The 72,089-nt window shown below is 15.2% G+C and overlaps 1 protein-coding gene, 1 non-coding gene and 1 pseudogene across 2 annotated transcripts; 1 reads left to right on the top strand and 2 right to left on the bottom strand.

Moving 5' to 3' along the window:
- Positions 1 to 12,912: 12,912 nt before the first annotated feature.
- trnav-uac lies at positions 12,913 to 12,984 on the bottom strand. The gene has a single exon. It is a non-coding gene; the product is annotated as a tRNA-Val (tRNA).
- A 13,990-nt stretch (positions 12,985 to 26,974) lies between these two features.
- LOC125290451 (probable replication factor C subunit 5) lies at positions 26,975 to 51,194 on the bottom strand (the record flags this gene model as incomplete). Its single annotated transcript, XM_048237200.1, is given in 2 exon segments — positions 26,975 to 27,582; positions 51,170 to 51,194. Coding segments are annotated over 2 exon segments (633 nt in total), but the record flags the coding sequence as incomplete, so codon positions are not given.
- On the top strand, positions 51,193 to 52,892 carry LOC125290452 (annotated as a pseudogene).
- The last annotated feature ends 19,197 nt before the right edge of the window (positions 52,893 to 72,089 follow it).

Below are 72,089 nucleotides of genomic sequence, written 5' to 3' on the forward strand. Positions count from 1 at the left end.
TAAAAAATATAATATAAATTTTGAAATTTTAGAAAATGTTATAATTGAAAATGAAAAATTAGATGGAATTATTTATAAATTAAATATATGAGATGTTTCATACCTATTAAAAGATGATAATTATTATATTTATAAATCCTATTTATACTACTAGAAGATATATATAAGAGATGTTATATGTAAAATTTTTAAAAACTCATTATATAAAAGATTATATGATTTTTCATTTTCTAATATTCAAAATGTAGATATTAGATTTAGAAAAATAGTAGAATTTTTATTTCAAAAATTAAATCCAAAAAAAACTAATATAAACTATAAACAAAATCTATAGTTAGATATAGAAGATATGGATAAATTAGCAAATAATAATTTTCCTTTATGTATGAAAATATTATTTAATAAATTAACATCTGAAAGTCACTTAAAACATTTAGAAAGAATGTAGCTAAATTTTTTTATTAAATCATGTGGATTTACATTATAGCAAGCTATAGAATTTTGAGAAAAATATATGTTGAAAAAAATAAGTCAAAGATAGTTTGATAAAGAATATCTCTATAATATAAAACATAATTACGGAGAAGCAGGAAGAAAAATAAATTATACACCACATTCATGTCAATATATAATAAATTTAGGAGGTAGACCAGACCAAGGTTATGGCTGTCCTTATAAAAATTTAAATATAGAAAAATTAAAAAAAATATTAGAAAATTTATAGTTAACTGAAGAAGATAAACAAAAAATATTAGAAGAAAAAATAAAAATATGTATTAGAGTGCTTGTGGTAATTTTTTAAAAGCTACTACTCATAAAAATAAAATAGAAAATGAAGAAATTGTTATACACACACCTGGTAATTATTTCTTTTCATCTTTTAATTTATATAATAAAAAATAAATTTGATTAAATAATTTTTAAAATTTTTATACATCACATATATTATCATTTTCTACAAATTCTATCTTCATTTTTTTATTCATCTTTTTTTTAATTTATTCTAAAATATTTACACTATTGAATAAATTTTTATTGTTAAGATATCAAATATATATAACAATGCTTATCTATATTAATTGATATATTCTATAATACTAATATATCTTAAATATAACTTTATAATTGAAAATACAAATATTATTGTTAATTAATAGAATAATAAATATAGATATAAATTTATTGTTACTACATATCTATAATTATTTTATATTAGATTTTATACTATTTATACTATATAATCTAAAAATAGTTGAAAAGTAGAAATTTAAATTTAAAAAAAAAAAATTAAAAATTAATTATTTAATAAAATTTCATTCTAAAATAATTTTATTTTATTCTTGTTCATATCATATAATAAATAACCATTAATATTTTCTATTATCTTTTCTATATCATTTTTATTATTATATATTATAGAAAATATCGATTTCATTATTGATATATGTTTTCCATATTTTTCATTAGATGTTAATAATAAAATCTTAATATTTAACTAACTTAATTCCTATAATATTTCATAATTTTTTTCATCTATAATAATTAATATTTCTATATCAAATGCTTCTATAATTTTAAAAATTTTATTATATATAAAACTTTTATTATTTTTTCATTTTCTTTTTAATTTCTTTTCTGCTTCTTTACATATTTTTAACTATGTATTTATACATTCTATTGGATATTTTCCTTTAGCACTTTCTTCACTTAACATAACACATGATGCATTATCTAATACTGCATTATATACATCTGATACTTCTGCTCTTGTTGGTTTTATATTTTCTACCATAGAAACTAACATCTATGTAGCTACTATAGTAAATTTATTTTTTATATTACATTTATTAATTATTTCCTTCTAAATATTAATAATTGTTTCTATAGGAACTTCTGCTCCTAAATCTCCTCTAGCTATCATTATTCCATCTGATACATTTATTATATTATCTATATCCTAACATCCAGATAAACATTCTATTTTAGATATAATTTTTATATTATTACCAATATCATAATTCTCTCTTATATAATTAATATCTTTTGCCGACTAAACAAATGATACAGATAAAAAATCAATATTGTTTTTTATTCCAAATAATATATCTTGATGATCCTTTTCACTTATAATATTTCTTTTTATTATTTTTCCAGGTATATTTACACCTCTATTTTCAAGTAATATACTATCGTTAAGTATTTTACATTTTATTTCATTCTTATTTATATTTTCAACTTCTAAACTAATCTCTCCATCTGCTATATATATTTTGTCTTTTATTTCCATTATATCTGATAATCCCTAATAATTAATATTAATTTTATTACTATCTCCTAATATATTTTCATTAGTTAATGTAATATATTCATCTTTTTTTAATATTATCTCTTTATTTATTAATTTTCCTGTTCTTATTTCTGGTCCCTTAGTATCTAATATAATCGCTATTTTTCTACTTAACTCCTCTTCTATCTATCTTATGATATTTATTACTTCCTACTATGATTCATGTGTTCCATGTGAAAAATTTAATCTGAACGCATTCGTTCCACTCATTACCATATTTTTTATACACTCTTTACTACTATTGATTGGTCCAATAGTACTTATCTATTTAATTATACCTCTCTTAATTATCTCGAGAATCTATTCTTTATATTTATATGAAAAATACATTAATTTAAAATTAAAAATATTTATAAAATATTTATTATAGAATCAGTAATAAACTAATAAATATTTATTTTATCACTAAAAAATATAATAATATCATCCTATTCATATATCTATTCCTAATCCTCAAATAAATTAATATCATTTTGGATACTAGTGGACTAATTTAATATCATATTCATTTCAACACTCTCATTAAATTTTATTATTATTATTTCTGACTATCTAATAACATTCTCTATTAAATAATTAATATCAATATTTCAAAATTCGCTATCACTTGGTAGTATTTTTTTAATATGATTCATCTATAATGAAACATAATTTTCAAGATATTTTTTTTCATATTCATTTAATTTTATTCATTCCTTCTTATTCTTATATAAATAAAATGAATTTAATTCAATTTTAAATAATCTTATTCTATGATAATTATTTAAAATATATTGAATTCTTTCTATTTCTACCTCAAATATTACTGTAAATATTGTTTTCTTTTCTTTTTCTATTGTTTTTCTTTTCTCATTTATTATTAAATTAATTTCTTCAATTTCCTAATATTTATACTCTAATATAATAGATAATATATTTTTCTCATTTTTATAATTTTCTATAAATTTATTCAATCACATCTTCTGATATTTATCTCTAATGTTGGAATGAATTGATAAAGATACTTTTTATTTTTTCATAAATAATAATCAAAGAATTGATGAAAGATCTCATGATGAATGAAGAAAAATTGATATTATAAAAAATGTTATGAAAAATGCATCTTACAGTATTTTATTAAAAGATAATAAAAAAATAAAAATTTTATATATTTTACACCTAGTATTATTAGATAAAGATAATAAAAATAAAGAAACTATAAATCCTATTAATATAAATATTCATAATCTTAATAATAAAATTTTTATAAAAAATTAGAATAAAATTTATAATAATAAAAATATAAAAGATTTATTAATCTTTGAAGATAAATATTGAAATTTTAATATTAATGTTATTTTATTTCAAACAGATGGTAATATAGATGATTATATAGTTTTAGGTATATTCTCATTAATAAAAAATTTAGAAATTCCTAATATAGAAAATTTAGAAAAAATAAATAAAGAAAAATTATTATCCTTTATTCCTATCTTAATTACATTAAGATTTTTAAATGATAAAATGCTGTTTGATTGTAATAAAATTGAAGAAACTTATATAAAAAGTAATATCAAATTATACATTTCTTATAATAAAAAAATATTATTTATTTTTGGTAAGTAGATAAATATAGATACATATAATAATTCATCATCATATATTGAAAATTCATGTTTTGTTAATGTTTTTAATTATTTATTATCTATAATTGATTAATTTATCTAAAATAAATCTAATGAATTTTTTCATATAATTTCACTTAATTCTTCCATATTAATTTTCTTTATATTACTTATTATCTCTAATATTTCTATTAATCTAGCTGGCTCCATTCTATTATTACAATATATATCACATTCTTTCTATTCTAATTTTTTATATTTTTTCTCTTTAATAGTATTAAATCTTTCAGTATTTTTAAGATAATGATAAGAAAAATGATTTTTCTTAACAAAACATCATGGACTATCCGTTTCTATTACTAATTTATCTTCCGGAATTCCTTCTACTACATTAATATTATAATCATTCTTCATTGAACATCCATTTATACCTATATAAAATCCTAACTTTATATATCTTAACATATCATCTTTACTACCTGTAAATGAATGAACTACTCCTCTCTTAATTTTTCTTTTACTAATTAAATTCATAATATCATCCGTAGTTTCTCTATCATGTAAATATAATGTCAATTCCGGATAATAATTCAATATTTCTAACTAATTTAAAAAACAATTATACTATGTATTATAATCAGCAAAATTTAATCTGGCTTTATCTAATCCTATTTCTCCTAATCCTACTATTTTCTAATATTTTATCTTATCCTAATTAATAACTCTTAATATCTATTCAAAATAATTTGAATATTTAAAATACTAATTAGCCTAACATGGATGAAATCCTATAACTGTATACATATTATCTTTATTTCCTATATATTTCAGATTCTATTTAACTTCATTTAATGTTGATGAACATAATAAAAACTTTTCAACATTATTTCTTTTTGCTCGTTCTATAATACTATCCATATCATTATTTTCTCTATAAACTTTATCAAATAAATTAACACATGTATCAAATAACCTCATAATAAATAAATTTATTTTGTGATAAATAGTTAAAAATTAAAAAATTTAATATTACTTACGTCTTATTTTATTCTAAAATTTTCTATATTTCATGGATAATACTCTTCTATCATTTTCATCCTTTTCCATCTATAATAACTCTTCATATTTTTCATCTTTTTTCTATAAATTTTTAATTTCTTCTTCCTCTTCTTCCTTTTTATCATCTATTATTTCATCCTATAAAAATCTAGAAATATTATATCCATTATAAATTTCTGGTACCTATTTTTTCTTAATTAATTTTTCTTTAGGATTTAATTCCTATTCATATAAATAATTCTTTTTATATCTTATTCTCTTCTAATCTAATGTTATATTTCCATATTTTCTACATATTTTTATTATATCATCTTCATTTTTACTATCTAATACATATTCTATACATAATTCATTTTTAATTTTTTTTATTTCTTCCTCTTCTTCTTTTGTTAATTTTCTAACATCGCTTTTACTTAAAATTAATATTATTTTTTTATCTTTTATTTCTTCTTTTAAATTATTTATTAAATCTAATGAATCTTCTATCTATGTTACATCAATAAAAAATAAAATAATACAATCTAAATGTAATAATGCATTCATACTCTACATTTCTATTGTATTTCTATCATTAATATATTTTCTATCTAATAATCCTGGACAATCTAAAAACTATATTTTTTCATTATGTCCTACATATATTTCTCTAGTAGTAAATGGATATGAATTTATTTCAGATATACAATTTGTTACTTTATTAAAGAATGTACTTTTTCCAACATTAGGAACACCAAATAATAAATAAGAACAAATATTTGTCTCTATATAAGGTAATCTATTTAAATGCTATCTTACCTATTCTAAAAATACAAATATATCTTTTAATTTTTTAATCTATTTAGATGTATATCCTATTATAGATTTATTTAACATTTTACATTTATAAGTTGAATCCGCACTTTTTATCTATTTTTCTATAATTAAATAATTTTTATCTATTTTATTTCTTGTATATAATATTTTAGATAATGCTATTTTATATTTATCTCTATTAAATAAAATATTTATTAAATTACTATAATATAAATGTAATTCTGTATCTATTTTAGGAAACTATTCTATTATTTTCTATAATATATCTAATATTATTTTTTTTGATAACTATATTTTAGTTACAAAATATTTTCTAGTCTAAGATATAGTTTTATTTTTATTCATTGATGGAAAATTTCTTTTTCTATATTGGCTTAGTCATTTATCTATTAACACTTCAAAAGTTAATATTGGTGCATTTATCATATTTATCATTTTAATAAATATTATTATTAGTGGTAAAATATTCTTTTTTATATTAAAATATGTTTAAAAATGATATTAGAGATTCTGATAATTTAAAAATATTTATAAAAGACTATATATATTAGAATAATAGTAAAGGGTTAATTAAAAAAATAGATGATTTATTAAAGAATGATGATAATTTGTTTTCAATATTTTATTACAAATTACATTATTATATTAAATCATGAAAATAGAAGAAAGGATACTATGCAATATAGTTAATATCTATATTATTATATAAAAATACAAATTTAAAAAATAATTTTTTAAATTTAGGAAAGGATATTAACAATAGTATTTTAATATCTATTTGTAAAAAACCCAATATTTTTGCATTAATTTTTGATAAAGTTTTTACTAGATTAAAAATTGAAAAAGCTATAGAATTAATTTGTTTATTACCTAATATATATGCTGATAGTTAGCATCATAAATTTTTCTGAAATCAATTTTTATTTTTACGTAGATTAAATCCAACTCTAGTTTCATATATAATAAAGAAAATAGAAAATGTTTATTTTTATTATATTAGAATTTTAGATACTGAATTTAAAAATAATGAAATAATAAAAGAAAAATTGAAATCAATTATAGTTTATAAAAGAAAAATATTAAATGATTTAGATAATGAATCTTCAAATATGAGAAAATATGAATATATTTCTAATAATTTTACTATAGAAAAAATAAAAGTAGATATTTTTGATATTATAAAAAATACAATTTTATTTTTAAAAGGTCAAAAAAATTTAAATAATACATGATTAAAAGAAAATCATAAACTATTAAATATATTTAATAAAATATTATTAAATAAATGAAAGTTAAAAGAAATAAATAATAAAGATTAGGAAAAAGTTAAGTTAATATTTGAACTGATTAATAAATTTAATTTTTTATATGATAAAATATTATTTTAGGATTTTGAATTAAGAAATAATTTAACCAATACTGATAATAACCATGTATCAATTTATAATAAATATTATCATAAAAATAAAGAAGATATAGATGTAATAGTAAAATTATTAGAAGGATATTAATTATCAATTATTGTTATAATTTTTAATTATTACTTATTTATTATTTATTAATTTTGATAAATTTTCTATATTTCTATATTTTGGAATTTTTAATATCATTTCAAAATATACATTGAACATTAATTTTCTGAAAAAAATAAATTCTTTATCTAAATGATCATAATATCATTTATTTTTTTTAATAGGAAATATATCTTTTAATTTCTAACAAATTTCATTCATATTTTTTAATTGTAATAACAATGAATTATGAACTTCTAATAATTCTTTATATCTTTTTTTTATTGTTCATTCTTCTTTATTAGATAAAATAAGTGTTATTTCATAATAAACAACATTGGCCTTAATTACTACATTTGAAATTCAAATATTTAAAACTAAAATCTATTGCATATTTAAATTATTATAATACTCATTTAAATCATATAATAAACTATTTTTAAAAAAAATTTTCTTGATTTTTATATAAAGATATCATAGATCTATTAATATTTAAATTTTTAGTTGAATCAGAAGATAAAAATTTTCAAAAAAAATATCATTTATATTGATAGTATTCATATTTTCTATACGTTGTTAATATAAGTTTTAATAAATATTCAAAATAAGCTCTTGATTCTTCTACATTAGTAATAAAACTAGAATTGATATCAGGAATATAATCTTTTTTTATTTCTTTTAAGTTCATAAATTCTAAATATAATGATTTTAAGTTATTAGTATCTGTATATAAAGAAATAACATCATCTGTATAAAATATAAAAATATTAAAAATAATTTTATCTTTAAATATAAAACTAGAAGAAATAACAATATTTTTTATATTTTTCTTAATCATAAAATTTTGTGATTTATTTTATAATTATATGGGTATTACTTTTATAAGTTAATTACTTTCTAAAATTATTTGTATTAAAATTAAAATTCTAAAATGAAAATTTATTTTCATTATTCTATTCTTTATCATTAGAATTTGAATTTATTAAAAAAGGATTAGGATTATTGTTAGGATTATTATTATTATTAGAATTATTGTTATTATCATTAGAATTTGAATTTATTAAAAAAGGATTAGGATTATTGTTAGGATTATTATTATTATTATTAGAATTATTGTTATTATCATTAGAATTTGAATTTATTAAAAAAGGATTAGGATTATTGTTAGGATTATTCTATTCTTTATTATTAATACTATTAAGAGAAAAATTAAATGAAAATTCTGGATTAAAATCAGGATTATTATTATTGTTTATTTCTTCTTCTTTTTTAATAAAATTCTATTTCTAAAAATTTGCAAAATTTATAGGAGTAAATTCAAAATTATTAGTTGATTTTTCTTCTTTTTTAATTTCTTCCTTATTATTAAATATTTTATCTTCTGTTTTTATATCAGAATTGAATTCAAAATTATTAGTTGATTTTTCTTCTTTTTTAATTTCTTCCTTATTATTAAACATTTTTTCATCTTTTTTAATTTCTTCTTTTTCTATTATATCGCTATCACTATCTGAAATATCTAAATTCTAAAAAGATATACAAAAATCATTTTCTTTATGAATATCTAATTTTTTCTATATATCATTTTTAATTTCTTTATAATTAAATAGTTCAATATTATTATTCTAATTTATATTTTGTTTATTTTCTTCTATATTTATTATTTTTCTTTTTCATTTTTCTATTATTGATTTATTCATATTAATCTATTTAATAGTATTTGTATATATTTTGCATAATTGTTTAATTATTATTATCTATATTTTAGCAAAAATACTATATTCATCATTTTTGTTAATTATTTTTAATAATTTATCAATTTCAACTTGTGAATTTTTAATAAAATCAAAAAATTCTATTTCATAATTTTTCTAAAAAAATAATTTTATATTTTCTATAGATTTATTTATATTTTCTTCATTATTTAATATTTTCTATAATATTTCCTTATTATCATTTACTTTATCATTAAATATATCTATCTATATTTTTAAATTATTACAAGATTTTTTTAAATCATCTATATTAATATTAGTATTAATTTCTATATTATTTAAATCTTTATATTTTTCTATTATATTTAAATTTTTCAAATCCATTTTTTATATTTTTCTTTGTGTTTTTGATAAAAAATAAATCAAATGTTTTCATTATATGATTTATTAAAGACAAGTAAAGATAAAAATAAGAAAAAATTAATAGAAATATTTAAAAATGAAGAATTAAAAAAAGAATAGAAAAAAATAATGCCAAAAAAAGTTAAAGAAAAAATAGAAAAAAATAAATTATATGATAAAACAGTAAATGAAATGAATGAAAAATGAGATGTTATAGTAAATAATAAAGAAACATGAATAAAAGGATAGAAAATAAAAAATAAAAAAGAAATATTTGATGAAGATATAAATGAAATAAATAATGATAAATAGATAGAAGAAAGAATGACTTAGGAAAATTTAATAAAAAGAAAAAAATATCAAAAAATAAATAAAAATTTTAAACTAAAACAAAAAATATTATAGAATATAAATGATAAAAGACAAGATAATTTAAGAAAAGATATAATAGAAACTAATAAATAGATTATATAGGAAGAAACAAGATAATTTAAGAAAAGATATAATAGAAACTAATAAATAGATTATATAGGAAGAATAGAATATAATTCCTACAATAAAATCTAACTTATTAGAAGATTTAGAAAAAATAGAAGAAGAAATTGAAGAAAATATTTTTGATTATAATAAAGAAATGAGAAAAAAAATTAATTAGAAAGAAGAAGAAGTTGATAATACATTATACGGATGAGGAGATGAATTTTATAAAAAAGATAAAGAATTAAATAAAGTTAAAGAGAAAAAAGAAAAAGATGAAAAAGTTGTTATAAATAATAAAATTAATAAAACTATTTTAATAAGAGTAAAAAGTGATGAAATAGAAGAAACAAAAGAAAAATTTAAAAAATCTTATTGTAAAGAATGAATGACTAATATAGAAATAGAAAATATTTATAAAATTGAAGAAAATAATTTTGATATAAAACCCATATCCCATTATTTAAATAAATAAATAAATAAATTTTTCTTTTGTGTTTTCTAAATTAAAATTTAATAAAAAATTATGGATCATTCAAATAGTATTTTATCTGTAGAAGAAATAAAAAAGAAAGCAATAGATTTATCAATTTCATTATAGAATAATCCAGAATGAGTAGAAGAAGATTTTTCTTATTATACTTTAATAAATAAAAATAAATATTCATTAATATATAAAGCAAAAGAAAAATACTCATTATATAATATTGTATTAAAAATATATAATAAAAAAACTGTATTAGAAGAAAATATTTATAATAATTTATAGAAAGAAATAGAAATATAGTCTCATATAAATCATGAAAATATTTTAAAATTATATGGATACTTTCATAATAAAGATTGCATATATTTAGTTTTAGAATATTTACCTTATGATAATTTATATCAACATATTTTAAAAAATAATTGTTTTTATGAAGAACAATGAAAAATATATTTAAAATAGCTATTAGATTCTATAAAATATTTACATGATAATGGTGTAATACATAGAGATATTAAACCAGAAAATATTTTATTCAATAATAAAACTATAAAATTAATAGATTTTTCATGTTCTACTCATATTACAGACACATTAAATAAAGATTATTATTATTTTACTTCTTGCGGTAGTCATGAATATTTAAGTCCTGAAGTTATACAAAATAAAATGACAAAAGAATTTTTAGATAGAATAGATATATGATAGATTGGAATATTAACATATGAAATGATAAAAGGTGTAAGTCCATTTAAAGGTGAAACTTATGAAGAAATAAAAACAAATATTTTATATAAAACAAATGAAGATATAGATTGAAAAAATATTTCAAATGATTTAAAAGAATTATTAGAAAAAATATTAGAAAAAAATCCAAATAAAAGAATTAATATAAAAAATTTAATAAATCATAAATATTTTAAATAAATAATTAAATTAAAATATTCTAGTTATATCTCTATATAAAACATTACTATTTGTCAACTATAATTCTTTTGTTTCTTTAAATATTTTTTGTAATATATAAGGCGTCTTTATTATATTTAAATTTAATTTTAAAATAATATATAAATAAGAAATTATAAAAAATATTATATTTTCTTTTATTTTATTATTTATTAATATTTTATATAAAATATTTATTAAAAAACTTCAATATGATTTTATTTTAATTATACCAAATAATAAAGAATATGATTCAGGATTCTACTGTATACTAATAAAAGATATTGTATCCATTAATATATCTGTTAAAAAATATAAATTATATCAAAATGCAATAAAAATACATATTATTCAACATATTAATATTAAAAAAATATATTCAGATTTTTTATTTTTTAATATATTTTTTTCTAAATTTTTACTATTAATATAAAAATTTAATATTGTTAATAAAAAATTAAGATTTAAATCTCTATTTAATATTATAAAAGAAGTAAATAATCTTCATATCTAATATTTTAATATTAATTTTTTATTAAATGTTAATAAATATAATCTTATTAATTTCATTTTTATTAATATAGTTGTTATAATTATAACTGTTAAATATATTCTAGTTATCTTCGGTATTTCATAATATTTTTTAAAAATTTCATTCATAAAAAATAACATATATAAATATCATATAATTACTTGAATAATGATCGGTGATATATAAAAAATTATGTTTTTATGTTTTTATTTTATTATAGAAATAATTTTAAATCAAATTAATAATAATGAAAATAATATAATAAATATTATTAAATTAAATGTTGATATTAAGAAAGAAATTAATACTTTTTATAAATTATTAGAAAAAAAATTTGAAGAAATTTCAGACTATTTTATTAATATATATGAAAAAGAAATATATAATAATATAATAAATATAAATGATCTCTATAATAAATTAAATTATATAGATCAAGAATTCGAAAAAATAAATATTCATAAATCAAAAGAAAATATTGAAAATAATTATCAAAATTATATTATAGATAATATATTAATAAATATTTTAAATCATAATTTAAATATTATCCAAAATGATATTCATCAATATAATATGCTTATTCTAAATTATACTACTAATAATAATTTTTTAAATTTTAATAAATCTGTATTTCAATATAATGAACTAGAAAGAAAATTTTTAAATATTATTTTTAAATATTTTAAATAGAATAATAATAATTAGTTTTATAAAATTATTAAAATAATTCAATATTATAATATTTTAAATTTGAGTAATTTTGATTTTAAAATTATTTGTAATTTATACGATGAAATGTTATTAATACTAAAAAATTATAATTTTATAAATATTATTGAAAATTTAAAAGTAATAAAAGAACTTATATTAGAAATGAAATAGAAATTTGATGAAACTAAAAAAGTAAAATAGTTTGAATATATGCTAATATTAGAAAATATTAAAAAACAATATACTAATTATAAAATAAAATATAATACTTGAATGTATATAAAATAATTAAATTAAAATTTATTTTGTTCTAACTGGGGATTGAACCCAGGACCTTCTCCGTGTAAAGGAGACAATCTACCACTGATCTATCAGAACTAAATATTTATTATTAATTTTAAAATCTAAGTAATACTTAATTAATTATTTTTCTTCTTCTATACTATAATACTTAAGTTCATATGAAACTTTATCACTTGATATTATTCTTATATAATCTCTTAATCCTCTTGAATGTAAATATTTTCTTGTAAACTATTTTATCATTGGTTTTCTATATTTATACATGAAATTCAATATTAATATATCTCCTTCTTTATTAATAGTTTTCAATGTTTTTCCTTTATCTCTTCTTCAATTTATCTTTATTTTTTCTTCCATAAAATTAAGAAAATCATCTAAATTAAATATTCCATCCTATATAGGTTTTGTACAATCTACTTTATATACTACTGGCTATTCTACCTTTGTTATTCTAAATAACTAATTCTTTGTTCTCATTTTAAATTTATTATTTGATAAAAATAAAATGAAAATAAATAAAATATTTGATATAGTGAGAACAAATATGAATGAAGAACAAGTAACAATATTTTATAATACTTATATTAATTATCTTAATAAATTAAATCAAAAAAATATTATTGAAAATCATCTTATTATTTTATTAGAACATATACATAATATAAATATCTGATCTAAAAATTTTTGTTTTTTAACTTTAGAATATCTTATTAATAATTTTGATATTTCAAATTATTTTGAAATTATTTTTCTCCAATTGTTTAGATATTATTGTAATAATGAAGAACCGATTTTATTAAATAAATATATAAATAAATTTAAAAATAATAAAAATTTTGAAAATATTTTACTTAATCATATACATAGATGAAAAATACAAAAAAGTGAAAAAGAAAAATTAATACAAAATAAAGTTTTATTTATAGAGAGAATTTTATTATTATAACACTAAAATAATTTATTAAAAATAATGTCAGAATATAAAGTATTAGAAATATATTCATCTATATATGATATAAAAAATCAAAATATTAATTTAATTGATAATTTAAAATATAATTCTTCTTTTGATTCAAATATAAAAATTAATAGTTTTCATTATATTAATGAAAAATTAATTTATATTTATACAAATAATTCCATATATAAATTTAATCTTATTAATAAAAAACAAAAATTAATTTATCATAAAAAAGATCCTATTTCTAATATTTTATTCAATGATGATAATTTCTTCACAGTAATTTTTAATAATGTTTTTAAATTAATATCTTTTGAACATAATATAACACTCAGAAAATTTAAAAATAAAAATCCAATACTTTTTATTAAACATATAATAAATTTAAATTATATTTTATTCATAGATAATAAATATAAAATTATATTATTTAATATAGAATTAGATAAAATAATTTATAAATTTGATTTTATCAATATAATAAATGATATCATAATAATAGAAGATTTTTATTTATTATTTATTAAAACAAATGATAAAATATTAATATATAATTACAAATCATTAAATTTAACATTAATAAATGAATTTATTCATACTGAAAAAATTTCTTCTTTTTATTATATAAAAAATTATTTATTTATTTCAAATAATAATAATCTCATATATTTTTATATTACTAATAATGAAATAAAATTGATAAATACTTATATAGATAATTTTATTGATAATGATATTTCTTCTATCTCTAAATATTATAATAATTTATTACTATTAATAAAAAATAAAATATTAATTTTTGATTATATTAATAATCAAATTATATACTATAAAAAATTAAAATTTAATTCAATATTAAGTGCTAATTTTTATAATAATATTTTAATATTATATTCAGAATTTAAATTAACATTTTATAATTTAAATAAAGGAATAAATTAGAAAAATTCTATCCCTATAAATAATAAATATTTTGATTATCAATATTATAAAATAGAAAATAAATAGATATTAGAATATAATAAATTATTAAAACAATTTAAATTTACTGATTCTTTAAATCTAGCTTTAAATCAAAATAATATTAATTTATTTTATAGTATACTTTTATCTATATATCATATAGGATTTTAGAAAAATTTATGTGATAAAAAATATTTAGAATTTATTTTTCCTTATTTCTTTAATATAAAATTTAATAAATTATTCACTCAATATTTTGCTGATTGCTTAATACATAATATTGAATTTGATAAAAATCTATTATTAAAAGATATAAATGAAGAAAATGATATCATAGATATTACAAATATTATCAATAATTATTTAATTAATTAAAATTTATCCATGTTTCATGTTATGAATTCAATTGTCTATTGTTCTTCATGTAGTATTTAAACTTTTTGTTATTTCTACTTGAAATATATGCGCTGCTTCATCATCTGTCTTATTTAAAATTAACATATTTCTTAAATATATAATATCTTCATCTTTTTTTAATTCAGGCATATTAGATGATACCATTAATAAAAATAAATTTATTAATATATTTCCCTTACTTCTTAATATATTAAATGATTCTATACATAAATCCTAAAATAACTAAAATGTTTTCTATTTAATATAATCATCTCCTCCCATTACATATGCCATTTCAGGTGTAAAAACAAAAGCTGATCTTTCTCTTTTAATTCCATATTTATATTTAAAATTACCTAAAAAATGACCAAAATCTATATGAAATAATGATCCATCTTTCTTAACCATAATATTTCCATTATGCCTATCTCCTATTCCCATAATATATGTTGCTACACAATATGCTCCACAACTTTTAACAAAATTTTCTATAGTTTTATTCAACTCTTCTTCCGTAGTATTATAATGATTTAAATAATTTCATAATGGCGTTTTACTAAATGCACCAAATGTTCCTCCATATTCTAACTGTATATCTGATTGCGTATATGCATCTTCTATTGTTTCTAATATTCCTATTCCTCTATTATACATCTTACTATATTCAGGTTTATTAGACTTTATAATTCCTATAGGCAATACTTCATATGGTGTTATTTTTACATTAATATTCTAATTTTCTCAAAATATATGCATCATTTTTAACATATATAAAGTTAAACAATCCTATCTTACATCATCTCCACATTTAAAAATAAAAGAATAATTTTTTTTCTAAATTTCATCATCATATTTTTTAAAAATTAATAATAATGGTACCATTTTAGAACTAAAAAATGAACATTTTTCTACATATATATTTTTTAATCTTATCGTAGGCATATACGGACATGAAAAATAATCTATTTTTTTAAATCATTTTTCATTTAAATTTGTTAATTTTTTCTTATATTTTTCCTTTATTTTAATTATATTATATTTCTTTTTATTTATTAATAATTGTATATTCAATGCTATTTTTGTTAATTTCTATAATGTTATATTCTAAATAATTATATCTTCAATTTGATCTCCACAATAATGTAAATATTCCTCTAATATTAAATAATATCTCTCATAAAACTCAGGATTAAAATAACATTCTGATTTCATTAATCAAAATAATTTATTTCCTATAAAAATAGGATTTCTAAGCGCTCTTTTTATTAAAAATCTGGTTAAACTATTGTTATTATATGTATCATATTTAATACATTGTACTAACTATAATAATATTAATTCTAATAGTTCATCTGTTACTTCTTCTAATATATTAACAGCATAATCTCTTATCATAATATCATGATATAATGGTCCTAATAATTCTATTACATTTAATGGTTCAGGCTTTTTTCATTTTTTTAATAATTTATATGTTTCATACTTATAATCTAATGATAATCAATTAACAGACTATAAAAATTTAGGTAAAACATTGCTCATATGAATAAACGCATATCTACTTATTCATAATAATTCCTTATCAAATTTACTTAATTTATGCAACTAATCATTGTTTATTATTTTAGATAAATATTTCTATGGTAAATCATCTAAATTATTTCATAATATCTATTCTCCTACTATATTTTCATTTATTTTTTTCTTATAATATCTTCATTTTATATCATACTTATATTCAGTTAATTTTAATCTTAATATTAATTTTTTCTATTTTCAATTATTATTTCCCATAACTCTATCCATTAACTAATTTTTTGTCATATTTTTCTTTATATTTCATAAATACATAGTATGTTCTCCCTATCTTAATTTATCATTATTGTCTCATATAGTCATTGTTCCATAATAACATGGTATACTTATCTCTTCTTCATATAATACTAATATAAAAATTTTAGTTTCTCTCGGTAATTTCTTTATTGATAATTTAAAATAATTATTTTTTTCAGGTACTATTATTAATTTATTTCTCTTTCATATATTTCTTATAATACACATACTATCCTTTATTATAGTATTTCTTCCATAATATAATCATAATTTAATTTTTATACATCTTTTTTTAGATTTATTTCATTGTATTATATTCATATTTTCTAAAATAATAGAAATAAATCCAAAATAATTATTACATTCATCCACATAAATTAAATTTTTAAAATTTTTATATGTTTCTTTTTTTAAATTTAAATTTAAATTTTCTTTTATTTTATTCATATATAAATTCTGTAAATTTTTAGATTTTTTCATTTTCTATTTTTTATATTCTGTTTTGTCAATTAATAATAATTCTATTTTCTATTTCTATAATATACAATCTTTTATATATTTAAATTCATATAATTTATTATTTCCATATATAAAATCAAATCTTCCTAATATTCTTAAAATATAATTTTTCTTAATATCAAGTCCTATAATAGAATGATATAATAAAATTATTTCATAACATAATTTATCTGCAAAAATGTTCTATTTAGTTTTATATATAATATTTTCTACCTTATTTATATACATATATACAATAATTTCTATTTCTATATCTTTAGTAAATTTATATTGCTATGTTAATAATAAAGGAAATAAATACATCTAATATGTTATATTCATATTTCTTTTACAATTTATTACACTTTTTCTATAATCATTCATATTGTTCATACATACTATTTCTTTAAAATCTCATTTCATATCTCCTAACTTAAGAATTTTCTATATAAAATTTTTTGATTTTTTCTATATTAAAAATTTTTTATATTTTTTTAAACATTTTTTTATATTTTCTAATTCTTGATTGTTTTGATATTTCAATATTATACTATCAATTTTTATATGTTTTAATTTTTTAAAATAATCATATAATTTTTTATATCCCACTAATAATTTACTTATTCTTTTATCTTTAGAAATTTTCTTTTTTGATTTTTTTACTTCCTCCTTTTCTGAATTATTTAAAAATAAAGATTTTTCTGTATATTTATTCAATTTATTATCTATACTAATAAATTTAAATATTTTATCTATTAATTCTTTATTTATTTTTTCATTATTTTCACTTAGTATTTTTTCCTTATTTTTTATTTCTATTTTTTCTATTTTATTTTTATATTTACTGAAAAATACTTCTTTCATTTAAGTTTGTGTAAACTTTAATTATAAAATAATTATTTATTTAATAATAAGGATATTGCTATGGTTTATTTATTTTAGGCTATCTATTTTTAAAATAAATTGCTATAATAACCACTATTAATATTATTACAAAAATAATTTCATTTCTATAATCTAATAATGTTCCTGATGTTACATCTGCTATCTAAATATATTCCTATAATCCCTAACCAAAAACTGTAACTTTAGCAAATAATGCCCCTGTACCTGATAAACTAGTAGTAAATTCAAGTGTAGCAGATGTTCTAGTAGATTTAATACATCTACATCCTATATCATGTTTATTAGAATCTATACATTTAAACTAATTCTCTGTAGCTTTAGTACTAAATCCAGCTCCAAAAATTGATACCTATTTAGCATCTATTCTTATACGCTACTTCTATGATCTTATAGTTAATAATGTAAAGAATTTTACATTAGCTTTTAATTTACATGCATGATATAAATCATAACATATAACTAAAATACAACAATTATCTCCTTGATTCTATGGTTCAGGACATCTTTTATGCGTTCCTGTACATCTATTTGCACTTTCTACACTTTCACAATAATTATTCTATGGCTAGTTTAATTTATTTTTAAATTCTTTATTATTTTTTGGAGGATTTATACATACATCTCCTACCCCTATACCAACTCCAAACCTATCACATTTTCTACTTATATTTTCTATTATAGTATCTTTACATGCTTCAGATGTTTTTACCTAATAAGTAACAGCCTAACCATCTAATGCTTTGTTCATAATATTATCTAATACTATAATATTATTATCAAGATTTAATTCAACTTCATTATAAAATCCCTTTTCTCTATCATAATCTCCGTCTATATTTTCATCTAATAAAACTCCAATAATAGCCATCATTATGAGAATCACATAATACATAATTTTATTTGTGTTTTTATGATACGAATATTCTTTATTTTATGTAATATATCTGCTTTTTATAACATATATTTTATATACATTCATCATAAACTTTATTACTTAATATTATATCTTAACACAAAAAACATAAATATGAAGAAAAATAAACATGCCATAAATTATAAATGGAATGAAGATAATTCGGATAATGAAGATAATAAAAAGAAAATAAATAAAAATAAGATAATGTCAAGTCCAAAATAGAAGAACGTTTTTACAAATCAAACAATAAATCATAAATAGATACCATCTTATAACACTCCTGCTACTTAGTCTGCAGATTCTATTACATTAAATAATACCATAAACAATTCTAATGATAATGATTATGGTTTTATTACTACATTAATAACAGGTGCTGATTATATTCATACTAGTAATAGTGATAAATAGAATGTAATCTATAGTAGAGAAAGTTATTCAAGTTGTGAATCTTATGATAATTTACCTTCATATAAAATAAAATTAAAAAATAATAAAGCTATTGCTATGAAAAATCAGGAAACAGAAATGATAAAATAGATGACTATGCTTAATACTAATAATGTTTATACAATACCAGATATAATATAGAATGATAGATGAAAAACTATGATAAGAGATCAAACTGGATCAAGATAGATTCAGTAGATTTTAGATAATTCAAAAGAAGATTCTCCAAATATCTTATTATTTTTTTCAAAAATTAAATCAGAACTTAGAGAATTATCATCCAATCAATTTGGAAATTATATTATATAGAAATTATTAATGTTAAATTTAGATTAGAATATAAATTTATCTACAGTACAAGCTATTAAAAAAGATTTATAGATATTAAGTAAAGAAAGTTCAGGCTGTAGAGTTATATAGACATTATTTAAATATACTAAAGATGTTGATTTAAGACAAATAATGTTAGAAAATTTAATTAAAGAAGAAAAACATTTTATCGAATTAGGTTTTGATCAAAATGGAAATCATGTTTTATAGAAATTATTTGAAAATTTTCCATATCCTGAATAGAATATTATTATTTTTTTAAAACCTTTAGTAACTATATATAATAATAAAAAAGTAATAGAATTATTCTCTAAACATATATATGGCTGTAGAGTTATATAGAAATTATTAGAATTAATTAAAGAAACAATAAATTAGGGAATAAGAATAGAAGAAATGATATCTTTGACAGGAGAAGTTTTCTTATGTATTATAGAAAATTTAAATGAATATATAGTAGATCAATATGGAAATTATGTACTATAGTCTTGTCTTAAATTTTTTCATTCTATAAATGATGTTTTTAAATATGAAAAAATTAGATTTCATACAGATCTTATAACAATAATAGAATCAAATTTTGTTTTTTATGCTAAATAGAAATTTAGTAGTAATGTTTTAGAAGCTAGTTATACATGTATTTAGACACCTGCATTGGCTAAAAGGTTATATAAATGTTTAGATAAAGATACTGTTATAAAAGATATGATAAAAGATCAATATGGAAATTATGTTGTTCAAACAGCCATTACATCATGTCAAAATAGAGAAGCAAAAAGAAAATTAGTACTTTTGTCTAAATCAGTATTATCAAATAAAAAATAGAATAATACATTAAAAACAAGTTATGAAAAACATATATTTGAATTTTTAAATAAGTTAAATATATAATAATATATATGTTTAAATATTTTTAGTTTTGTTACAAAATTTAATTTTTATAAATTTATCAACAGATAAAAAATGACAGATCTTAAATTACAAAAAAGATTAGCTTCAGATATATTAAGTATAGGAAAGAAACGTGTATGGTTAGATCCATTAGAATCTAATGAAATAGGAAAGGTTAAAACAAGACAAGGTATAAGAACATTAATAAAAGATGGTTATATAATAAGAAAACAATGTAAAATATAGTCAAGAGCTAAATCATATAAGAAAAAATTAGAAAAAAGATTAGGTAGACATAAGGGATTAGGTAAGAGAAAAGGAACAAGAAATGCAAGAAATTCTACTAAGATTAGATGAATAAAAAAAATTAGATCTTAGAGAAAATTATTAAAAGCATATAGAAAAATGAACAAAATAGATAAAACTATATATAGAATGTTATATAAACAAGCTAAAGGTAATATGTTTAAAAGTAAAGCAAATTTAAGAGATCATATTAATATAATATTAGAAAATTAGAAGAAAGACCAATAGATAAAAGAACTTAAAAATGAATAATTTTTTTTAATTTTTATATTTTTAATTTTAATTTTTTATTTTTATCATAATGGGAAAAGATTTAATAGGTACAGATTATAAAAGAAAAGGAATAAGAACATATACAAAATCAAAGAATATATATAAAAAATATATAATTAATTTATATAAGAAATTAACAAAGAAAATAACATCTAAAAAATTCAATGAAAAAATATTAAAAAATTTAATGAGATCAAGAAGCAATTCTATTGGTATATCTATAGCAAAAATATTAAGAAAAAAATAGAAATTAATTCATAATAATTTACCTCGTCGTAGGTCTATTGAAAAATAGGTATTTGTAGTCACATCTAAATTATTAGATGATATTAGATATTTTAAAAATTAGGAAAATTTAATATAGAATTTAACAATATGTGCAATGAGTTGTTCAAGTACTATAAGAAAAAGAATAGAAAGTAATAATGGAAAAATAATAACATTTGATTAGTTAATTAGAGAAGATCCAATAGGATCTAATATTATTTTAATTAAACCAGATGAAAAAAGAAGAAAAAAACAATAGTATTTTGGTTCAGTAAAACCTGGATATAGACCTAGATGGATATTAGGTAATTAGATTAGGGCAAAAGAGAGAACGGGTAAGAATAAAAAGAAATAAATTATTTTTTAAAATTATTTTTATATATTTTATTTTTATCAAAATTGAATAAGAAAGTAGAAATGGTAGAAGAATAGAAAAATGATGAAATAGAAAATGAAAAAGATAAGAAAGTAGAAGGAGAACAAAATATTGAAGACAAAGAATTACAAGAAGAGGATTATTTAGATACAGAAGATGAAAGTGAAAAATCAGAGAATGAAGATAATATAAAGGATTCATATGAAGAAACTGAAAGTGAAGAAGATTCTGAAGATGAAGAAGATTCTGATGAGTCAGAGGATGAAGAAAGTGAAGATGAATCTGAAGAAGATAGTAATGAAGAAGATTCTGATGAATCAGATGAAAAAAGCGACTAGTAATTAATTTATTTTTCTTTTATTTTTATTATTTTTAATTTTTTTTTAAAAATAAAAAATTATATTTTTATAATAAATTCATAAAAATGAAGGTAGATAAAGATATTGAAATACATTAGATTGATATGTCAGAAGAATTAAAAGAACCTATAATAAGAATAATAAAATCAAAATTTAATACATTATCAGAAGAAAGAGAGATTGCTCTTGCTATTAAATCAGAATGTATAGAAAAATTTGAAACTAAGGGTTGAAATGTTATAGTTGGAAGAAGTTGGGGATGTTCATTAGTACATTAGAAAGGATATTTTCTTTCTTGTTTTTATAAGGATTATTGTATTGCAATTTTTAAAATTTAATTAAAATTAATTTTATGTTGATTAAAAAATGTTTAAAAAATTAAAATGATTTTTTATTTATTTGTGTTATAAAATAAGAAGATTACAATATGAAAAATAGTGTAAAAGAAATGAAATCCCAGTTTTTAATTTTAAATAAAACTATAGAAATATTTTGTGAAAAAAAAAATTCTTTAGATATAGATTATATTAGAGAATATTCAAAAAGAATTTTATTATGTTCTGAAAATATAGAATATTGATAGGAATTATATAATTTTATAATTAAGGATGTATTAGAGGAAAATATGAAATACTTATATAATAAGTATATATCAATTAGTAGTATTAAAGAATTAAATATAAGTTATGCATTAAGAAAAAATTTGTATAACAAAAAAACAAATAAATTTGATTATAATATTTTTAATAAAATTAATAAAGAAATTATGAATTTAATTAAAACTAATATTTTGCAAAAATTAATTAATTATAATTATTATAAATAAGGATTTGGTGCTATTATATTTTTATTTTTAAAATATTTTATTATTTTTTGTACTATAGCTTTCTAAGGTGTTACAGAACCAGATTCATAATCTTTAATATCTTTTTTCTTTAAGTTTAATTCTTGAGCAAATTTCTCCTAAGTAAGATTAAGTTTTCCTCTTTCTTGTATTATAAAACTTATAAATTTATTTGATAGTTTATTAAATTGAATAATTTTTCCATCATCATCAACAACATCAGTTGTTTTTTTAACATGTATTTTTGGAGTTGTTTTTTCATTTTGTTTTTTCTTTTTACCTATTGTTATGTTTTTATAATCTTGGGATGAATGCATTTTATTTTTTATATGTTTGATCTAATAAATAAATCACAAATATCATCTTTATCAAAATACTATTTTATTGTATATGTTTTATTGCTTACTTTTTCTTTTATATTTAAAATTTTTTCATTTTCTATTCATTTAGGAATAGATATTAAAACTTCTTTATTATATAAAGTTATACCTTGTAATAAAGAATTATTATTAGAAATATTTTCATATTTTTCTTCTATTATTTTAAAACTTCTTGGTATATTAAAATTTATTTTAGGATCATACTATGTGTATATAAAGGGTAAATTTTTAATAGAAGGAATTAGATTTGAGTAAGAATAAATTTCTTCTATATTTTTTTCAGAATTTATTTTTAAATTTATTTTTAAATTATTTATTATTTTATTTAAATTTTCAATAAATTCTATTTCTATCATATCATTAGTTAATTTATATCTTTGTAATATTTCTACATAATCTTTATATAATTTTTCATTATTAAATTCAGTTTCATATGTTAGTAGAGTATCATAACCTAATTTATAATCATTATTTTCTATTATACACATATAAACATATTCAAATAGAATATATAATTTTTCATTATTTTTATATAAATTTAAGAATTTATTTTGATTTATATTATAATTATTTCTATTCATATAAAGAATATATTCTTTTAATAATAAAATAGATAAATTATGATTTAGGATAGTTTTATATAGCTATAAAACAAATTCTTTAGTATTATGATTTTCTTCAAAATTTAAATAATAAATTTTTAATTTATCTGAGGATGGAATATATTTAATACCAGATTTATATAAATTTCTAGCTTCTTCTATTAAATTATTTTCTATATAGAATTCAGCATATAATTTTCAAACATATTCTTTAAAAATAAAAATATTAAGAATTTGTTTATATAAAAATTCTATTCTTTTAAATAGTTCATCATTTGGCAATGATAAATGATTATTTTTTTCATAATTTATATATTCTAATCATAATTTTAGCTAATTTTTACTTTGTTTTTTATTTAAAATATTTAAATATTTTATATTATCTTCTATATTCATATCAAAATAATTTTTAATAAACTATTGATAAATTATATTTTTTTGTTTTAAAGACATTTTAGTTTCATGATACATATTTTTAATAACTAAAAATTCATCTTTTATTTCATCTCATTCATAATTATATGTTCAATCTTCATAACTTTTTCAAATATTTTCTAGATTAAACATAGGAATAGATAAAGCTAATTTATAAATTTCATATATTTTTTCCATATTATTTTCAAATTTTTCTTTACTTAATTCTATATATTTTAATCAGATAGAAGAAGATTCTATATCATATCCTATTCTTTTTATGGTATAATTATATGCGTTTCATAACATTAAGGAATTATTTTGATATTTTATATGAATATAATATAGATATAATTTATATAATTGTATATCAAAGCATATTTTCAGTGATTTTTGAAATAAATCTTTTACATATTCATATGATTTATTACCTAATTCTATTTCTATATATATTTTTCAATAGTAAGTATATGTTGGATATTTTTTAAGAAACATTGAATAGATATATCTTATTTGATTAATGCTATTAATTTTTAAAACATTTTTTAAGACTAGGGTTCAATTATGATAGTCTGTACCTTGATCTATTTTATTTTTCTATTCATTTTTCATTTAAATTTGTGTGTTAAAAATATAGAATGAAATATAACAATGAATTTAGTCCAATATTGAATAAAATAAGAGGTGATAAAAATTAGTTAGAAAATTCAATAGATGAGCTTAAAAAATTAGAAAATAAAATGTTAGGAAATATTAATAATACGAGTATAGATGAAACAGATATTAGAGAAACAACAGTTGAAGATATAACATTAAATAATAGAGAAAATAAATTATCTAATAATACTATAAATGAAATATTAGGTGAGAATAGAGATATTTTATATAATATTGAATAGTCTATTACAAGACATTGGAATAAAATATCAAAATAGATAGATAATTAGAATGAATTTGTTATTTAGTTAAGTAATAAAGATTAGGATTTATATTTAGTAATAAAAAATATAAAAGAAATAGAAAATAAATTAACAAAAGATTATAATATAGAAAATTTTTATAGAAAAATAAGTAATTAGATAGAGCATATATCTAATTTAGATAGAAAGATAGGGGGAATGGATAGTTATATATAGTCTGTAAGGAATATAGTTTCAGATTATAAATTAAAATTAAATATTATTAATGAGAGATTATTAGAAGTTAGGGATAGTAAAATAGTAGATATTGTTAATATATTGAATAATAATTTAAATAATATTAATAATAAAATAAATGAAAATAATTATTAGGATTTTAATAAAATATTAAGAATAATATAGGATATGTATTAGATATACAAAGAGAATAAAGATACGAATAATATATTAATAGATAAATTTAATACTATAATAAGATATTTAAAAAATATAGAAAATAATAATATAAAAAATGAAGAATTTTATAAGGAAACAAAAGAATTATTAAAGTCAAGTTTTAATAAAATATAGTATAAAATTGAATAGATTATTAGAAATAATATAGTTGTTATGGCAAGAAATTCTCATAATAGAACACAGGATTTAATTAATAATAAAATAAATGAATCTAAGAGTGAAATATCAAAATTAATAAGTAAAAATTTATATAATATATCGCATGGAAAAGAAATAGAAGAAGAAATATATGAGGAATATGGGTTTATATGAAAATATTTTATAATAGTTGTTTTAATTTTTTTAATATCATGATTATTTATTAATAAAATATTTAATAGTAATATTAATTTATATTAAATAATTCTTTATTAAATAAATACATTAAATGTAAAAGTATTATTGAATAATTATAATTATATGTATCTAATCAAGTATCATTAATAAATAATATCAATTTTGATTTTATTTTATCATTTATATTATAGTTTATTATTTTATTTTCTAATTTTTTTAATAATTCTTTATAAGAATAACCTTTACTTATTATATTTTCATGAATAAATTTATAATATAATTTATAATTATTTGAAGTTTTTGTTAAATTTATTATATTATCTATTAGATCAGATGGAATAAATTTATAAGAATATATTTTATCATTATCTAATAAGTATTCTATATTTTGTAAGGATAAAATAGCATTACGCATATCACCATTAGTAGATTTTATTAATAGATCTATTTGTTTATCATTTATGGAAATATTTTCCAATTTAATAATTTCTTTTAATTTATTTTTTATTTGTAAATTATATAAAGGATAAAATTTGATTTTAGTACATCTTGATACTATAGGAGGAATTATTTTTGTTACATAATTACATATAAAGCAAAATCTTGTTATTTTAGAATATATTTCTATGATTCTTCTTAGAGAATTCTACGCATCTGATGTTAATGAATCAGCTTCATCTAATATTATTATTTTATAATTTATTATATTATTATTATAAGTTATTGGATTCTTTTTTAAAGAAGCATATTTTTTAATTTTATTTCTAACAGTATCTATACCTCTTTCATCACTAGCATTTAATTCATAAATATAATCTTTATATTTTTCACCATACATTGTTTTTGCTATAGCTAATATAGTACTTGTTTTACCAGTACCAGGAGTTCCATATAATAATAAGTGGGGAATATTATTATTTTTTATAAAATTTTTTATTATATTCATATTTTCATCGGATATAACGAGTTCATTTAAATTTTTAGGTCTATATTTTTCTATTCATTGCATTTATTTTTAAATTTAATTTGTGTTTAAAGAATAACTATGTTTATAACGTGTGATGAAAATGGATAGATATAGTTTAATGAATTATTTAAAATGGAAAATAAAATAGAATCTATTTTAATTAGGTATCCTGCATATTATATTTATTTTTATGATAAAAATGAAATTCTATTTATTTATACATCTAATGTTATAATATTTTATCCAATATATAAGAAAAAAAATGTTAAAACGATAGGAAATCCGTATGGATCAATAATTAAAACTATTTTATATGATTAGGAATATGATATTTTTTTATCTTTACATGAATGGGGTATAATAAGATATTGAGCAGTAGATATTGGTATAATATCTTTATATAGGATAAAATCATTAGTTTGTGATTTTGAAATAGATAATTAGAATAATATTATTGTTTTAGATTGTTTTCGAGTTATACATATATTTAAAATAATAAGAGATAAAATAAGTTTTATATAGAAAATAAAAGTGTAAAAGAGAAGTTAGATTTTCATGTTTGAATTATTATGAAAATATATTTTATATAGGAACATATGAGGGATGAATTTATATATTTTAGAATATAAAAAATAATTGAGTATTATCAGATTATAAAATAAAAGTTAATAAAATAGTACGTAAAATAATAACAACAGAAGAGTATGTAATTATATTATTTGGAATGAAAAAAAATTTATATATGGGATGATTAGTATAAATGTATTAAAAAAAATAAAATTAAAAAGAATATTGAAAGATGAATAAATAATATATATGTATCTATTGAAGAAAATATATTATTATATTTAGATAATATGGGCAAGTTATTTATATTAGATATAAAAAAATAGTATAAGATAACATCTATTATAGATTTAAATAAGAAGATAGTATATTCAAGATTTTTAATGAATAATAATTAGAAGTTAATATAGGAATAATAAAAACTATATTTTTATTTACATTAAATCATTTTTATTATTTTTTTAATGAAACATTATTCATATTGAAAAATAAAAATTTTAATAACAAGTATATGATTTTATAATATAATTAAATGCAATAATGAAAAACTAATAAAAGAATTTGAAGATGATGTTTTTTGTTGGTTAGAAAAAAATTTATTAAAAAAAGAAAAAATATTAGAATTTATAGATTTTTTCTTAGAAAATAAAGAAAATATATTATCATGTATAAGTGAAGTGAAAAATAATATTTAGGATTTATATGAAATTTTATTAAAATTTCCAGTAAAAAAGGTAGAAAAAGAAAATATAGATTTAACATTAGAATATTTTTTTATTATAGAAAATAATATAAAAAATTTAGAATTAGATAATGATAATTGGATAAAAAATTATAATAATATTGCAAAATTTTTTATAAAAATTTATCAATTAAATATTATGATATATAAATTTACATCAATAAAACATATTAGTCCATCTAGTAATATATGTGGAATTTTATTAAATTATATTGAAAATGAATATTTCTGAAATAATTTAAATTTACAGGATATTGAAGGGGTATCTATTTTTTTCTCATTTATAAATAATATTTAGTATTATTTTGGAAGTCCATGTAATATTTTAAATGATTAGATATATAAACTATATATTAATGATATTGAAAATGATATAGATTTTGAATATGAATTAGTAGATAATAGTAAATTTTTACAATTAAATAATTTTATAGAGGAAAAAATTAATCAGGATATTAAAAGTTATAATATTGATATTTTAGAAGATATTAGAAATAAATTTAATTATTATATAAAAGAAATGAAGAATGAATTATATATATGTAATAATATTAATTATAAAAGATTAGTTTATTATGATAAAGTTTTATTAATATTTCATATTTTTAGTTATATAGAATTATTATATAATGATGAAATTAAAGGTACTATTGAAAATAAAAAAATAGCTACAAAAAAAATTATAGATTTTTTAATGAAATTATTAGATAATGATATATTTTATCCTTATGATATTTTAAAAAATGATAATATATTTTTAGATTTTTTATAGGTCCATGTTAAATAGTAGAATATTAGAAAATCTGTTATGGATAATATTAATAATATTTCAGAACATTTAAATAATGAAGATGATTATAAATTAATAGAAAAATATAATACTATTTTAAAAAAGTTTTTTTATGGTTGATATATAGAATTAATATAGAATAATAGTTATTTAAGAAATGATTTTTTAAAAAATACGCAAGAAATATATGATAAAATTTTAATTATTATAACTATGTATTTTATAGAATATAATAATGAATATGATATTATAAAATTATAGGATTCTATTGATAATCTTTTATTAATATTTAAAAAACATGATAAAATATTTTCTAATGAAAATATTTCCGACAATTATAAAAAAATAAAAAGTATATTAGAAAATCATAACGATAATTTAGATGAAATAATCCATGAATATTTAAAATTATTCTTTAAATATTCTGAAATAATTTATTTATTAAATTAGATAGAAAAAGTAGAGATTTATACAAGTATTGATAAAAAAACTATTATCTGAATATTAGTTACTATATTAATAATATTATTAACATTATCTATAATATATTTTATTTACAAAAAATATATAAAATGAAATATAAAAAAAGTTATTTAATAATTAATTAAATTTTTAGAGTAATATATAATTCATATATTTAACTTAATAATAAATTATATTTTTTATGAAAAATTTTACATAAATATAAAAACTAAATAATATTAATAATATTATTTAGTTTTTAATATTTTATTTACATTAAAAATCATTTTTATTATTTTTTAATGAAACATTATTCATATTGAAAAATAAAAATTTTAATAACAAGTATATGATTTTATAATATGATCAAATGCAATAATGAAAAACTAATAAAAGAATTTGAAGATGATGTTTTTTGTTGGTTATTTAATAATAATTTATTAGAAAAAGAAAAAACAATAATATATATAAATTTTTTAATGAAAAATAAAGAAAATATATTATTATGTATAAATGAAGTTAAAAATAATATTTAGGATTTATATGAAATTTTATTAAACGTACCAATAAAAAAAGTAGAAAAAGAAAATATAGATTTAACATTAGACTATTTAGATATTATAAAAAATAATATAAAAAATTTAGAATTAGATAATGATAATTGGATAAAAAATTACAATAATATTATTAAATTTTTTATAAAAATTTATCAATTAAATGTTATGATATAGAAATTTACAGCAATAAAATATATTGATTCGAGTAGTAATATTCAAGTAATTTTATTAAATTATATTGAAAATGAATATTTCTGAAATAATTTAAATTTACAGGATATTGAAGGGTTATCTATTTTTTTCTCATTTATAAATAATATTTAGTATTATTTTGGAAGTCTGGGTAATAATTTAAATAATTAGATATATAAACTATATATTGATGATATTGAAAATGATATAGATTTTGAATATGAATTAGTAGATAATAGTAAATTTTTACAATTAAATAGTTTTATAGAAGAAAAAAATTTAATCAGGATATTAAAAGTTATAATATTAATATTTTTAGAAGATATTAGAAATAAATTTAATTGTTATATATAGGAAATGAAGAATGAATTATATATATGTAATAATTATAAAAAATTAGTTTTTTATGATAAAATATTATTGATATCTCATATTATTAGTATTATATGTTCATTATAGAATGAAACTAAAATTATTACTATTGAGGATAAAAAAATAATTATAAAAAAACTTATCGATTTTATAATAGAATTATTAAATAATGATGTATTTTATCCGTATAAAATTGATAAAAATAAAATATTATTATTAGATTTTATATAGAATAATATTAAAAAACAGGATATTAAAAAATTGGTTAAAAATAATATTAAAAAAATTTTTAAATTGTTTAAATAATAATGATAATTATGAAGATTTATATAAATATAATATTAATTTAAAAAATTTCTTTTTTATTTGATATAATAATATAATAGAAAATAATATTATTTTAAAAAATAACTATTATAATAACAAAAAAGAAATATATGATAAAATTTTAATTATTATAACTATGTATTTTATAGAATATAATAATGAATATGATATTATAAAATTATAGGATTCTATTGATAATCTTTTATTAATATTTAAAAAACATGATAAAATATTTTCTAATGAAAATATTTCCGATAATTATAAAAAAATAAAAAGTATATTAGAAAATCATAACGATAATTTAGATGAAAATACTTGTTTTTAGATAGATAAAATTACTTATTTTTATTTAAAATTATTCTTTAAATATTCTGAAATAATTTATTTATTAAATTAGATAGAAAGAGTAGAGATTTATACAAGTATTGATAAAAAGACTATTATATGAATATTAGTTATTATATTAATAATATTTTTATGCATTATTATTATATATTTTATTTACAAAAAAATAAAAAGAAATATAAAAAAAGTTATTTAACTATTAAAAAATAAAATAAAGAATAATTATAGTATTAAAATAAATTATTTTTAAATTTTTTTAAACAAAAATATATTATAATATAATATTAGTATTACTTATACTTATAAATTCAATATTTTATAATAAATATCTTTTATTTATTTTAGTAACTTATTATGCATTGTATTTTTTAATAATTTATTTATATAAAATATAAAAATTTATATTATAAAATTTTAATATTTATTTTTACATAAATATAAATTTTTAATATTTTGATTATTATTATTTAATTTTTATTATTTATCTAATCATCATTATTTATCTAATCATCATTATTATTATTTTATGGAATATTATTCATATTGAAGAGTAAATTTTTTAATATTATTCATATGATTTTATAATATAATTAAATGCAATAATGAAAAACTAATAAAAGAATTTGAAGATGATGTTTTTAGTTGATTAAAAGAAAATTTATTAAAAAAAGAAAAAATATTAGAATTCATTGATTTTTTCTTAGAAAATAAAGAAAATATATTATTAAATATAAATATATTAAAAAATAATATTTAGGATTTATATGAAATTTTATTAAAAGTGCCAATAAAAAAAGTAGAAAAAGAAAATATGGATTTAACATTAGAATATTTAGATATTATAGAAAATAATATAAAAAATTTAGAATTAGATAGAGATAATTGGATAAAAAATTATAATAATATTGCAAAAATTTTTATAAAAATTTATCAATTAAATGTTATGATATAGAAATTTACAGCAATAAAATATACTAATCCATCTAATAATGTTTAGTTAATTTTATTAAATTATATTGAAAATGAATATTTCTGAAATAAATTAGATTTATATAATAAATGAGAATTATCTATTTTTTTATCATTTAAATATAACATTTAGTATTATTATAAGAATATTAATAATAATTTAAATAATAAGATATATAAACTATATATTGATGATATTGAAAATGATATAGATTTTGAATATGAATTAGTAGATAATAGTAAATTTTTACAATTAAATAGTTTTATAGAAGAAAAATTTAATCAGGATATTGAAAGTTATAATATTAATATTTTAGAAGATATTAGAAATAAATTTAATTGTTATATATAGGAAATGAAAAATGAATTATATATATGTAATAATTATAAAAAATTAGTTTTTTATGATAAAATATTATTGATATTTCATATTTTTAGTTATATATGTTCATTATAGAATGAAACTAAAATAATTAATGAAAATAAAAAAATAATTATAAAAAAATTTATAGAGTTTATAATAGAATTATTAAATAATGATGTATTTTATCCTTATTATAGTTTGGAAGATGATGGTATTTTACTTTTAGATTTTATACAAAAATATATTAAATAGTAGAATATTAGAAAATCTATTAAATATAATACTAAAAAAAATTTTAAATTATTTAAATAATGAAGATGAAGATGAATATTTAATATATTAGTATAATGTCAATTTAAAAATTTCTTTTTATTTGATATAATAATATAATAGAAAATAATATTATTTTAAAAAATAATTATTATAATAATAAAAAAGAAATATATGATAAAATTTTAATTATTATAACTATGTATTTTATAGAATATAATAATGAATATGATATTATAAAATTATAGGATTCTATTGATAATCTTTTATTAATATTTAAAAAACATGATAAAATATTTTCTAATGAAAATATTTCCGATAATTATAAAAAATAAAAAAAAAATAAAAATATATTATAAAATCATAACGATAATTTAGATGAAATTATTTATTATTATTTAAAATTATTTTTTAAATATTCTGAAATAATTTATTTATTAAATTAGATAGAAAAAGTAGAGATTTATACAAGTATTGATAAAAAGACTATTATATGAATATTAAAAAAAATATTATCTGAATATTATATATTTTATTTACAAAAAATATATTAATAATATTTTAATGAATAATTATTATTAAAATAAATATTTTTATTTTTTTTAAACAAAAAATATATAAAATGAAATATAATAAATAATTTATTTTTAATTAATTAAATTTATATTTAAAAAGATTAATATTATAAAATTCATATTTATTTAACATAAATATAAATTTTTAATATTTTGATTATTTTTATTTATTTTTATATAGTTAATATTTTTATTAATCAACATCATAATTTTATGGAATATTATTCATATTGAAAAATAAAAATTTTAATATTATTCATATGATTTTATAATATGATCAAATGCAATAATGAAAAACTAATAAAAGAATTTGAAGATGATGTTTTTTAGTTGATTAAAATAAAATTTATTAAAAAAAGAAAAAACAATAATATATATAAATTTTTTAATGAAAAATAAAGAAAATATATTATTAAATATAAATATATTAAAAAAAAATAATATTTAGGATTTATATGAAATTTTATTAAAAGTGCCAAAAAAAAAGTAGTAGAAAAAGAAAATATGGATTTAACATTAGAATATTTAGATATTATAGAAAATAATATAAAAATTTAGAATTAGATAGAGATAATTGGATAAAAAAATTATAATAATATTGCAAAATTTTTTATAAAAATTTATCAATTAAATGTTATGATATAGAAATTTACAGCAATAAAATATACTAATCCATAATAATGTTTAGTTAATTTTATTAAATTATGGTTGAAAAATGAATATTTTTGAAATAAATTAGATTTATATAATAAATGAGAATTATTTATTTTTTTTCTCATTTAAAATAATATTTAGTATTATTATAAGAATATTAATAATAATTTAAATGATTAAGATATATAAACTATATATTGATGATATAAAAAATGATATAGATTTTAAATATGAATTAGTAGATAATAATAAATTTTTACAATTAAATAGTTTTATAGGAGAAAAAATTTATTTAGATATAAAAGTTATAATATTAATATTTTAGAAGATATTAGAAATAAATTTAATTGTTATATAAAGGAAATGAAAAATGAATTATATATAAACAAATAAAAGTAATTATAAAAATTAGTTTTTTTTGATAAAATTTTATTGATATTCCATATTTTTAATTATATAGAAATATTATAGAATGAAAACTAAAATAATTAATGAAAGGAAAAAAAATAATTATAAAAAAATTTATAGATTTTATAATAGAATTATTAAATAATGATGTATTTTATCCATTATAGTTTGGAAGATGATAAAATTTTATTTTAGATTTTATACAAAAAATATTAAAATAGTAGAATATTAAAAAATCTATTATATATAATACTAAAAAAAATTTTAAATTATTTAAATAATGAATATAATGAAGATGAATATAAATTAATATATTAGTATAATGTCAATTTAAAAAAATTTCTTCTTTATTTGATATAATAATATAATAGAAAATAAAAATTTTTAAAAATAATTATTATTGTTATAAGCAAGAAATATATGATAAAATTTTAATTATTATAACTATGTATTTTATAGAATATAATAATGAATATGATATTATAAAATTATAGGATTCTATTGATAATCTTTTATTAATATTTAAAAAACATGATAAAATATTTTCTAATGAAAATATTTCCGATAATTATAAAAAAATAAAAAGTATATTAGAAAATCATAACGATAATTTAGATGAAATTATTTATTATTAGTTAAGATTATTTTTTGAATATTCTGAAATAATTTATTTATTAAATTAGATAGAAAAAGTAGAGATTTATACAAGTATTGATAAAAAAACTATTATCTGAATATTAGTTACTATATTAATAATATTTTTATGCATTATTATTATATATTTTATTTACAAAAAATATATAAAATAAAAAATATAAAAAAAAGTTATTTAATTAATTAAATTTTTAGAGTAATATATAATTCATATATTTAACTTAATAATAAATTATATTTTTATTATTTTTATATAGTTAATATTTTTTATTATAACATCATAATTTATGGAATATTATTCATATTGAAAAATAAAAATTTTAATAACAAGTATATGATTTTATAATATGATCAAATGTAATAATGAAAAACTAATAAAAGAATTTGAAGATGATGTTTTTTGTTGGTTATTTAATAATAATTTATTAGAAAAAAAAAAAAAAACAATAATATATATAAATTTTTTTAATGAAAAATAAAGAAAATATATTATTAAATATAAGTATATTAAAAAATAATATTTAGGATTTATATGAAATTTTATTAAAAGTGCCAATAAAAAAAAAGTAGAAAAAAAAAAATATAGATTTAACATTAGACTATTTTAATATTATAGAAAATAATATAAAAAAATTTAGAATTAGATAATGATAATTGGATAAAAAATTATAATCATATTATTAAATTTTTTATAAAAAATTTATCAATTAAATGTTATGATATAGAAATTTACAGCAATAAAATATACTAATCCAGATAGTAATATTTATGTAATTTTATTAAATTATGGTTCAAATGAATATTTTTGAAATAAATTAGATTTATATAATAAATGAGAATTATTTATTTTTTTCTCATTTAAAAATAATATTTAGTATTATTATAAGAATATTAATAATAATTTAAATGATTAGATATATAAACTATATATTGATGATATTAAAAATGATATAGATTTTAAATATGAATTAGTAGATAATAATAAATTTTTACAATTAAATACTTTTATAGGACAAGAATTTATTTAGAATAAAAGTTATAATATTAATATTTTAGAAGATATTAGAAATAAATTTAATTATTATATAAAAGAAATGAAAAATGAATTATATATAACAAATAAAAGTAATTATAAAAGATTAGTTTTTTTTGATAAAGTTTTATTGATATTCCATATATTTAATAATATAGAATCATTATAGAATAAAACTAAAATTATTACTATTGAGGATAAAAAAATAATTATAAAAAAACTTATCGATTTTATAATAGAATTATTAAATAATGATGTATTTTATCCGTATAAAATTGATAGAGATAAAATTTTATTATTAGATTTTATATAGAATAATATTAAAAAACAGGATATTAAAAAATTGGTTAAAAATAATATTGAAAAAATTTTAAATTGTTTAAATAATAATGATAATTATGAAGATTTATATAAATATAATATTAATTTAAAAAATTTCTTTTTTATTTGATATAATAATATAATAGAAAATAATAATTTTTTTAAAAATAATTATTATTGTTATAAGCAAGAAATATATGATAAAATTTTAATTATTATAACTATGTATTTTATAGAATATAATAATGAATATGATATTATAAAATTATAGGATTCTATTGATAATCTTTTATTAATATTTAAAAAACATAATAAAATATTTTCTAATGAAAACATTTCCGACAATTATAAAAAAATAAAAAGTATATTAGAAAATCATAAAGATAAATCAGATGAAATAATCCATGAATATTTAAAATTATTCTTTAAATATTCTGAAATAATTTATTTATTAAATTAGATAGAAAAAGTAGAGATTTATACAAGTATTGATAAAAAAACTATTATCTGAATATTAGTTACTATATTAATAATATTATTAGTAACATTATCTATAATATATTTTATTTACAAAAAAAATATATAAAATGAAATATAAAAAAAAAAAGTTATTTAATAATTAATTAAATTTTTAGAGTAATATATAATTCATATATTTAACTTAATAATAAATTATATTTTTTATGAAAAAATTTTACATAAAATATAATAACTAAATAATATTAATAATATTATTTAGTTTTTTTTATTTTATTTACATTAAAAATCATTTTTATTATTTTTTAATGAAACATTATTCATATTGAAAAATAAAAATTTTAATAACAAGTATATGATTTTATAATATGATCAAATGCAATAATGAAAAACTAATAAAAGAATTTGAAGATGATGTTTTTTGTTGGTTATTTAATAATAATTTATTAGAAAAAGAAAAAACAATAATATATATAAATTTTTTAATGAAAAATAAAGAAAATATATTATTAAATATAAGTATATTAAAAAATAATATTTAGGATTTATATGAAATTTTATTAAAAGTGCCAATAAAAAAAGTAGAAAAAGAAAATATAGATTTAACATTAGACTATTTTAATATTATTAATTTTTTTATAAAAATTTATCAATTAAATGTTATGATATAGAAATTTACAGCAATAAAATATATTGATTCGAGTAGTAATATTCAAGTAATTTTATTAAATTATATTGAAAATGAATATTTCTGAAATAAATTAGATTTATATAATAAATAAGAATTATTTATTTTTTTTCATTTATAAATAATATTTAGTATTATTTTGGAAGTTTGGGTAATATTTTAAATGATTAGATATATAAACTATATATTGATGATATTGAAAATAATATAGATTTTGAATATGAATTAGTAGATAATAGTAAATTTTTACAATTAAATAGTTTTATAGAAGAAAAATTTAATCAGGATATTGAAAGTTATAATATTAATATTTTAGAAGATATTAGAAATAAATTTAATTGTTATATATAGGAAATGAAAAATGAATTATATATAAATAATAATTATAAAAAATTAGTTTTTTATGATAAAATATTATTGATATTTCATATTTTTAGTTATATAGAAATATTATAGAATGAAACTAAAATAATTAATGAAAATAAAAAAATAATTATATAGATGAATATATATTTTATAAATCAAATATTAAATAATGAAATATTTTTTCCTTATAAAACACGAGAAAAGAAAATTTTATTTTTAGATTTTATGTAGAAACATATCAAATAGAATATTAAATAGTCTATTGAAGATAATATTTATAAAATTTTAAATTATTTAGATAATGAATAGAATGAATATGATTATAATTTAATATATTAGTATAGTTTTGAAATAAAAAATTTCTTTTTTATTTAATATAGTATTATAGCAGAAAATAATGATTTTTTAAAAAATAATTATTTTAAAAATAAGCAAGAAATACAGGATAAGACTTTATCTATTATTAATATATTTTTTACAGAATATAATGATAAACAATATGATATTGTAAAATTATAGGATTCTATTAATAATCTTTTATTAATATTTAAAAAACATGATAAAATATTTTCTAATAAAAATATTTTCGATAATTATAAAAAAATAAAAAGTATATTAGAAAATCATAAAGATAATAAAGATAAAATTATTTATTATTAGTTAAGATTATTTTTTGAATATTCTGAAATAATTTATTTATTAAATTAGATAGAAAGAATAAAGATTTATAATAATAATAAAAAGACCATTATTCAAATAGTGATTATAATATTACTAATAATATTATGCATTATATATTTTATTTACAAAAAATATAAAAAAAGTTATTTAATAATTAAATTAAATTTTTATTATTATTTTTTGATATTTATTATTAAAAATTAATATATTTTTATTTTATAAACTTATATTTTTTATACTTATTAATTATTACTATAAAATAAAAGAAAAAATATTAGATTAATAATTTATTTTAATAAATTATTTTCTTAGATTTTTTAAATCATCTAAATAAAATTATACAAAATATTAAAATTTATATTATAAAATTTTAATATTTATTTTTACATAAATATAAATTTTTAATATTTTGATTATTATTTTTATATTTTGTATGATTTTTATCTACTAAATATTTTTTATTATAACATCATAATTTATGGAATATTATTCATATTGAAAAATAAATTTTTTAATATTATTCACATGTTTTAATAATATAATTAAATGCAACAATGAAAAACTAATAAAAGAATTTGAATATGATGTTTTTAGTTGATTATCTAATAATTTATTAGAAAAAGAAAAAATAATAACATATATAAATTTTTTATTAGAAAATAAAAAGGATTTAATGATAGATATATCTAATTTACGATATATAATTTGTAATTTATATAATATTTCATTAAAAACATCATTAAATAAAACAAAAAAAGAAAATATAGATTTAACATTAGAATATTTAGATATTATAGAGAATAATATAAAAAATTTAAAATTAGATAGAGATAATTGGATAAAAAATTACAATAATATTATTATAATTTTTATAAAAATTTATAAATTAAATTCTATTATATAGCAATTTATTGAAACAAAATACATTAATTTGAATACTAATATTCAAATAATTTTATTAAATTATATTGAAAATGAATATTTCTGAAATAACTTAAATTTATAGGATATAGGAGAATTATCTATTTTTTTCTCATTTATATATAATATTTAGTATTATTATAAGAATATTAATAATAATTTAAATGATTAGATATATAAACTATATATTGATGATATTAAAAATGATATAGATTTTAAATATGAATTAGTAGATAATAGTAAATTTTTAGAATTAAATACTTTTATAGAAGAAAAATTTAATCAGAATATTGAAAGTTATAATATTGATATTTTAGAAAAAAATAAAAATATATTTAATTATTATGTATAGGAAATGAAGAATGAATTATATATAAAAAATGATATTAATTATAAAAAATTAGTTATTTATGATAAAATTTTATTAATATTTAGTATTTTTAGTAATATAGAATTATTATAGAATGAAATTAAGATTATTAATAAAAATAAAAAAATAATTATAAAAAAACTTATCGATTTTATAATTAAATTATTAAAAGATGATATATTTTATCCATATAAGATTAATAAAAATAAAATATTATTTTAGGATGTAATATAGAATAATATTAAATAGCAAAATATTGAAATATTGATTAAATATAATATTGAAAAAATTTTAAATTATTTAAATAATGATAGTTATGAAGAATTATATAAATATAATATTAATTTAAGAAATTTCTTTTTTATTTGATATAAAATTATAGCAGAAAATAATGATTTTTTAAAAAATAATTATTTTAAAAATAAACATGAAATACATAATAAGACTTTATCTATTATTAATATATTTTTTATAGATTATAATAAAGAACAATATAATATTGAAAAATTATAGAATTCTATAAATGATCTTTTATTTATATTTAAAAAACATGATAAAATATTTTCTAATAAAAATATTTCCGATAATTATAAAAAAATAAAAAGTATATTAAAAAATTATAATGATAACATAGATGAAACTATTTATTATTAGATAGATAAAATAATCTATGAATATTTAAAATTATTTTTTCAATATTCTGAAATAATTTATTTATTAAATTAGATAGAAAAAATAAAGATTTATAAAATTATCAATAAAAATACTATTATTTGAATATTAGTTATTATATTAATAATATTTTTATGCATTATTATTATATATTTTATTTACAAAAAATATAAAAAAAGAAATATAAAAAAAGTTATTTAATAATTTAATAAAATTTTTAATATTAGATTTATATAATATATATTAATCAAAGATTTAACAGAATAATAAATTTAATAAGGTCATTGTTATTTGTATAAATATTTTTTAAGTTAAGTTTATAATTATAAAATATTATGAATATTATATATATTTTAATAACAAGTATATGATTTTATAATATAATTAAATGCAATAATGAAAAAATAATAAAAGAATTTGAAGATGGTGTTTTTTACTGGTTAGAAAAAAATTTATTAAAAAAAAAAAAAATATTAGAATTCATTGATTTTTTAATGAAAAATAAAGAAAATATATTATTAAATATAAGTATATTAAAAAATAATATTTAGGATTTATATAAAATTTTATTAAAAGTTTCAATAAAAAAAGTAGAAAAAGAAAATATAGATTTAACATTAGAATATTTTGATATTATAGAAAATAATATAAAAAATTTAGAATTAGATAATGATAATTGGATAAAAAATTATAATCATATTATTAAATTTTTTATAAAAATTTATCAATTAAATGTTATGATATAGAAATTTACAGCAATAAAATATACTAATCCATCTAATAATGTTTAGTTAATTTTATTAAATTATATTGAAAATGAATATTTTTGAAATAATTTAAATTTATAGGATATAGGAGAATTATCTATTTTTTTTTCATTTATAAATAATATTTAGTATTATTTTGGAAGTTTGGGTAATATTTTAAATGATTAGATATATAAATTATATATTGATGATATTGAAAATAATATAGATTTTGAATATGAATTAGTAGATAATAGTAAATTTTTACAATTAAATAGTTTTATAGAGGAAAAATTTAAGTAGAAAAATATTACACTTTACAGTATTGATATTTTAGAAGATATTAAAAATAAATTTAATTATTATATAAAAGAAATGAAAAATGAATTATATATAAAAAGTTATGCCTATTATTGTCAATTAGTTTTTTATGATAAAGTTTTATTAATATTTCATATTTTTAGTTATATAGAATTATTATGCAATGAAACTAAAATAATTAATGAAAATAAAAAAATAATTATAAAAAAATTTATAGATTTTTTAATGAAATTATTAGATAATGATGTATTTTATCCTTATGATATTTTAAAAAATGATAATATATTTTTAGATTTTTTATAGGTCCATGTTAAATAGTAGAATATTAGAAAATCTGTTATGGATAATATTAATAATATTTCAGAACATTTAAATAATGAAGATGATTATAAATTAATAGAAAAATATAATACTATTTTAAAAAAGTTTTTTTATGGTTGATATATAGAATTAATATAGAATAATAGTTATTTAAGAAATAATTTTTAAAAAATACGCAAGAAATATAGGATAAAATTTTAATTATTATAAATATATATTTTATAAATTATAATAAAAAACAATATAATATTATAAAATTATAGAATTCTATGGATGATCTTTTATTAATATTTAAAAAACATAATAAAATATTTTCTAATGAAAACATTTCCGACAATTATAAAAAAATAAAAAGTATATTAGAAAATCATAAAGATAAATCAGATGAAATAATCCATGAATATTTAAAATTATTCTTTAAATATTCTGAAATAATTTATTTATTAAATTAGATAGAAAGAGTAGAGATTTATACAAGTATTGATAAAAAAACTATTATCTGAATATTAGTTACTATATTAATAATATTTTTATGCATTATTATTATATATTTTATTTACAAAAAATATAAAAAAAGAAAAAGGGAGAAAAAGTTATTTAATTAATTAAATTTTTAGAGTAATATATAATTCATATATTTAACTTAATAATAAATTATATTTTTTATGAAAAATTTTACATAAATATAATAACTAAATAATATTAATAATATTATTTAGTTTTTAATATTTTATTTACATTAAAAATCATTTTTATTATTTTTTAATGAAACATTATTCATATTGAAAAATAAAAATTTTAATAACAAGTATATGATTTTATAATATGATCAAATGCAATAATGAAAAACTAATAAAAGAATTTGAAGATGATGTTTTTTGTTGGTTATTTAATAATAATTTATTAGAAAAAGAAAAAACAATAATATATATAAATTTTTTAATGAAAAATAAAGAAAATATATTATTAAATATAAGTATATTAAAAAATAATATTTAGGATTTATATGAAATTTTATTAAAAGTGCCAATAAAAAAAGTAGAAAAAGAAAATATAGATTTAACATTAGACTATTTTAATATTATTAAATTTTTTATAAAAATTTATCAATTAAATGTTATGATATAGAAATTTACAGCAATAAAATATATTGATTCGAGTAGTAATATTCAAGTAATTTTATTAAATTATATTGAAAATGAATATTTCTGAAATAAATTAGATTTATATAATAAATAAGAATTATTTATTTTTTTTCATTTATAAATAATATTTAGTATTATTTTGGAAGTTTGGGTAATATTTTAAATGATTAGATATATAAACTATATATTGATGATATTGAAAATGATATAGATTTTGAATATGAATTAGTAGATAATAGTAAATTTTTACAATTAAATAGTTTTATAGAAGAAAAATTTAATCAGGATATTGAAAGTTATAATATTGATATTTTAGAAGATATTAGAAATAAATTTAATTGTTATATATAGGAAATGAAAAATGAATTATATATAAATAATAATTATAAAAAAATTAGTTTTTTTATGATAAAATATTATTGATATTTCATATTTTTAGTTATATAGAAATATAGAATGAACTTAAATTAAAAAATAAAAATAATATTATATTTTTTGTTTTAAATTTTATAAATAATATATTAAAAAATGAATTATTTTATCCATATTCAGATCTAAAATGTAAAGTTTTATTAATAAATTATATAATAAAAAAGAATAAAGAAATTAAAGAAAAAATTATTCAATCTATTAATCATATTAAAAAAATATAAATAATGAAAATAATAAAATATTATATCAAAATATTCTTTATTTAAAAAATGTATTTTTAGATACATATAATAAAAATATAATGTAGGAAAATAATATAGTAAAAATAAAATTTTTTAATAAAAAAAAGAAAATAAATACAGATATTATATCTATTATAACTATGTATTTTATAGAATATAATAATGAATATGATATTATAAAATTATAAGATTCTATTGATAATCTTTTATTAATATTTAAAAAACATAATAAAATATTTTCTAATAAAAATATTTCCGATAATTATAAAAAAATAAAAAGTATATTAGAAAATCATAAAGATAATAAAGATAAAATTACTTATTTTTATTTAAAATTATTCTTTAAATATTCTGAAATAATTTATTTATTAAATTAGATAGAAAGAGTAGAGATTTATACAAGTATTGATAAAAAGACTATTATATGAATATTAGTTATTATATTAATAATATTTTTATGCATTATTATTATATATTTTATTTACAAAAAATATAAAAAAAGTTATTTAATAATTAATTAAGTTTTTATATTTTTTTATTCATCTTTTTTTAATTTATTCTAAAATATTTACACTATTGAATAAATTTTTATTGTTAAGATATCAAATATATATAACAATACTTATCTATATTAATTGATATATTCTATAATACTAATATATCTTAAATATAACTTTATAATTGAAAATACAAATATTATTGTTAATTAATAGAATAATAAATATAGATATAAATTTATTGTTACTATATATCTATAATTATTTTATATTAGATTTTATACTATTATACTATATAATCTAAAAATAGTTGAAAAGTAGAAATTTAAATTTAAGAAAAAATATTTTATGATTAAAATATTATTGTTTTTTCGGAAAACATAAAATTAATATCTATTTTGATTTTTATTAAATATATGTTTTTCAATATAAAAATTATTTTTATTTTTTTAATAATTAAAATTTATAATATTAAAGATAAAAGTATTTAGTTAACTAAAGATATAAATAATTGGTTTATTAATTCTAAAAAGAAAAATAGTTTTACAGAAAGTTTACAAGATATAATATCAAAAATACAAAAAATAAATAAAAAAATAAATAAAAATTAGTTAAATAATGTAGAAAATCAATGAAATGAATTATATAATATACAAAATAAATATATAAATTTTAGTACATATAAATAGAATATTGATTTTATAAATATTTATATTAATATCTTTTTTGAAAATATAAAAAATAAAAATATAAATAATATGTTTTAGTATAATTTTATTAAATTTTTATATCCAAACTTTTATATAATTAATAATTCTATATCTAATCCATTTTTTAATTATATTGGAATGTTAATAAATTGAAATAATGAAAATCATTGATGAAATAATGAAAAAAATAATATTATTTTAAAGATATTAATAAGAAAATATTAGTATATTTATATTTACTTTAATAAAAAAAATATCTATAGTGAGAATCAAATTTTATATATAAAAAATGATGATACTACTATTATAGAAGAAAATATAAATAATTTACGAAATAATTTTAATAAATTATATGAAACAAATGATCCAAATATAATTCAAAAAAATAAAAAATATATTAATAAAAAAGTTGAAGAAATAATAAATTGTTTTAATAAAGATAAAAATATTAAAATGATAATATATGAAAAGATAGACATGTTTATTATATCAGATATAATAACATTTTATTAGAATGATGAAATATTAGATCCTGACATATCAAATTAGATTATAAATTTTATAATAGATATATTAGAAAAAGATATATATTATCCTATATATCAATCTAAAAAAAATATAAGTTTATTAAAATATATAGAAAATAAACTGTCAGAATTATCAGAAAATAATAAAGAATATTTAATAAAATTAAAAAATTTAATAACAGATAAAAAAAATATTAATATAAATGATTTATCAATTGTTTTAACAAATATGCGTAATCAAATATCAAATAACTTACATAATAAAATAGAAAGTTATTTACTGTTAATAAAAAATTTTATATCAGATTTATATAATGAATATAAAAATATAAAAATAGATAATATTGATGTTAATCATATAAAAGATAATATATTAGACTTATAGAATGTATTAATTTCATATAAAAATATTAAAAAAATATCTTATAATAAAAAAATAAAAGAAATTAATATTTTAATAGATATTATATTAAATATTATAGAACAAAATGAAATAGATAATAATATACCAATATTATTATAGCATTATACAAATATAATACAATTATTAAATGATTTATTAAGTTTAAAGTATAAAGAAAATAAAAAAATAAAAAATAATATTTATTTTTGTAGTTGTATTATAATATGCATCTTATTATTTTATTTATTTAATAAATATAAAATAATTATATCTAAATATATACGATATAGAGTAGGAATTGATAATATTGTGAAAAAATAAATACGTAAATCACAATATTATTTATCATAAAATATAATTATATTTTTTAAATAAATAAACAATGTATTTTTATTCTTATATTTTTTTATATTTGTGTTAATTTTGAAATCAATTATTTTTATCATTATAATTTTAATTAAATGCCAATTATAAAAATCGATAATAATATTTTAAAAAATGAACTTAATATAAAAATAGATGATAGTTATTTAGAAGAAATTTTATTTCAATTTGGTTTAGAATTAGATGGTACTGAAGAAAAAGATAATAAATGTTATGCTAGAATAGAATTACCTGCTAATAGATTTGATCTATTGTCTGATCAAGGATTAATTTTTGCATTGAAAAATTTTTTAAATATAAAATAGAAAACTGAAAAAATAAAATTTGATAAAAAATTAGATAATATTAAAGTTATTAATAAAAATAAAAATTTTACTTATTAGATATTTATATTAGATCAAATAATAGATAAAAATACTTAGTATATATTAAATTCATTGATATTATATACAGAACAACTTATAAATTTTATTACAAAAAAAGAAAAAATTGAAATTAATATATTAAATTATGATAAAATAAAAAATAATACAATAGATTTAAATAATATTAAAGATTATATTATAAATGAAAATAATTATAAATCTATATTAATAATTATAAAAGGTTTTAATAAAATTAAAATATTAAATATTGTCATATATTTATTATTTTCATTTTCAAATTATTTTATTTCAACTTATTCAATAATAACAGAAAAATTTGAAGAAAATAAAAAATAATATTAAAAAAAGATCATTTATTTAATAAATGTGGTATAAAAATTAATAATATAGAATTATATTTAATTAAAATGGGATATACAGATATTACTATAAATGATTAGAATATAATAGTAATTGTACCTTTATATAGATTTGATGTAATATCTCAATGTGATATAATAGAAGATATATTAATTTCTTTTGGTTATCAAAATATTATTAACAATGATGAAAATCAAATATTATCTTATAGAAAAATAATAGATACAAATTCATTACATATAGTACCTATAGAATTATTAAAATCTAAAATTGATAATATATTAATAAGTTTATAGTACAATGAAGTAATTACTTAGTATATTACAGATAAAAAATTATTATCTATTAGAGACGGATTATTATAGAATTTATATAATTGTATGAAAAATAATATTAATTCATGTGGTTTACCTTTAGCTATTTATGAAACAGGTGTTGTTAATTCTAATGATTATTATTTAGGAATGATAAAATGTTCAAATATAGATATTAATATAGAAAATATTCATGGAGAAGTTAATTATATATTAAGTAGATTTAATCTATATTAGTTAAAAGATTATAAAATTGATACTATTGAAAATAATTCAAATGAAAAATTAAAATTCTCATATAATTTTTATCATAAATAGAGATGCTATAAAATAATATTAAATAATAATATTGTATTAGGTATATTCGGATTATTTGATAAAAACGATATAATATTAAAATTTAGATCATTAATATATGGTTTAGAACTAGATTTAAATCTTTTATTAAATAATTTATAATTTCATATTTTTATAATAAATAACCTTAATTATATAAAAATATTAAATAAGGATATTTATTAAAATTATTTTATTAATTTAACAAAAATAATTTTAATAAATATAAATAAATAATTAATTATTAGAATAATTATAATGCTTAGTTATATTATTAACACAAATAAAATAAAAGAAATTTATGAAAAAAGATCAAAAAACTATGTCATACCCAATAGCAGAAAATACAGATGTATTATTAATACCTAAAAATACTAAAAACATAGATAAATCATATATATTTATTGCAATTATTCTACATATAATACCATATATGTTATGTATGTCAGCATTTTTTAATACACATATAATTCAAGAATCAACATCCGAATCATTTTCAAATATTTTTTGACAAACTATAATATTTGAAACATTTGTTTTAGGTATTTATTTTATTATATATATATTTATTTTATTATCTAAAAAAATACTTTTTTGATGTTTAATAATGTTAAATATAACACTTATAATAGTATTTTATTATGAATTAGATAATGAACATGTAAAAATATATACTTTATCGATGTTAGGGTTAAATATAATCTTAGGTATTTTATATATGTGTTTAAGAATTAATAAATTTGAATATTTATTATTCGATCTTGCAAAAAAAATATTATGAAATACAAAATGATATTATTTATTTTGTTATATTATATCTTTTTTTATTCATTTATTATATTTTTTAATATATTATGTTCCTATTTGTTATTTGTTTTCGAGATTAAATAGTAAATTTTCAACACATCCTTTAACAATATTAGTCATAATAATAACAATTTTTGTTTATTTTTATTCTTTAAATATCGTATCCTATACATGATATATTATAATAATTTGCATTGAAACAAAATACAAAACTAGATTTAAAATTGGATTTTTTAATATATTTTTTAATATATTTTATCATTTAGGAAGTATTTCATTATTATCTTTAATATTATTTTTTTCAAAATTTTTAGAATACTTTTAGTATACTAATAAAAGTAATAATATTTTTGTTAGATTTGTTCTTTTTTTTATGAGTTTAATAATTCCAAATATATATGATATAGGAAATTTATTAACATGATATAGTGTTAATTATATTCATAAATTAAGAAGAGGAATATCAAAAAGTACAAAAAAAGCTTTTTTATTTTTTGAAAAAAAGAATATAAATATAAATATTCTTTATACAAATAATATAGGTGTTATTATTTATATTGTTGGTGGAGCTATATTATTATTTATTTTTTTTATAAAAATACTGATACTTTCTTTTTTATCTAACGGTGATAATTTTTTTTCTATTTTACTTATTTCTATTATTTTAGATATTGGTTAGGTATATTTTTTATTAATAACTCCAATTATAAGTATGTATAAATCATTATTAATTAGTTTTATTAATGATCCAGAATATTTTTATAAAAAATATAATATTAGTAAAGAAAAAATTACAAAATATTTAGAAGAATGTTATATAAAATAAATAATCTATAAAATATTTATATAAAATTTAATTAGAATATTTTTAACACAATTTTTAATGTTTTCTAATGATGAATTACTTGAAAAAGAATATAATATATGAAAAAAGAACTCACCATTATTATACGATATATTAATATTAGAATTATTAGAATGACCATCATTAACAATATAGTTTTTACCCGAAATGGAAATTACAAAAGAAAAAAAATTAAAACATAAATTTTTATTAGGTACATATACAGATATGTCAGAATTAAATCATTTAATAATAGGATCTATAAAAATTCCAGATATTAATAATAAAAATATAACTATAAATCAAGAATATATGAAAAAAGATCACGGCGATTATACTGGATTAGATGCTTAGTTTAAAATAGAACAAAAAATACCCCATTCTGGTGAAATAAATAAAGCAAGATATATGAAACAAAATCCTAATATTATAGCAACAAAATCAGGATTAGATGGTAATGTTTATATATGAAATATTACACAACATCCTATATTAAATAATAATGTAGTTACTCCTAATCCTGATATAATATTAGTAGGAAAAACAGGAGATGGATTTGGATTATCTTGAAATGATGAATAGATAGGAAAAATATTATCATGTGGTGAAAATAAACAAATATTAATGTGAGATATTAATAATTTTAATCAAAAAATTTCTTCACAATTATTATATAAAACAGAAAAAATACCTTGAGATATATAGTGGTTAAATAAGGATCAATTTTTAGTAGGTGAAGCAGATGGATATATAAAATTATATGATATTAGAAATAAAGAACCATGTTTAAAAATGAAAAATAATGATACTGATATAAATTGTATAGGAATAAATAAAGAAAATATCAATATTTTTTCTGTTGGAACTAGTAATAATACTACAGAAATTTGAGATATTAGAACCCCGAGTATTTATCATATTTTATCATCACATTAGAAAGCTGTAGTAGGAAATTTTTGATGTCCTTTTAATAAAAATATTTTAGTAACATTATCAGAAGATAAAAGAATAAAAATATGAGATTTAAATTTAATAAATAATGAACAAAATAATTTAGATGATACTCCAAATGAATTTATATTTGCACATGGTGGGCATAAAGCAACACCACAAGATTTTTCTTGAAATTTAAATGATAATTGATTAGTAGCATCAGTTGATGAAAGAAATTAGTTATAGATATGGAAACCAACATATAATTTATTTAATTAAATTAATTTTTTATGATTATTACGTTTTTATTTAAAAATATCAATGTTAGATAAAGATATGGAAGAAGAAGATTATTATAAAACTAGATTAGAATGAATTAGAGAGAAAAAAAGTGTAAATATTGATATGTATCCTCATAAATATCAAATTAATATAACTGTAACAAATTTTATAGAAAAATATAAAAATTTAGAAAATTTATAGATGTGTAGTGAGAATAATAATATTTATTTAGCAGGTAGAATTATAACAAAAAGAGGTCATGGTAAATTATATTTTTATGATATTCAAGAAAATGGAAAATTATTATAGGTTTTAGCATCTGAAAATAATTTTATAAAAACTAATTAGTATGAAAAATTTCAAACTTTACATAAAGAATTAAAAAGAGGCGATATTATAGGTATTAAAGGTTACCCAGGTAAAACAAAATCTGGTTAGTTATCAATAGTCTCTGAAGAAATAACAATATTAACACCATGTTTAAGAGATCCTCCTACTAGTCATTTTGGTATAAAAGATATAGAAATAAGATATAGAAAAAGATATTTGGATTTAATTTGTAATGAAAAAACAAGAAATACATTTGTAATTAGATCTAAAATAATGAATACAATAAGAAATTATTTAGTTAACAAGGAATTTATAGAAGTAGAAACTCCTATATTAAATAAAAGCTTTGGAGGAGCTACTGCAAAACCATTTGAAACATATTTATCAGAAGTAAAATTACCATTATTTTTAAGAATAGCTCCAGAATTATTTCTTAAAATGTTAGTTATAGGAGGTATGGATAAAGTATTTGAAATAGGAAAAAATTTTAGAAATGAAGGAATAGATACGACACATAATCCTGAATTTACTACTTTAGAATATTATTGTGCATATATAGATTATTATGATATGATGAAAATGACAGAAGAATTATTTATAGATATTGTAAAAAATATTACAGGAGGAAGTCTTAAAGTTTAGGTTAATGAAAAGGGAAAAGAATATGAAATAGATTTTACACCACCTTATAAAAAAATAAAATATTTAGATGCGATAGAAGAAGGACTAGGAATAAAATTAGATCATAAAAGATTAGATTCAGATGAAGTCTAGTAGTTATTATTAGAAAATGTTTAGAAATTAGGATTAAAAGTACCGAATCCACCTACTACTGGCAAATTATTAGATAAATTGGCAGGTCATTTTATAGAAGACAAAATAATTAATCCAACATTTATAATAGATCATCCTAATATCATTTCACCATTAGCTAAATATAATAGAAATAATAAATATGTTACTGAAAGATTTGAACTTTTTATATTAAAAAAAGAAATTTGTAATGCATATACAGAACTTAATGATTCTGAAATATAGAGAGAAAGAATGTTTGGATAGTGTAAAAAAGACAAAGAATAGGGCGATAATGAAATACCTGAACCTGATGAGGATTTTTGTCAAGCATTAGAATATGGATTACCACCAACAGGTGGTTTTGGTATGGGTATTGATAGATTGACAATGATATTATCTAATTAGGAAAGTATAAAAGAGGTTATATTATTTCCATTTATGAAATAAAATAATTTTAGAATATTTTTTAGACTTAACATAAATTCAACTAAATATGAAATGTTTTTTATTATTTCTTTAATATGAATAATAAGAACTATATATACATATAGTGAAAGATTAGGATAGTGTGATGAAATAGATAGAGAAAATATTAGATTACCAAATGAAATTATTAAGGTAGAAATAGATAATGAGAGTACAAAATCAATACAAAACATTTTAGAACCATTATGTATAGATATTAGAAACTATAAAAGAGAAAATTTTTCACAATCAATTGATAGATTGGATAAAACAAACACTTATATAATGAATACTTTTTTATTTTCTAATGGTGATATTTTATTGGGTTTAAGTTTTCATAGTAATGATGAAAAATGTATAGATTGTTTATAGACAGATTAGACTTCATGGAGTGATACATTAACATATAAAATCAATGATACTAATGAATTTATTAGACCAAGAAGAAGTTTATTTTTATTATTTAGTTATAATATGAATAAAAATACATTGATGAAAGTATTTGATCGAAGTTATATAAATGATAGTTTAGGTAATATTTATATTAATTCTGTTTAGGATAATGATACTATTTATAGTTTAATAGGTGAAAAATATAATATATTAACAAATGAAGTAATCGGAATAAAATGAGTTTTATATCAAAATGGTTATATTGTAATAGTGGGTGATTTTGCATCAGAATTTAAAAAAGAAAAATATTTTATAAATTTTAATATGAGAAAATAGTTTTCTATTTCTGTATATAAACAAAAATATATAATATTATATAATTATTTTATGGATGAAAATAAAGATTATTTATCTATTTGAAATATAAATAAAGTAAATAATACTAATAGTATTAATTTATTTTTAAAAATTTATGTAGGAGATTTTGGTAATCCTGAAAAGCATTTATTAAGTACGGTTATAGAAGATTTTTTAATATTAACATATTTAGAGAAAGATAATGCGAATGTTATAGAATCTTTAGTTTTAATAGATTTAAATAAATTTATTGCAACTTCAAAATGAGAATATGAACATTTACTTTAGTTTAATATTTCGGGTAATGGAAAAATAACCAAAATTTTTCCATTTAATAACAATTCTAAGGTTGTTATTTCATTTGGATATATAAAAAATAAAGATATGAATATTCCATTTATGGTATATTCTAAAATTATTCAAAAAGACGATGATAAAAAATATAAATTAGAATAGTTATGGAATTACTTTTTTTATAATGATTTAAAGTATAAAGATAAAAAATTATTAATAAATACTTGTAATTTTACAAGTTTAATTACAGATAAAGAAAATAATGTATTTGTTTCATTTGTATGTAAATTAGTAACGGAAACAAAAAATTCAAAAGACAATATAGAATTAGAAAATTTAAATAAAAAATATCCATCAAAATATATACAAGGTATTAAAAAATTTAGAAATTTTAATGATTCTGGATATAATTTAGTTTTAACAAAATATTGATTTGTTATGGATAATGAAAAAGAACCTAGTGAATCTATATATAATTGTATAGATAATTTTTATTTATTATATAAAAATGACGATATATTACTTGTTAATTAGGTATGTTCAAAAGAAACAAAAATTTATATTAATAAACTTAAATTATTTTGTCCTATATCTACTACAGAAATATATGGTTATTGTTGACCTGATTCTTGAATATGTACAAGTAATTGAGAAAAACATGGAAAAAATACATGTTTAGAAAAATCTTATTATTTAAAACCATGAAATCAATATGAGAATATTTTAAAAACATATATATATTAGGTCGGTGATTTTAAAAATTATAGATATTGAAATATTATAATAACATCTCCTTTAATAGAAAAATTTGAAATAAATGATAATAAATGAGTAAATTTTGATACAATATTAAATAATATAGAAAATGAAATTATTAATATAAGATATAGAAAAGAATTACTATTAAATAAGATAAAGTTATTAACTATTATTATTAATAATAATTATAATAAAATAGAATATAATAAATTAAATGATTATACTAGATCAGAAATAGATTATTTTTTAAATTTTTATCCTAATTTTATAGATGAATTTATAGAATTATATAATGAATATAATGATTTATTAATATTATTAGGAAATGAATGAATTGGAGAAGATTATGATTATTATAGTAATAAATTAGATATATTATCTAAATCTATATATAGATTTTTATTATTAAATAAAATGGAATTATTAAAATTTTTATTGATATTAGAAAAATTAGAAGATTGATAGAATGAAATTTTATATTATTAGACTTTAAAGATGTATATAAATTTATTTAAAAAAATATTTATAGAAGAAATTAATTATTTTTCTGAATATATTAATAATAATTGGGGAAAGACAAATTCTATAGATGATATTCCGAGAGATTTTACATTATTTTTAGTATATTTAAATGGAGGATTATAGTATATTACAAAATAGAATATAGTTGTTATTTGTTCTATTTCTCTTTATATAAATGGAGAATTATCAGAATTTTGTTCAGATTATTAGAAAATTAAGAAAAATATTATATGAGGAAATAATATAAAGATTTTTAAAGATTTATTTATTAATAAATTAATATTATCTAATAAAAATAGTATTATTAATCATATTAATAATACTATTTTTATAAATACGCCACTTATACCATAGAATAATAAAATAAATATAGTTATAATAAAAGAAACTACAGATAATATTATATTATCATTTAATATAGATTTTTCATATATTAATACTCCATTTCTTTTATTACATAATAGGATATTTCTTAAAAATATATTAATTTACCCAATTATATCAAATACTATAAGTGAAGATAAGTTAAATGGTATAGAAATAAGTTATAATATTAAAATAAATGGATCATAGTCAATTTTTAGATATAATAAAAATATAGAAAATAAATTTAATATGAAGGATTTTAATATAAATTAGAGTTACAAAATATTTTATTTATAGAATTATATAAGAGATCATGATAAAATAGAATGTGATTATGAAATATTTAGAATTTCTAAAAATATTTATATTTGTATTAATAAGTTTAAAGATAATAAAAATGAATTTAATATTATATTTCCTAGTATATGAAGTAATTTTACTATAGAATTAGAATTTAAAAATATAGAACAAGGATTAATAAAGAATTAGATAAAAAATATAGAATTTTATTTTTCATTTTTATATACATTTGGTTAGATTAGAAATCCTAAAGTTGAAGAAAAGTATATTTATGCAACATCGCCATGAAGAAATGATATTAAAAATAAAAATTTAAAAGTTAGAGATGTTAAATGTATAAATAATGATGCAAATAAATAGAATGTAAAAGATATTTATTGTTTTAGATTAAGTAGACCAAATGAAAAAGAATTAAAAAATAAATTATTACCAATGTAGTCAACAAAATATAATAATGGGTTAAAATCTGAAGATGTTTATGTACCATATGAAATACCGCCTATGGAAAAATATAGTTTTTGGATAGAATTATTATCTATATCAATAGGATTTTGTTATGTTATGTATAAATTATATTAGTTACAAATTTATAGATATAAAATAGTTATATAGAAAGCAGAATAGTATCATTTATTATAAAATAATTTTTAATTTTTTTACATATATTATCAATTTCTACAAATTCCATCTTCATTTTTTATTCATCTTTTTTTAATTTATTCTAAAATATTTACACTATTGAATAAATTTTTATTGTTAAGATATCAAATATATATAACAATGCTTATCTATATTAATTGATATATTCTATAATACTAATATATCTTAAATATAACTTTATAATTGAAAATACAAATATTATTATTAATTAATAGAATAATAAATATAGATATAAATTTATTGTTACTATATATCTATAATTATTTTATATTAGATTTTATACTATTATACTATATAATCTAAAAATAGTTGAAAAGTAGAAATTTAAATTTAAGAAAAATATTAATAAAGATATAATATATAATAAAAAAGAAAGATTTATATTATAAAATAAAAACAATTTAATTTAATATACGTGATTGAATATATTTTATATAATATTGGAAAATTTTAAATATTCTATATTTATTTTTTTCAATATCATCGGGTCATTTATATATACGTATATCTCCAATATAATCTAAATATCTTATATTTTCAAACATTTCTTTAGCATGATCAAACATATAATATACCTATTTATATTCTAGATCATGTAAATTTTCTTTATTCTATTTATTATTTTTTATAAAATTTTTAAATAATTTATTATATATCTCTCTTTTATCAGTATGTTTATCTAAAATTCTTTCATAATCTATATTTATATATTGATAAAATTCAATATTTTTTAAATCATATTGTTCAACTTCAATTTTTTCTTGATCAAATATATCTTCTAATTTAATCTTATTTCTTAAAACTCTTGTAAAAAAGTAATTTTTTTCTAAATTTTCTAATAATATTTTATTTTTTTCTATTTCTTTTATTGAATCATTTAAAACATAATTTCTAAATTTAGATAATTTTTCACTTTCAGTCAATTGACTTTTTCTTTCAATATTTAATTTTTCATATTTTTCATTTATTTTTTGATATATATTGTTTTTTTTCAAATTCAGTTCTTGTAATCTATTTCTTAATAAAGTTTTTATTTGATTCTTTTGCGTTTGAGTTAAATCAGAGATTTCACTTATTTCTTCTACTTTTAGTTTTTTATATTCATTTATTTCAGTGAATAATTTGACAATATCTGATTCTTCGATTATTTCATCCATTTCTTTTTTAAATTGTAGTATTTCAGCTTTCTCATTTATTTTAATCTAACTATTTTTTTTAATAAATGAAATAAAAAATTATTTATTTAATGTTTCTAATGGCCGCCTTATGCACCTTTACTCCGCCAGACGATATCTAATGTTCCACGGATTGCTCTGTGGACCACCTACTTGCCTATGTTGGCAGGTATGACCTCTTAGATCAGACGATTGAAGTTCTTTGTAACAGCACCAAAGACACCTATAACTACTGGAACAACAATAGTCTTCACGTCTCAGAGTAGACCCAGCTCAGTTTAATCTAACTAAACTATATATATTCTATAAAATATATTTCTATTTTTTTTATAAATAACTATAGATAAATAAGATAAATAAAAACAATAGTCATATATTAACTATAATTCATATGATGGAATTTTTCTATATTTTATCTTATTTAAAATTTTAGAAATAATAATATAATATACTGCTTCTTCAGTATTTTTAAGAGGGTTCAAAAGAAATATATGATTATTAAATTTAAGTGATTTTATATCTTCATATTCATATTTTACATTTTCAGCATGTGTCTATAGTTTTAATATAAAATAATTATAAATATATCCATATTCGTTATTTTTTTCAAAAATTTCACACATTTCAAGTTTTTTATCTTCATCAAATTCATCGTAATATTTTATTTCTCTTACACTAGTTATATTTTGTTTTATTTCTATCATTTCTTGAATTATTTCATTTTCATTATAATGTTCATATAACCATGGGTCTAACTATGTTTCTATTTCTTCTGATAAATTTTCTATTGAATGATCTGATTTCTAATTAAGAGATTTTTCAATTTCTATTTTACTCTTTATTCTATTCATATTACTATTATATAAATTTTTAAGTTCTTTTAAATTGTTTATATAATTATTGTATCTATTGTTTATATTTTGTCTAATAGTATAAAAATGTATAAAAAATAAACAAGGTAATATTATCAATGTAAAAATAATAAATATAATATAAAAAATTTTAAAATTAAAAATTTTTCTATTAAACATAATATTCGATCTTTTTTTATGTTATATGTAATATATTTATAATAAAAATATTGATATATTTACGCAATTATTAAATATCTAAAAAAAATTATATGCAATTATTTTTCCGTTTCTTTTTGAATATATAAAATAATGTTTTATATATTATATAATTTTTAATAAAAATACATATAATTTTTTAAATAATAATATAACTTTATGTCATATAACAATAAAAACAATTAAAGCAATTTTTATATTAATAAATATATGGATTATAATTATATAAATAAAATAAAAAATTTTCATAAATAAAAAAATATCTAATAATTTATTTCGAAATATTTGATATTTTTTATAACATATAAAAATTAAATATTTCGAAATAAATTATTAGATTAAATTAAGTGAATATAATTTAATTAAAAATAAAGATATTTTTATATTCTTATATTTTTTAATTAGATAAATAGAAATTCAATGAAATAATTAAACCAAACTATTTTATATAAATTCAGGCTTTTTAGATATTATAAAGTATTTTTATAAATTTAAATTAAATTTTTTGAATTTCTCTTTGATTTTTATTATTTCATAAACTATTTTTTATAAGAAATAAATAATAATTAAAAATAAAATATCTTGATTTTTTTTCTTTTTTAAAGAAAATATTAATAATAAATATTTTAATTAAATTTAAAATAGACTAATGATAAATAATAATTAAGTCATATTTATATCAATATATATAATTTATGAAATTAGAAAATAATAAAATTCAGAAAAAATATAAAAAATATTGTATAATATTAACAATTATAATTATTATTTTAGTTTTTATCATTCTTTTTATAAAAATAAAAAAATCTAGAAATATTCTTAAAGAAAAAGAATTTGATTATAATAAAATAAATTATATAAAGGATAAATATTATTTAATAAAAAGTTATTTTATGAATTATTTTTACAATAATGAATTTTTGGATTTATTTGAATTTATAACATCTAAACCTATAATAATTACAGAATATAATTTTTTTATAAAGAAAATAACAAATACAATAGAATTTATTAAAAAAATATATAAAGATAAAAATTTAGAATTAAATAAAGAAATAAAATTATGTTTAAATATACATATAAAATATTTAGTTTATATATAGAAATATTAGAAAATAGCATTTAATAGAGATATTATAGAATGAATATATGATTGAATATCAAAATATTTTTTTATTTTTAAAGAAAAAATAATAGATATTCTTAATAGAATAAAAAATAATATATATGTTGATGATAAATATTGTAATATTAAAATATATAATCTAAATATTTATAAAATAAAAATAGAAGAATTAAGAAATATTTTTATTTTAGAATTAAATATATTATATTCTGAAATAGATAATATTAATAATATTTTATTATTACAATTAAATAAGAATAAAATAAATCAAAATATATTAGATTATATTTTAACTAAAAATTACACATTTCAAGATTATTATAAAAATATTAATAATATTTATTAGTGTAAATATTTATGAGAAGGATCATGATTATTTAAATTTTAGTATAGTTGTGGGTTTTTTGCTTTTTATTCTAGACATATTGAAAAAACCTATATTATTATAGAATTATTGAAAATAGATATAGATAGTTGAAAATCAATAAAAAAATCTGATTTAAATGACCTAAACATAGAAATTAAAAATGAAAAAAATATATAGAATGAAATTATAGATTATTTAAATAATTTATATGATAAATATAAAAATTTATTTAATAAGATTAAAGAAATAGAAAAAGAATATATGATATATATATTTAATAAATTTCCTAATAAGAAAAATTGATATAATAATTCATATTAGATTTTTGATAATGATAAAATAAAATATATGAATATATTTAATGTTACTTGTCATTTAGATAAAATAATAGATATTATACAGAAATTATATACAGAAAAAAATAATTCTAAAAAAAAATTTATAATCTATTATTAATATTAAAAATAATTTTTATTAAATAGATAATATGAATATATTTATATTTATTAAATAAATATTGACATTTTTAAAATTTATTTTATTAATTTTAACAATCAGTTCTTATTTTAAATTTATGAATTTTAAAATATTATTATTCATATTTTATTAAATATTATCTATAGATTATAATATTAAATATTATGATAAAGATATTAATTAATATAAAAAAAAGAAAGATTTTTATTAAAAATAATATGTGAATTATTTAATAATATTATAATAAAAAATAATAATGAATTAATTATAGTATATTATTTAGAAGATAAAATAAATATTATGATAAAACTTTATTTATTAAATTTAAATTATATATGTAAAGTTGAAAATTATAATTTTATAAAATATATTATATTTTATAAAAAAACATATAAAATAGAAATTCATAAATTTAAAATTAGAAAAGTAATATCAAAATAAAAGCTAAAATAATATTTTCTCTACTAAATATTAAAAATTATCGATATAGATATATTATTATAAAATACTAGTATAAAAATATAATCAAATATAATTTAATAAATATAATATTTTATATTGATCTAGATTTAAAAATTATGGAGAGATTAGATTTTAAGAAATGAAAATCATATCCAACTATAAATATAGTAATGAATAATATAACTAATAAAGAAGAAATTAATAAAAAAAATATATAAACCTTTTGAGTATTTATGGATTTTATAATAACTATATACGAGAAATAAATAATCCTAGTACAACTAATATCAGATATATTAGATAAATCATTAATAAGTTTAAATAGAATGTATAATAGTTTGTTTCCTTATTTTAATGGTACTAACTAATATATAGTTTTTAATTATATATTGTCATAAATCTGACATAAACAAATATATATTAATTTTTTATTTAGTTAGAAAAAATGTGAACAAGTTTATTTTTTATATAAAAAAATCAAAATATATGAAAAATAAATTATAAAAAAATAGATGATATATTTGATTATATTATTTTTTCTATATATAAAGTAATAATTTCAAGTAAAATAAATCCCAAATTAAAATATATTTTTTATATAAAAAATACAATCTTAATAGAAAAATATAAATATTCTTATCATTTTTTTATTACATTAAATAATAATCAAAATCTTAATTTTAAAAAACTTATTCATTAAAAAAATTCATATAATTATACAGGATATATTTTATTTTATTTTCATTATAAGAATATTTTAATCTTAACTTTATAGTAGTATAGTTAATGTATAATATAGAAAATAGAGTAGTTAAGGGAGGTAGTCTTATCAACTACTAATAATTTTAAGATGTCTATAAGCTACTTGTGTTAAAAAAGAGATATATCTTCTATTGATAACTGAGCTAAGTCTATTCTGTGATGTGAAGATTATTATTGTTAATATGGCTATAGATATTATTACAAATAAATTCAATCGTTTGATTTCAAAAATAATATCTATTAATATATGTAAGTGATAGTTTCATAGAGTAATCTATGAATCATTAGATATTGTCTGATGGAGTAAGCGCATATATATATAATAATAAATAATTAATTTAAAAAAAGAAATAGAAAGTTATAAAAAGATATACTATTAATGAAAATAAATATTAATTTATATATATATATATATATATATATATTAATATCTCAAATCAAAGATTATTTATATTATAGATATCTATGTTTAATTAATATCTATAAAAATAATATTAATAAAGAATGAACAGAAAATTATATAAAGATGGATATATAAGAAGAATAATAAAAAAATATTTTATGATAATAAAACTATAGGTATAATTATAGGAGATTTTTTATATTTAAATTGTAAAGATGATAATTATAATAATTTAGATATTAAAATAAATGATAAAAAATTTATATATGATATTTAGGTACACATATTATAATATATAGCAAATATGATAAAGAAAATTTTAATTATAATTTAAATATGAAAGATATTAAAGAAGATAATGAAGTTTATTTTTATGATATTCCAGAAAGATATATAATATAAAATAAATTAGAAAATAATAATTAAATAATTCTTATTTAAAACATAATTATAAATAAATTACAAAAAATTATAATTTAATATAAATGAAAAAAATAACAACAAAAAGAAAGAATAAAAAGATATTATTATATATAATTTATAATAGTTAATAATAGTATATAATAAAATAAAAAACTAATAAAACAAAAATTCAAAAATTCAAAAATTTTCTATAAATATTATTTTATTTGGCCCAATAATGGGAAGTAGAAAATCAAAAGACCTCTAGTAGAAAGATAGTTTTAGTCTAAAACTGATTAGAAGAATAAATAATTAGAGACAGATTAATCTCTTATTATCTCTATTATAATTTAGTTCAGTTTCATTATTATATTGTAACTCCATTATTAATAATATATTTAATAAATTTAGAGGACATACCTGTTAATATAAGCACTTAGGTGATCCATAGAGCAATCTATAAAACATTAGATATTTTTTTAATAGAGTAAACATACATAATATAAATGTAAATGTAAGAAAAATAATTAACTAATTAAATTTTAATAATTACTTATAAAAGGATAAATTTAATTTTAATTTTTTTTAATTTTGTATTATATGAAAAAATAATATATTATATTAATATTAAAAAGATTTATTATATATATAATCATAGTAATATTAATTATTATAATTCTTTTTATTATATATAAAAAAGTAAAATAAAATATATAAATTATAATTTTAAATTAGATTAATAAAAACAAAAATAGAAAGTATTATCATATTTTATTTATTTATTTTCACTATTCTAATTATTTTTGATTTTTTATATTCTACAATAAATATATATTATAAATACTATTATATATATTAATAGCATTATTAAAACAATTGTAATTAATAAAATTTTTCAAATTTTTTTTCATCATTTTTCATCATTTAAATTCATATCATTATATTCTAATATTTTTTGATCAAAATTTTTTCTAATTTATATTATTTTTCTTGTTAGATTTTATTGAGTTTATTTCATTTATAATAATATTTTTTTCATCATTTTCATCATTTAAATCTATATCATTAGATAGACTATACTCATCATATATATAAATCATTTTATATTTATAATCACTTTTATTTAAATCTATATCACTATTAGATAAACTTAATTCCTAATCATATTTACAATTTTCATCTATATCAGATTTTTTATCTTCACAACTATTTTCATCATTATCTAATAATTCTATATCATCCTATGAATATTTATTATATTCATTTATTAATATTTTTTCTATTTCATCTTTTAAATCTAATTCAATTACAACTTTTTTAATTATTTTATCTATTTCATTTGTATAAAATTTAAATTCGTCTATTGTAGCATTTAAATCTTCTCAATTTATTATTTCATCATAAGTTTTATATATACTAATAGATGAAAAAATCATTTCTCTTAAATTTTTATTAATAGTTATATTAAATTCATATAATGGATTATTTTTTTGAAGCGAATTTTTTTTCATATAAAAAATTAAAGTTTCACTTAATAACTATATTATAAGTAAATATTGACATCCTCCAGAATTATGATATTTAAACATTTTTTTAGATATAAACTATGCTTCTTTTATAGTAGTATAATTTTTATATAATAGATTTTTTTTAAAATCACCATTTTTAGATATAAACTATGCTTCTTTTTTCTAAATATCCTATATATTTTTTAAATAATCCTATATATTATAAAATCAACCTGTATATAAATATGTATTAAATTTTATTACTTCTTTATAATCATATTCTTTTAAAAAAGATATATTTTTTGTTAAAGTATCAATATCTGTTTCTTTTATTTTACTATAATGCTAAATTAAATCGTTTCTAAATATTTTTATTTTATTTTCAAATTTTAAATCAACAATCTTATTTATATTCTAAAATATTCAATCTAATTCTGATTTTATTTTTCTTATAGTTATTCTATAGTAATATCTATCTTGTTCTATTTTTATTCTATTTATTATTTTATTTCTACTGGTTAGAATAAACATTATTTTAGTTATTATTATTTCACATTTTTCCATTCTTTTTTTATTTTCTATAATAATTTTTTCATATAATAATAAATAATTTATTACATTATATAGATTTTTTAAAAATAATGCTAAAGGAGAATTACTTTCAAAAACCTTATCACCATCTTTCTATAATATTTCATTATTTTGTATAGAATCTAAATACATATTATTGATATAATAAAAATTATGATAATTTTTTATATAAAACATTAATATTTCCATTTCTGTTTCTATATCTGTTTCTGATATACATTTTATTATATTAGATAATATTATAGTAATTATTAAAAATGAAAATATAAACATCTATAATAATTAATTATTGAATTTCGGATATTTATTCTATATGATTTATTATTTTTATAAATATGATTAAAAATGAAAATATTTTTTTATATCATACTTATAAATTTCATCTTCATTTTTTTATTCATCTTTTTTTAATTTATTCTAAAATATTTACACTATTGAATAAATTTTTATTGTTAAGATATCAAATATATATAATAATGCTTATCTATATTAATTGATATATTCTATAATACTAATATATCTTAAATATAACTTTATAATTGAAAATACAAATATTATTGTTAATTAATAGAATAATAAATATAGATATAAATTTATTGTTACTACATATCTATAATTATTTTATATTAGATTTTATACTATTATACTATATAATCTAAAAATAGTTGAAAAGTAGAAATTTAAATGTAAGAAAAATATTTTAATTATTTAATAAGTTATTAATTATAATATTTTTCTTATTTAAGTTCTATACTAATTTAATTTATAAACAATAATATATATTCGAAATTAATAGATCAAATAACAATTTTATTTATAAATAATTAATTTTAATTTAGGGTTAATAATTTTAAAAATAATAAGTTAGTTACTAAAGTTGGTACGTAAACTGTTTATTTCCTTTTCATAAAGTATCATATTTTCTACATAACGTTTAAAACTTTCAAAATCCTATTTTTCTAATGTATAACTTTCAATTTTTATTCAATTCTTTCGTAATTCATCAATTTCATCAATATTTTTAAATTTTATAGCTTCAATTTTATATAGTAATTTATGCATTGTTATATTTTCATTTCCATATCCAATTTGATATTTCATTAATCTATTAAATATATTATTTATTTTCTTAATAAACTATTTTTTATATATCTTTACATAAGTTCTTAATATAAAAAATTTATTTAAATTTATAATATAATTTTCTTCTTGTTTTATTATTCTTTTCAGTATTTTAATTTTTTTATCTATACTATTTTTTATAAAACTCTAAAATATATATTCTAATTTTACATCTTCATCATCAAAAATTGTAAAAATAAATCTTAATTTTGTAATAATTTCATTTATACTAATTGTTTCTAGATTATTATTATTTAATGGTCAAATTAAATCTGGGCTATATTTTTCAGATATTAATGATATAGATATAAAAAAATTTTTAAATATATCTATTTTATAATAATAATTATTCATAAAATCATATTTAAAATTTTTATATGTATATTTTTCTTTTTTATCTTTTATAATTTCTTTTAAATTATTTAAAAACTATATATATTCTTCCAATATAAAATTTATCTTTTTATTATAAATATGAAATAAATTACTAAGTATAATTTTCCCATTAATTACCTAATTATTATCTTCTATATTTAAGTTAATATCGTTTTCCTATTCTACTTTTATTTCATTATCTATCTAATTAATTTCCATATTTGATTCCTCTAATTTTATTTTTTTACTTTTATCATGTTCTAATTCGCTTTCATTATCTAACTCATCCTTTTCAGCTAAATTAATATCCTATGTATGTTCATATTCTTTTTGATTCTCATCATCAGGTTCATTTTTTTCAGCTAATTTATCTACTTTAATATCCTATGTATGTTCATATTCCATTTCATTCTTATTATCTAATTCATTTTTTTCAGCTAATTTATCTAACTCATCCTTTTTAGCTAAATTAATATCCTATGTATGTTCATATTCCATTTCATTCTTATTATCTAATTCATTTTTTTCAGCTAATTTATCTACTTTAATATCCTATGTATGTTCATATTCCATTTCATTCTTATTATCAGTCTAAACATTTTCTATATCTATATCATTAAATATTTTTTTAATATCTTCGGAAAATTTAATAATTTTCTTTTTTTCATTTTCTATAATTTCTTCATTTAAAAATATTATTGTAAATTCATTATCTATCTCATCATCTGCTATATTTTCTATTTTTTTATTTTCTTCATATTTTATTATAATATTTTTATTATTATATTTTTCTTTTTCATTAATATATTTCCATTCATAGCAAGATATTAATTCATTATAACAAGTTAAATTACCTTTTTCTATAACTAATTTTACGTCATCTATTTTTTTATTAAAAAATTCAACATATTTATGTATTTCTTCATTAAATTCTAATATATTAATATCTCTTTTTCTTAAATTAGGATTATTACTAGAGATTGTAAATAAAATTTTTAATAAAATTATAGTAATTATAAATATTTTTTTCATTTTTGTATATTCTTGTTTTTATATTTATAAAAAAATATATTAATATTCGTTTAAAAAATAATATATTTTATAATAACGACTAATATCTTTTATTATAAATTATTATAAAATTAATTATTCAATATTATATTGTTTTAATACTTTATCATATGCATATATTATTGCTAACTAATATGCTTTTCATTCAAAATCTGATTTATATTTACTTATTAATACATTATCAAAAAAAATATTAATTTCTGTATATATTATATTCTCTTCTTTTTTATTTAATTTTTTAATTATAGGTTTTTTTGAAGTAAAATTATATTTTTTTCTTATCTTTTTATAATTTTCCTATATTTTTCTTCATTTTTCTAATACTTCAGTTATATCATCTTTTTTATACAATTCACTTTTAATATATTTTAAACAATCTTCGAATCCATTTTTTATAAAAATTAATCCTAATATAGCTTCATATATATCTGACGTTTTTCTTATACTGTTAGAATATATATTATATAATTCCTAATTTTGTAATATTTTATTTTTTATTATAGGACTTAAAACATTATTAATTGTCATATTTCTATATAATGTAGATAATATTCATAATTCTTCATTGGGAAAATCATTTCATAATAAATAACAAATAGAATATCCTAATATTGCATCTCCTAATTTCTCATATTTTTCCTATACAACTGTTTTTACATTAAGTATTTTCTTTATAATATTAACTTCATCTTTTATATCAATATTATTACTTTTTTCATATTCTATTTTTGGACAAATTTTATTAAATATTAATTCGTAATATATATGTCTCCAATCTAAATAAAAATTCTATTTTATAAAACATCCTAATAAATAACATACACAACCATATATATTTGTAAAATCATCACATCATATATACTCCTTTAAATATTTATAATAAATTTTTTTAATATAATACCCTCCATATTTCTCTTCTTTTCTATGTAATTCTCCTTCACTTAAATTATTATTCTATAGATAAGATTCCGATACACTAATAAATCTTAAAAATTTTTTCCCTATAAATATATTAAATTTACTTTTGTTTAATAATATCTTTTCTGTTATTAAATCTTTATTAGTCTCATTTTTGAAATATATACAAAGATGATATCCTATATATTTTTTCTTTATAAATACATTTTTAAATATCCTATTCTTCTCATATAATATAAAAATTAATTCTAAATCACTTGCTTCTACTTTTAATATAAACTATTTTAATATTTTATTTATTTTATTTCTTCTATCATATATTTTTTTAATATAAAATAAACATATATAATATTCGTAAAATAAAAAATCAGCATTTAATAATATATAACTATCATATTTTATCTCTCCAGCTCAATTATTAACAAATTTTTCTTTATTCAAAAGAATATTATCTATTCTTAATAATTTTAATACATTATTTGTATTAAATATACATAAAGATCCCAATAATCTTTTTTTAATTTTATATATATTATTTCCAGTTATATTTCATCCTTTTTCTATCTTTGTTTTTAAAAAATATTTTAATAATTCATCTATTGTTAATATTTTACCTTTATGTTTATATATAGGAAATATAAAATAAAATTTCTATCATATATATTTCTAATTTATTGAAAAAAATATTTTATCAAAATACTAATTAAACTAAATTAATTTATTATATTCTTCTATATTCATTTCATTTTTTAATTTTTTAATTTTCATAATATATATAGAAGAATGTTTATATAAAACCTCTAATTTATTATCATTTATATCCATATTACAATATAAATGAATATACTTTAATTTATATTTTTTATCATTTATTTTAAATCCTTTTTTTATTAAATTGTATTTTTTAGTTTCATCTGTTTTTTTTATAAAATATGAAATCCTTCTATATTTTATTTTATACATATTTCATTGATTAAAATCATCGTATTTTATATTGTATTTTTCATCTATTTCCATCTTTATTTTACAACACAAATATATTACTATTAAAAAATTAATTAATTAATTTTAATATTAAATTAATATTTATTTCTTATCTTTATAAAGCTATAATATAAATTCTTTAATTTTTTCTTCACTTATATCATACTCTACTCTCTTACCTAATGATAATATTTTATTTTTATTATTTATAAAACCTGTTTCTATTGCATTATTTATTCATTCTTTACTTTCTATTTCATCTATTCCTAATTCATTTAATAATTCTATTAAATAATTATAATTCATCTCTTTATTATTAATATATATTAAACTAATTATAATTAAAATAATACATCTTATCTTCTAACTACTTTTATTATTCTTTTTATCTTGTAATATATATTGTTCCTTATTAATATTAATTAATTTATAACCAAATATTTTTTTTAATTTATCTCTTATATAATCTTCATCTTCTAACTTTATTTTTATAATTTTATTCTAAAATCCTTGAAAAATTATTTCCTTAATTATTTCCTTATTATCCATAATCTATTATTTTACACGGATAAATATATCACGAAAATTCTATATATGGAAAATAATAATTAGACATATGACTATAATGCATTTTTAAAACAAAAAGAATATTTAAATAATAATGAAATTATATAGGATTTTAATAATATATATAATCCGAATTAGTAGAAAAAAGTAATGACTATAGGTATAAATAATGAACAATAGTTAGATTATCAAAAAAATTAGTTTAAAAATTTACACTATTCACACTCAGTAATAGAAGGTATAATCTCAAATAACTAGTATCCTCATAAAAATAAATATAAAAAATAGAATTCAGTTAGTTATACGTAGGAAAAATGTATGGTATGTAATATTTCAGGTAGATTAATGATATGTATATATTGTAATATAAGATGTCATATTAAATGTTTTAATTTAAAAAGAGCTCCTTTAGAAGGATGAAGATGCAATAGATGTTTAATAGAAAAAAATAAAACTGTATATATAAGTATAGAAAAAAATAATTTTCTAGATGTATATAATTTAAATATATTAAAATTTAAACAAATAAATATTAAAAATAATATTGTTTTGTTTTATAAAATAAAAAATGAAAACTTAAATATAAATAATTAAGCTCTGTTAAATTTCGAATATTGCACCTATCCCCAATTTGATATAATCTAAAAAACTCTAACTTTTTAATACTGTATTTTTAATATCACCAATATCTTTTTCTGTTATATGAATATAATTTATAATTCTTTTTATTTTTTCTAATGGAAAATCTTCTTTTTTCATATATTCTTGTAAAAATAATATAATATCATCCTAACCTTTATTTATAATTTCATCCTTTATACTTTTAAATATTGCTATATTGAATTTAATAATGAATATATAACCATATTCAAAGAAATTATTTCAAATATATTCAGTTATTTTGTTAGACCATGGATATGTATAGAAATATCCTAAAGTTCTATAAAAAAATACTGTGAATAATAATTTATTATTTATTTTTTTAAATAAATTTTTTTCATTAATACTAATATACTCTTTAAATATTAATGTAACAAATACTATACCTGGAAATGATTCATTATAAATATAATTTATCTTATAATTTCTTAAAAAAACATGATAAATGAGAAATGCTTTAAATTCATCCTTAACTATCTTGTAAATATAACCTATTATATAGTTCATTCCCTAACAATAACTAATAGATCCTTCAGAATTCAATTCAGTATATATAATATTTTTTATTATTTCTCTTTCTTTATTTGTAAATAAATTAGAAAATGTTCTAGGTATATCTTTTTCTATTATTTTATTCTCTACAGAAGGTAAATTCTTTCATTTTTTATAATTATCTTTAAATTCATCATATTCTTCTTCTGTATTAAATATAGACTTTGCTATATTGAATCATAAATCTTTTTTATACTATTCCATTAATCCCTCATTACTCATCAAATAAAATTTTATTTCTTTTAATTTTTTTATATCATCATCACATAATATTTTCTTATTTATAATATCAAAAAATTCCTTTATTTCATCTTCAGTATATATATTCTTACTAGGCTATATTTTAATATATTTCATATCATTATTTAAATCAATATTTTCTATTATTTTCTATATGTGTTTTTTTTCATCATCATATTTCTTTTTATCAACATTTTTACCCTTATTATATAAATAATATCCTGTAAATCCTGTAACTGCAGCTCCTATTCCACCTATTATAGCATATAACTAATTATTATTCTTTTCTTCATTTTCTTTCATTTGTGTTTATGTATAGCTATTTATAATATTTTTTATTTTCAAATTTTTCAGATCCTTCTTCTCTTTTTTTAGGGCCTTTTACTATATCATTAACTAAATCTACAGTTCCTATAACCGGTTTAACAGCAAATCCCATTACTCCTCTAAATAAACCTGTTACTAATCCTGATACTCCACTTTTTTTCATACCTTCTATAGGTTTTCCAACTAATCCTCCTACACCATCACCTATAGTTTCAAAAAAATTTCCTAATATAGATGTATTATTAATATATTTTCTTTTCTAATATTTTTTAATAAAATCTTTATCAAATGATAATAATGAAATTGTATCTGTAAGAGAATAAACACTTGTAGTAACTCCATCTATAACATTAGAAACAAATGAACTTG

The sequence above is a fragment of the Alosa alosa genome, unplaced genomic scaffold, assembly GCF_017589495.1.
Source record: "Alosa alosa isolate M-15738 ecotype Scorff River unplaced genomic scaffold, AALO_Geno_1.1 AALO_1.0_unplaced_5, whole genome shotgun sequence".
Lineage (NCBI taxonomy): Eukaryota > Metazoa > Chordata > Actinopteri > Clupeiformes > Clupeidae > Alosa > Alosa alosa.